The 65814-nt window shown below is 51.1% G+C and overlaps 1 protein-coding gene across 1 annotated transcript; it reads right to left on the bottom strand.

Moving 5' to 3' along the window:
* Positions 1-27466: 27466 nt before the first annotated feature.
* LOC103092797 (zinc finger protein 135-like) lies at positions 27467-60716 on the bottom strand. The gene is made up of 8 exons (XM_056826246.1): positions 60528-60716; positions 47201-47356; positions 46615-46722; positions 45932-46215; positions 44295-44385; positions 35613-35739; positions 34801-34896; positions 27467-31998 (listed from the first exon to the last, which is right to left on the bottom strand). The coding sequence occupies exons 1-8, from the start codon at positions 60714-60716 to the stop codon at positions 30185-30187; spliced, it is 2865 nt and encodes a 954-aa protein (XP_056682224.1). The 3' UTR covers positions 27467-30184.
* Positions 60717-65814: the final 5098 nt, after the last annotated feature.

Raw genomic sequence — 65814 nt, 5'->3', positions numbered from 1 at the left:
TTTCTGACTTGAGATATAATAAATATTGGTGACCACATAATTTCATAAAATTATTGTCCAACCATTAAATTTAACCCTTACATCCCAGAGTTGCTTTCATCAGGGTCTAGAGAAACAAATAGTTATGAGAGTCATTGTGGAAACAGTCAAAATGGCACATGGATATGGGGGGAGGGGGTAAGAATCAGAGATGTCTTCAAGTTTCTCAAACTGGCCCAACTGGAAGGGTGGGTGCTAGTGTCCTCAAAATCATAGGGAAGTGTTGAGGAGGGCTGAATTTAAAGAGAATTAATTCTCTGAACATGTTGAGTTTGAGATTTAATCGGACAATTAGTTGATACCAGTAGCCTGGTGGGGCTAGAGGACTAGACAACCAACATGACCAACAGAGAGTTGACACTGCAGATAAGTAAGAAGACATACAATAAAAGGGCATCTAGCTGTCTAGTAAATCCAATGGTCCATATGATGAATACAGTTAAGCCACAGTCAGTACTTCCCCATATAACCTCAATGGAGATAGCTCAGGACCCTGAACCCAAGAGGCTTGGGAATTGAAGCACTTCCCAGACTACCACCATGGCCCCTGCAGCCATTTATCTCTACCAAGGCCCTACCCAAAGGGTAGCCAAGCCAACCAACTGCAGCAATAGGGCTTCAAGACAGCTCAAGTCCGACCCTCTGCAGTAGGTCTTTCCCAATTTTATCTTCTCCCCCAATGGCTTACCTCTGAGATTAATTATGGCTACTCTTATCTACTATGACATGATTTTATTTACATGTCTCCCCAATTGAATGTGAGCTCCTCAAGGGCAGGGATAATGTTTTTGTCTTTCTATTCCTAGCCCTTAGAACAATGTTCATCATGTTGCAGGCACTTAATAAATGCTGATTACTTGATTGAAGGACAAAATGAAGGCTGTGAGTGTCCACTGACTCAGACCATCTTGGCCATCGGCCTTCAAATGCAGATGAGAAGTCCCAAGAGCATCAGGAAGTGCTCCTTATAGCTCAGCCTCAATAGCTATTTTTTCAGGAAGCTAGTCCTCTTGGAGGTGCCAGAGCCATGAGGCCCCTTCTGCAGGCTACTGAAGAAAGACCCATAAAACAAGTACCCATTGCCCAAAGTTTTAGTTCTGTCAAATGGTTCAGCAGCACAGCTGGACACAGTTTTATCAGTAGAAATAACCTTAAAATTGGTGTCCCTGAACTCTAAGGAGACATGAGGGGGTTTTCCATCAGCCATGTCACTGAATCCTTTGTGAGTTCCAAGAGAGTGATGTAAGGATAATTTTAGGGTTGTGACCTAATCTAAGTTAATTTTGGTTGCCAGGGAATATCCCAAATAAAATACCCAAGTCAGTTTGAAAATTTATAGTGGTTTAATTAATATAGAGGGAAGGAATTAAGGAGAAGGGAAAGGGAAAAGTTATAGGATTTCTCCTGCCTGGTCTGTGCCAGGGGGAGTTCAAAGTCCTCTGCCATGAGGTCTCTGAATAAGATTAGTGGCTTTCTAAGAAGATAGTGTTTGGAAGGTAAAGGAGAAAGAATCAGCCTAAATTTCAAGAGGGCTCAGTAAAGATGCTTCACCGGAACTAGGCTACTCAGCTTCCTCCAGTATGGTATCAAGGGAAACTCAACACTAAACTTGGACAATAGCAGCCACCACACCAAGATGTTGAAACACTCAGCATACTCTGCCAGCCACCTCTCCTCTGCCAAAAAGGCCGGACAGAGGAAGTGACACGAAATATATAGACCATTTTTACATCACTTTCCTGCATCTCACATATACCAATGGTAGCTTAAGCTTGACTTAGGACAGCCCAGGGGTCTGTCAGTTGTTTCTGATTTGTCATTTGCTAGCACATGTCTGTCATAGGCCATCCTTCTCAACACTTAATCCTTAAGTAGGGGTGTAGACATGCCTGTTAGACTAAGTAGGGTGGAGTAATCTAAAGTTCACAGTGGAGACTGTTGTGCTTTTTCTTTTTGTGTCCCCAGCAATGAGCACAGAACTTTTCTAGGCTTTCTAACCCCTTTACATGTTGCCTTCCCTTGATGGAATGTAAGCTTACAGGCAGAGACAATCTTGCTTACATTTGTATCCCCACACTTAGCTTGGTACTTGGCACATAGTAAACACTTAATGAAATGGTCTGCCAACGTGGAATGTAGAGGACCCCCAAGTTCTAGGGTTAGCTTGTCAGTGGAGACCCCAGTGTCAGTCCTGTTCCCATGAGAGTTTGCCCCAAGGGGAGTTTCAGATTTAGCTAGTCTCAGGCTGAACAATAGACCTTAAAGTAAGTGACAGCATTAGCTTAGGTGGAGCTGGTGGGCCTGAGCATATATCAAATAGCCTTTTCTCTTGGAAGTTTTCCCCATTGTATCATTCCCCAAAAGGCCAACACCGGGGCAAGGACCAGCCTTTATTGTCTGTTGTAATTGGGTCCCTCCCTGATACCCAGCTCCTGGCTGTGGCCTCTTTCCCAAGCCTGCTTGTAATATTTGGGGCTAAGATGGTGGCACAGTAGAAGGATCTTCCCGACTCTCCCTCCTACCAGTCACAACAAAGTATCTCAAAGGGACAAACATCAAAATCAGATGAGTGAAGGGCTCTGCCACAGAGCGCAGCCTTGAAGGTGGGCAGGGTTTGGGCCTTTCCACACTCTGAGGGGTAAAATTACACCTCTCAAAGCATGAGCTGGTCAGCCTCCTCCACCCCACCTACTGGCCCAGAGTAAGAGTGAGAGCCTGACAATCTCTAAATTCTCTGGGGCTGCCTGAGAGCACCACAGTCTAAGTCCCGAGAACAGTGCAAAGCCTTGGCAGCAGGACTTGGGACCGTAGGCTGGGGAGTGAGCAATGCGGGAGCACAGAGATGGGCACTGGACTCCCAGAGACTGGAAAATAGCCTCAGGGCAAAAGCCATTCTAGCTCACTACACCTAGAGCTGCCTTCCCTCCCCACTCAGACTTCTGGCAGGATGGAAAGACAAAATTAACAGCAATGGCCACCAACACCTACGAACTACAATCCAAAAAATGTAAGATACAACAGAAAAAGCTCCTGACATTGGATAAGTTCTATGGAGAAAAGGAGCAGAGTTCAGAAGTGCCAGCAGAGACACAAACCAGAAAACACTTCCAAACTCTCCCCTGAAAAAGGAAATTGGTCACAAGCTCTTGAGGAACTCAAAAAGGAGTTTGAGAACCAAGTAAGAAAGATAGAGGGAAAATGGACAGAAAAGTGGGAAATAGAAATGCAAGTAATTAAAAAAAGAAAACAGTTTAAAAGACAGAATCTCCACTTGGAAAAAGAAACACAGAAATCACATGACATAATAAGCCAATTGGGGACCAGAATTGACCTGCTGGAAGCCATGAAAAGCAGGTTAGACCAAACTGAAAAGGAAAATAAAAGATCGGAGCTGAAAACCAGTCTTTAAAGACCAGAATTGGGAAAATAGAAGCAAATGACCTCACAAGACAGCAAGAATTAATAAAACACTCTTATTTGCTTGTAGCCATGGTAATGTCAATCAATCATTTTTCCCTGCCTCTTGGTTCCCCCCAAATGTATATAAGTTCCAAATTCTTTTGTCCATCAGAGCTGCCATCTGGCGCAGTGTCGCTCCCTGGGATAATGTCCCCAGAGTCCTAGGTGTAAACGCTGTAAAAGTTCTGTGGTGCTGGGCTCTGGGTGTGGCTGCACATTGAACATGACCCTCTCCCAATTAAAGACTTGGTTTTCTGATTATTTTGGTAGTTCTGGGGTTTTTCCAAGTTAACAGGTCTTCCCCCCCATTATTCAATCAATAGCTGAGCCACTGTAAATGATATCTCCAAGGTTACCAGGGAAATAGAAAGGATGTTCCAATATTAGATGAACAAATGTTTTGCTTTTCAAAAAAAGAAAAGAGGGAGGCAGCTGGGTAGTTCAATGGACTGAGAGCCAGGCCTAGAGACAGGAGGTCCTGGGTTCAAATCTGGCCTCAGACACTTCCCAGCTGGGTGACCCTGGGCAAGTCCCTTGACCCCCATTGCCTACCCTTACCACTCTTCTGCCTTGGAGCCAATACCTAGTATTGACTCCAAGACGGAAGGGGAGGGTTTTTATGTTTTTTAAGAGGATGGAGGCTGCAGACTGTGGGTCAGTGAGGTTGACTTTGATCTCTGGAAAAATCATTGAAGAGTCAGATCTTTAAAGAAACGCTTGTCTGCCGCCATCGAGAAGACTGGGGAATCCGAAGGGCCGGCGTCGGCAAGAACAAGCCATTTCCCTTTTCAGCAGGATTGCTAGTCTGCTGGATGAGAATATGATTTCCCTCGATTAGCGAAGCTTTTCCTGAAGGAGCTTCTGTTACTCTTGTCAAGAAGACGGAGAGATGGAGATTCCGTTTCAGCGCAATCCGATGGATGCTCGAGTGGCTTATGTAGCTGGAATCGAAGAGAAGTGACTAGTGGCTTAATTTTGTTTGGCAGGAGGTCTTGGTGGAGGGCCCCAGGGATCTCCGCTTGATCCTGGGTTATTTAACCTCTTTTTTCAGCCCTTATCTTGTGTCTTGGAATTGATAGTAAGTATTAGTTCCAAGGCTGAGGAGTGATAAGGACTTGGTAATTGTGTTCAGTGACTTGCCCAGGGTCACACAGCTAGGAAGTGTCTGAGACTAGACTTGAACTCCAGACTTCCTGGCTCTACCTACTGAGTCCCCTGTTTAACATTTTTACCAGTGACTTGGCTAAAGCTTTAAATGGCACTGATCAAAGTTGCAGATAACACAAAGTAGGGAGGACTAGCTAAGTAAGGCACAATCAGGATCCAAAAGTGTCTCGCTAGTATCGACACGAAATCTAAGAGAACCCCAAGTTTGGTCAGCTTGAAAGATGGAGACCCCCAAAGCTTGTCCTTGTTCCCACGAGAATCCTCTCTGACGGGGATCGTAGACTAGCAGACCTTAAACTAGGTAATGGACGTAGCTAGGTGGAGTTAACAGATTCTCTTCAGACGCTGAAATTTCCTTCATCCCCGGACCAAAACCCTTTCCAAGTAGGAGAGTCGTGAACAACAAACGCCCACCTGATCACGCACACAAAAGGGGACGAGAGAAAGAAAAAGGAGAAGAGCAGCTTCCACCGCAACCCACTGGTCTCGTCCTCTGTAGTGGTGGCTGGTCGGGGCTGATTCGAGGCTCGCCAAGCGGATTCCTTGTGTAAAACTGCTGTTCGTTTAGAAGTTGTTCTCCTGCTTTGGCTCCCTTCACTTTGCCTCAGCCCACACGGGGCCTTGTAGGTTTTTCCGTCTCCTTCAGTATTTCACACAGAACAATAGGATGCCCCGACGTGGCGAGTGATGGGTCTCCCCTCCATCTCCAATTCTTGTCAACAAGCACGGATTAAATTCTTACTCTGTTCCAGGCACTGTGCTAAGCGCTGGGAATAGAATACAAGCAGAGACAGTCCTTGTCCTTGAGGGGTTTACATTCTAATGGGGGAAACAGCCTACAAAAAGCTTAAAAAATAAGAGTAGGGTGTGTGTGTGTGTGTGTGTGTGTGTGTGTGTGTGTGTGTGTGTGTGTGTGTGTTGTGTGGTTGAACACATCAGACAAATGATAGTGGACGTCTCGTTTGTCTATGGGTTTGTCTAGATGGCCATTAGAGCCTGGTCCAACCCTTGAAGTCTATGAAATGCCCTTCAGGAAAATCACTTTGTCAGCATTGAGGAATTGGATTGGAGCAGAGCTAGACATCAGGTAGGGAGGCCAAATAGGAATTTATTGTCATATGACACAAGACTAATGTTAAGGGTAAATTTTTAGGGGTTGAGACTGAATATAAATTTAGTTGGTCGCCAGGGATTTAAATTCTAAATCCCAATGAAATACTCAAGTCAGAATAGGATTTCATGGTGGTTTATTTACAATAGAAGGAAGAAATGAAGGAGAAAGAGGGAAAGGGGTAAAGATCTAGTCCAGCCTGAACTGAGCTAGGGGGAGTTCAGAGGCCTCAGCCAAGAGGCCTTTCCAGAAGATCAGATCTAGCTCAGCTTCCAGTCATGAGGCTTCCTCCAAGATGAGGGGCCTCCTTGGAGGCTGGTGCCTTCAGAAAGCCAGGGAAAGAGGATTCAGCCTTAACACTCACCACATGGTTGCCTAAGGAAAGTAGCCTTAGGTCTCCATGCTCCAGTTTTCTAAGTCAAGAACCACTTTCAAAAGCCCCGCCTCCCAAGTCCCCTTCAGAGGAAGTCCCATGAAATATAAAGGCAGTTCTTCACATCACTTCCTGAGTCACACTTGTACCAATGGTGGCTGAAACTTGGCTTAAGATAGCCCAGGGGGTCAGTCAGTTGTTTCTGATTTGTCACTTGCTAGCACATGTGGATCATAGACCTTCCTCCCCCATACTTAATCCTTAAGTAGGGGTGTATACATTCCTGGTTGCTGAAATTCTAAAGACTAAACAGGGTGGAGTAAATCTAAAATTCACAATTGGCAAAAAGTAATAATGAACCGAACTCAGGCAATAGCTCAGTGAGGAGAAAGAGTCACTGAGGATTTAAAAATGGCAAGATTTTGGCAACTGTTTGGCAGAATGAGGAGTCCAAGACATTGTCAAGATAACATCCCAAGGAGTGTGGAAGTGTGGTGGTGTCTGTGAAAAACACGAGCCTCTGGAAGAAGGTTGGGCTTAGGGAAAAGAGAATTACTTCAGTTTGGTACATGTTGAATTTGAAGTGCCTTGTGGATATCTATTTTTTAAATTTAAATTTTCTTTTCTCCCCAATTACATGTAAATACAATTTCCAACATTTTTCAAAGAATATTGAATCTGGAGTTTTCTCTCATCCCCCACCCTCCTTGAGATGATAAGCAATCTTGTATTGATTTTACATATGCAATCATGTAAAACATTCTTCCATATTAATCCTTTTATGGGAGGAAACTCAGAAAAAATTAAGAAAGTGAAAACAAGTTTGGTTTGCTTTGCATTCAGACTCAGTTCTGTTTCTCTAGAAGCAGATGGCATTTTCCATCACAAATCCTTTGGGATAGTTTTGTATCTTGGCATTGCTGAGAATAGCTGTTTTTCACAATCATTCATTGTAAAGTGTTCCAGTCACTGTATGATGTTCTCCTGATTCTGCTTATTTCATTCTGCTTCAGTTCATGGAGGGCTTTCCAGGCTCTTCTGAGCTCTTTCTGCTTTTCATTTCTTACAGCACAAGAGAATTCCATTACGATCATCTACTCTAACTTATTCAGCCATTCCCCAACTGATGTGTAGGTGTAAAGGTGTAGGTGTGTGAAATTATGGTTGAGACTGAAAAAATCTAAATTTACGTGGTCGCCAAGGGAAATCCCAAATAATAAAATACCCAAGTCAGCTGCCAAATTTTTATGGTGATTTAATCACAACAGGAAGAAGAAAATATTAAAGGGAGAGAGAGAGGGAGAGAAGGAAAGGAGTTTAACTCAAAAATCGCTCTGGCTCAGGCTGAGCCAAAGCAGGAGTTTAAGGCCCTGGAGAGCCAAGGCAGAGAAGGGAATCAGTCCTTATCACTCATGTGATGGATCCAAAGAGAAGCTGTTGCGGGGCTCCTCCAAACTCGAGTTCCAGGTTCGAACTCCCTCTAGCCCTCTCCACCGGAAGTCACAAGAACTCCAGAGGCTGTTCTCTACCTCACTTCCTGCATCTCACATGTGCCAATGGTGGCTCAAGCTTGACTTAGGACAGCCCAGAGGTCTGTCCTTTTTTTTGCACATGTCTGTTGAAGGCCATATTCTCAAATAATTAAATCTTGAGTTTGCTGCAGCCCTTCCTAATCTTGTTAAACTAAGAAGGGAGGAGAAATGTAGTTTCCAAGACCTGATTCTGTTATTCCAAGTATCTCTATTGTTATTAATCAGGAAATAGCTAAATTCCATCTTCTAAAGAATGGTCTGATTAGGGTGAAATAGTTTCAAAATTCACATAGGGAATGTCCATTTTGGAAAGACCAATAGGAAACCGGTGACGTGGTACTGAGCCTCAAAGGGAAGAGATCAGAACTCCACTGAGTCATTGGCATAGAGGTAATAATTCATCACATGGGAACCGATGGAAATCTCCTGCTCAATGAGATCTAACTATATTTATTGATTGTCAAACTGAAAATTTTTAAAAAGAATGTGGTACAATTTTATACTTATCTGACATGGATAGGACTCTAGTCCAGACATAATGAAAAACAAGGCAGAAAGCCATCAAAATTCATGGAAATTTTTAGGGAAAAGTTGTGTTGTCTTGGAGTTTTAAGAATATGCATATACACACACATATATGTACCATCTGCATAGATAGTTCACTGGAGGGTTTAATTTTTGTGAGGTGATGGATAACCCTACCCACTTAGGCTCCTGGTTATTCATGGCTGGGAAGGGTCTCAGAGCTTATCTAGTCTAACTCCCTCCTTTGGCAAATGAATGGGCCAGAGGTAAAGTGTCTTACATGAAGTGGTTGTTCTGTTGCTTTTAGTTGTCCCACTCTTTGTGATGCCAAAGATGGCAAAGATAATGGAGGAGTTTGCCATTTCCTTCTGGATCTCATTCTACCGATGAGGAAACCAAGGCAAACAGGGTTGTGTCACATAGCTAGGAAGTGTCTCAGGCAAGATTGGGAACTCAGAGGAAGGAATCTTCCTGACTCCAGGCTCAGGGCCAGCTGAGTGCTGCCTGTGCAGTTACACAGCTTTTTCTTATCAGAGCCGTATGGCCAGGTCTGTCCATCAGAGATGTCCATTGCTGTGGTTTAGTCATTTCAGTCACGTCTAATTCTTTGTGACCCCATTTGGGGTTTTCTGGGCAAGGAGATGCAACACCAGAGTGGCTCGCCATTTCCTTCTCCAGCTCATTTTATAGATGCAGAAACTGCTCGTAAGGACCCGAGGCGAGATTTGAACGTGGGGAGATGAGTCTTCCTGGCCCCAGAATCCACATTCTACCCACTCCACCACTTTGCTGTCCCTTGTTCAGAGGTGAGCCGAGAATAAATAAATACCAGGTTGAGTGTCTCCTTTTAATAAGCCACCCTAACCACTGTGAGGACAGGGAGCAAATATGTGAGAAAGAGCAGAAGTTTGTGATGAGAGATGGGGGGCTCGAGGGATACTGCATCCAAGGGGAGAACCGTGATCAAGCATGTTTTACATTTAAAGGGCAAAACTCATGTAGCGCCATCGACAACCAAAAGGAAGGCCCCAAGCCATGGCAGTAATCACCACAGTGAGCAAGATGTCCCTAGTTCTGTGAGATGAGTCCTGAGCAGAAGATTTCCATCAGGTCCTGTGAGCTGAATTCTCTTCTCTCTGCCAATGCCTCAAGGACCAGAGAGAGTCCCGGGCTCTCCCCGAGGAGCCCTGACGTTCTGCTCTGCGTCACCCATTTCCTTCTGGGTCTCTCTATCAAAATGAAAGTGTGCCGAAAGCTGAGGAAAAGCCGTCGTCCTCTGATCTGAGCAATGCCCACGGGGAGAGAGAGAGGCATGGGATGGAGGACGATGGGACGGCAGCAGAAACACAAGAGGCAGCTGCAGGCACAGAGGAGGAAAGCCAGATGGAGGAGGGTCTCCAAGCCCGGCTTCCTATCTCCTGGCCACGGGCCCCTTAGGAGTACCCATTCCCGCTTCACTCTGCCCTTTCAGACAGATGTTTTTCCCACTCAAAGTGCTTCAATTACTTTATTCGTGCAAGAACGTTTTTGCGTCTTTGGGTGGTCAGAATTGCTTTCGGTGGTCCCTCTCGGCAAAGGGACGATGAGAAGTTTCATTTTCTCAGCTCCGGTTGTGGGGGACAGCCAGGACACATGCGAATGGCTGAGAGCCACGTGAAGAAAACCGAGTAATCCCACACATCTGTGTTGTAGGGTGCAAGGAGGGGAACAACAGCGGGACACTGGGAGAGTGAGCAGGGCTACACTGGGAAGCTTTAAACACCCATCGGTCGAGTCTTGAATTTCTTAGTTGGGGGTGACATGGGCAGACCCCTATTTAGCCAAAGCTCGTTGGCGGTTGAGTCAAGGACAGACTTGGATTTGGGAGGGCCTTGAGGCAGCGAGTCTAGTTAGAAGGCGATTGGAAAACTTCCCAGAGAGAAACGATCAGGTTGGGAGCTGTGAGAGTGGAGAGGAGATGTGGATGGGAGATATTTTGGAGGTAGCAACGACGAGGTTTGACGACAGATTGGCTACGCATGAATGAGGAGCCAAAGATTTAGGGGGGCTGGGGAGAAGGGGGAGCTCTGGGTTCTAGAGGTGCTGATTGAAGATGCTTGTGAGATAATCCAATTGAAGACAGCTACAAGACAGCTAGTAACCCATGACGGAAGCTGAAGAAAGACGTTAGGGCTGACTGTCGACGTCTGGGAGCCATCTGTCTAGAGATGGACACACGAGAATCGCCAAAGGAGAGAGAGGGGAAAAAGAAGAGGGCCCGGCCAGGCCTCAGGGGACCCCCACAATTAGTGAATGTGACCTGGATGAAGAGCCAAAGAAAGGAACCCGAGGAGCTGCCCCATAAGCCCGAGGAGGTCCAGGAGAGCACCGTAGAGGAAGAAAAAGGCCATTTATTGGGTCTCACAGCTAAGCGATCACGGGAGACTAGAGTGAGAGCAGAGGCGGAAGGAAGGTTTGCTCCAGGGAATTAGTAATGAAGCGGCCTCGGGCGGAAGGTCCACCAGCCAGTCCCCTAAAGCATGTCTGGAGGCGATCGGGACTAATACATCGGTTTAAGGACTGCCCCAACCAAGGAGGCCCAAAAGGAAGCCGAGACGTCTCTCCTCAGGAGGCTAGTAGCCACCCATTGGGAAGATGGAGACTCCATCCGTCTCAGAGCTTCTCGTGGCGTGATGTCAGAAAGTGTCCCCCGTCCACGGTATCTCCCACCGCTTTCCGAGAAACGACCTCCCGACCCACCGGCAGGAAGATGTGTCCCGACGTCATGTCATTTAGGGTCTATGAGCGAGGGAAGACTCTTAATTGTGTGGGTGTGAGGAGACCCAAGGGCCCCGCTTTGCTGAGAGACATGGCTTCTCTCAATAAACCTGTGCTTGGCTTGGAGCTTTTCCTCGGTTTTCTTTCTCTCAGATGGGCTGAAAAATACTCTGCACAGAGTGGCTTGTCATTTCCTTCTCCAGGTCATTTTACAGATAAGGAAATGGAGGCAAACAGGGTTAAGTGACTTGCCCAGGGTCACACAACCGGCAAGTGTCCGAGGCCAGATTTGAACTCGGGAGGAAGACGAATCTTCCTGGCTTCGAGGCTCAGCACTTGCAAAGAGACTTGCCAATGGCCAGTGTTTGTTCCGAAGTCTGTACTGTGTCATTGAAGTCAGCTGCTTACTGGTGGCTCGTTTCTACCCCCTTAAGAATTTTCCGCTTGGCTCAGGTGCTATGGGCCGCCCTGGCCTCAGCCACAAGGTCCCCGGCATCGCACGGTGGTTGGGTTTGAGCCAAAGTCCTGGATCTGGCCAGAAGCCAGCGCCCAATGCATAGATGAGGCTGCGTGAGTGTTCCTAATCCCCTGCCAGGGCAGGGTGAGCTCCCAGGCCTTCCCAGGCCCTTTCTCCTCTTTCTGCCCCCAGGACATCACTGAGAAACCCCTTTGTTCTCAGTCTCTCGGACCCAGGCTCCCTTCTTCGCATCCCACCTCCCGTGGCCTCTGACGAGGAAGGACGCTCCATGAACTCTGATGGCTGGGAAGTCTTCCTAGCCTCAAGCCAACTACAAAGTTCTGTCCTTTCGGGGCAGCCTTGCCACAGCTTCTTCGGATGTAAGACGAGGGAATTCTGTTTCGACCGTTTCTGGGGTTCCCTCGAACCCTGAACCAATGATCCCTCTCGAAGACGCTTGGCTCAGTCTTTTCTCCTCCAAGGGCAATATTCCCAGTTCCGCTAATTGACTGACAGTCTCCGGGTGTCCTCAATAGCCGGCTTGGGAGCCTTTGAGATGCCGGCCATCATCCCAGGTGTTGGCTCTTCCTCTAGGCGCCGCGGCATTCGAAGCAGCAAGGGCGGGAAAGGTGCTGGAACCAGCGCGCGGCCCTGAATCCCCGGGGATGTGAGTAGGGATGGGCAGGGGCCTGTCACGCTGTTCGCTGGGCAGGAGACCTCCCAGCGCCTGGCGGCTGAGGGTAGGAGTCGGCCAAATCATCCTCCGAAGGAACTGCTTAGGAAAGGCGGCTACGCGGTCCCATGGATTAAGTGCTAGCCTTGGAGTCCGGGAGGGAAGATCCTACCTCGGCCACCTTCTCCCGGGGTGACCTGAAGCAAACCTTTCACTTCCTTCTGCCTCAGTTTCCTCATCTGTAACGCGGTGGTAGCAGCAGCCCCTCTGCTGACCAGAAGAGGACTGGAGGATTTGGGTTCCTCCTAGCTGGGCTCCCAGGACAACAGTGCTTGGTGCCAGTGACGCAATGAGGAACCAAGGAGTGGGAGGAAAAGGAGGATTCAAATGTCCACCAGGAGCTCGCCAGGCCTGGAGAGTCCCAGCAAGAAGACTCTGAGGAGCCCCCGATGGGGACGAGGCCAACTGGGACCTCCGCCGAGAACTGGATTGGTGGCTCAAACGGGGTTCAGTGCAAGGAAACAAGCTCCACGTGTAGAAGTTCTCTCCCTAGTAATAAAATCTCGTCTTCTGAGTTTGTGACGGCTTCTTAGAAATCTAGGAATCAAGAAGAATCAACGTGAAAAGCACGCGCCCAGGGCTGGTCGGCCCCCTCAGGATCCCCGCGCTTAGCTTACTCGCTACAGCTTTGCAGCGGGATGGGAGAGAGCCAGGGAGGCGTCCCTGCCAGCGAGATCTCGCCAGCTGGGGCCTCAGGTGAGATTATGGGGACTTCTGGGAAACACCAAGGACTTCTGGGGATTCAAGGCTGGGCTCCAAATCTCCATGTTTACACATTGCAAGAGAACATAGTAAGAGTGGCCAGCATAGTAAGGTAATATAGGTAAGAGAGAAAGCTGGGCAGGGGTCCTCAGGAATGCCTTTTATCCTGATTAGTTACAAAGGGGGGCCATTGTTGTCCTGTGTCTCCAGGGAACTGATGTCACTTTACCCATGATCCACTTTGTCTTTACCCATGGTTCAGTTCACTGTTTGCCCACTGTGGAGAGCAAACCACAATATAAATGGGATGCTAAAGACATGTTAAATGCTCCAGGGCAACTCTAGGGCAAGTTTTGCTCTTTCCTGCACAGACTATCTAAGGAAGGCACTGAGTGTGGAAGTTGAGCATTGTTTGAACCTAGTCCTGTGTGACTGGGAAACTGAACCACCTGTTCTTGCTGTCCAGAGACTCAACACAAGAATCTAGGCCGGTGATGGTGACCCTATGGCACATGTGCCAAAAAGGGCATGCAGAGTCCTCTCTGTGGGCACATCTGCGATCACCTGCCACAGTTTGTTTCTAGAAAGCCAAAGCAACAAGGGCGGAGCTGTTCCCCTCCTCCTCTCCAAGGGCCTGAGGACATTCTTCACTTCCCCAGTCCCTTTGCCCAGCAGCCAATGGGAGCACTTCTTCCCTCCCCTGCCTGGGGTAAAGTGCTGGGGGAAGGGGCAGCATGCTGCATGAGGGTGCAGGGCAGATAATAGTCTGTTGAGTCTTTCCTGAAGGCCATTCCTGTGGTGGGGCTGGCGAGGGGCGTAGCTCACAGGCTGGCACACAGCTAGAGCGGGGCAGAGCTGGAGGGGAGCAGAGCCCTCGGGCTGCTCTCTTCCTCCTCTCCACACACACATCTCAGCACCTCTGCCCAGGAGCCCAGTGGAGGTGGGTAAGGGCGGGGCAGGTCATAGCACTTAGTCTGGGGGTAGCAGGGTTTGGCACTCGGTCTCTAAAAGGTTCGCCATCACTGACTTCAGTTAAAGGCTAATGTTTTCTCATAATTGCGAGTCTAAGCAGCCCCTGTCTTACAGGCAGGCTGGGGCCCTTCTGTGTTACTGCCTGCAGTCAGGGTCTGGGGTCATTCGTGACTTGCCCCCGTGTCACAGGTGTGAGCTCCCCTTGCACACTCGGGGAAAGTGTGCATCCCACAAGCCTTTGAGGGCGAGTTTTCCAGGAACTGTTCTTGCCCCTTCCTGGAGGGCACTTGCTAAAGGCCACTTGAACTTGGCTCACTACTTGACAGCAACTGGTGACCACGGAGAGAAGGACGCCGGCGGGGCTCCCGAGCTCAAGGCCCAACAAGGCCCGGGGCCACCCTGCAGCCCCTCTGGGGCTCGGACTTGGGAGGGGAGGAGGGGAGGCTGCCGGACGGGCCCAAGGGGACTGGAGGCAGCCAGCTTCTGAGATGCAAACGGCCCCAGGCCCGATGCCCCTCGGGGAGCAGCTCCTCTGAGTGTTGGGCCGCCCTCCATTCCCGACGGCCCGCCCCTGAGCGCCCCCCGACCAGGACACGGCAAGAGGAGGCGGCTCCTTCCCCTCACGACCTCCTCCGCCATCTCCAGGGGGGAGGGGAGGCTTATTTTACAGAGGAGGAAACTGAGGCCCCAAAGTCGCACAGGCAGGAGCACCAGGGGGGGATTCGAACCCTGCCCGGGGGAGGCCACAGCTCCAGGCCCCCGGGGCGGTTCCCGCGACCCTCAAAAGCAATTCGGGCCCGCACTCTCGGATCACAGCCTCCCCCCAGCACGGCTAGGACTCCTTCCTGCGCGCCCCACCGCGGCTGCGACACAGCGCAGAGGCCCAGACCCCGCCCCCAGGCCGGGCCTACGGACAAGCTGATGTTGGTGGGGCGCACATGTGTGTGCGGGGGCGGCCCGAGCCCGGGGCATCCCGGGAATTGGAGTGCAAAGGAGCTCCCCGCGGGCTAGAGGAGGGGCGGGGCGGAAGGAGGGGACGCCTTCTGGGAGTTGGAGTGCGAGATGTGGCATAGACTACACAGGTGCAGAACCCCGCGGGGGAGCGGGGGGCCGCGAGAAGTAAGTGTAGGGTTTCAGATCCTCCCAATGGTCCTCAGCCTGGTGCCTTCTGGGAGCTGTAGTGCAAGACGTAGCCTCTAGTGCGCAGGCGCAGATCGCCGCGAGGCTAGGGCGTTGTCACTCAGGCCTGCATTGTTGTCCGCAGCCCGGTGCCTTCTGGGAGCTGTAGTCCTCGCGGGAGCTGTGCCCATAGCGACGGTGGAGGGTCACAGTCAGAATGACCCAAGAACTTGGCAGGGGTGCTCGGGGCGCCCTCTCGTGGTCATTTCCGTGTGGCGCAGACACGCAACCAGCCCGGCCCATTCCCCCGGGCGTGCCTGCCTGCGCAGCGTGAGCCGCGCTTACAAAGGCTGAGCCGGGGCGAGCCCCTTCCCCGCAGCCCCGAAGCAGCTTTGGCCAGGACCGGCCGCCGGTGGCCGCTCTTCTTGGGCTCCGAGGGGCCCGCCCTGAGACCCGGCCTTCAGACGCCCCCCCTACCCCATGGTGAGCCTCCCGCCATCCCCGGCACGCGGCGCTTCCATGGGATCCAGAAGGGTGCAGTGACTCAGCCAGGGTCACACAGCAGGGAAGTGTTTGAAGCCGGAACGTCCCTTCTCCGGGTCTGGATCAGGGATGGCCCGGGGCTAAGCTCCGAAGGGAGCTGAGCAGGTCCTATGGGGAGAGCAGCGAGCAGCCGAATTTGGTTGGAGCCCCCCCCCCCCCCTTCTCTCCCGATGGGCAGGCTCTGACTTCCCTCCCGGGATCCCTTTCCAGAGCTGCTACAATAAGCCCCCCATCAGCCATGGGCCAGGACAAGGCACTTTTAGCAGGGGTTCCCTCGAACCCTCCCCTGCCTTGCCCTGCCCTGGGCCCCCTGCTCTGGCCAAGGCCTCGCTGCCATTCTTGCCTTTGCCATGCCTGCCGCCTCCCAGCAGGCAGGTGAGGAGAGGAAGAGGAGGGGGCAGAGACTGGCCTGGGACTTGGCATCCGGTGGGGCGGCTTCTGCCCTCCAAGCAGCTCTGCCAGGTCCTGCCGTCACTCCTCCTGAGGTAGGGCTGCCTTCCCCAGCAGAGCCAGCTCTCCCGGGCTTGGCTTGGGCTAGAGCTTGGCTTTGAGCTCCTTCCAGTGTATTGTCAGGGGTCGGCCCAGAGATCTGCGTCTGTGTCACAAAGGAAGGGTTGTTTGGGGAGGTTCCGACCAAGCCCGGGAAGCCTCCAGCGGCCCAGATTGCTGTCAGTCGGCTCCAGTTCTGCGTGTGCTTTTATAGAATCCCCTTTCTACAATCCTCTTGGGCTTTAGCGTTCATTGTAAGAAAATACTCTTCTTACCAGGGTGAAAGGGGGGAGGGGCACAGATGGGCACCCCAAGGTTTGGGTTACAGAGAACCTCTCCCCAAATCCCTTACTCCCTGAGGGCCCCGTCACCCTTACAAAGATATCTGACTGGGTTTATTTAGCTCAAGATGAGTTTAATAACAACTTCAAGTTGGGAAGGTATCAGGGTAGAGGGGGAATTGGGATTGCTCCTATACTTTTTTCCATATTGGGTTTGAGTCTCTCACCTTTAGAGCTGAGGCCAGGCCTCACAGGCTGCTGGAGGGTTTCTTTTATTCCTGTCTATTTAGCAGTAGACAGCAAGAAGGAAAAAAGATTCTGACCTTCTGAGCTGGTTGGGCCTGACTCTTCAGGCTTATGCCCCTAAAGACTGGCCTTACAAGTCAAACTGCACCCCTTCAATCCTTTTGTTTGATGACACAATCACAGGAATCTAGGTAGAGCACACAGTTGGGAAAAATTCAGGAATAGAGGTACTTCTATCCTGAGACAAGGAGAGAGCACTCCTTCCAGTCTAAGGGCCAGGAAAGAGTCACACTTGAGAGCAACTGTCACTCTCCAACTCTTCCCTCCCCCCTCCAACTGTTTTCAATCTTCACTGTAACATTCCAACTGCTGTCTGCTCCACCTCAATGGCAGAAATGCCAAAGCTTGATTCAGTTTTCCTTTCCACATCATAAAATCCATTGCAATGCAGCTTTTGTCTGGGATTCCTGCTTCAGAGCTTTGTGGGCTTTCATTGGCAAATCCAGTTGTGGAAAACTAATATTAAATTATGGAATCCTTTTTCCTCTTCCAACAGTCTGACTTTAACATCAGACCACCAATAGTAGGCTATGAAATGGGTTGGCTCCTCCCTTTCTTTGTTTAGCTCTTAAAAGGATAACAGGATTAAGAGAAGAGTGCAGCAGCTACTTGGTGGGGAGGAAATTAAGTTAGCAAGCTCCAGCCACCACGTTGGACTACAGTGGTCTGGCCATGTGGCAGAATGTGTTGACCTCTTCCTGGTCTCAACAAGGACCTTCCTGTGATGAAGTAAATGAAGGAGGAGTCAAGGCCTCCAAGTCCACCTCCTCTGTGACTATTTACCAGTAAGACATAGCTTGGGATGTCCAGGGGAGGGACTGAGGATAGCCTCATAAGACCTGCACCAGAGCAGTGCGCTCTCTCTTTTGGCCCGGCTCTCCTGACTAGCTGTGCCCTCTTTTGCTGCTCTTTGACCCCATTCTTTTTTCTTTCCACTCTCAGATTTGGATTGTGGAGGGAGTCTACTGGCTAGTTTAGTTTGCCTCAAGGGGGTGATGCTCTGCCTCTCCTGAACATCCCTGTTACACAACATTAGATTATAGGGGAGGGGAGAGAAGGGAAAATCTGTCCTGCTGCTGCTGCCTACAAGAGTGTAGCAGTCTCTCCGTTAACATGGCCCAATAACCTGCTGTGGAGAAGGGGACACAAGAGTAACCTTCCTGCTCCACTCTGCTCCAGAAGCGGGACTGGGCCTCTCCACCGCCTTGTGGTAACTTCTTTTTCTTTTCTCTATGTCCAGTGACATGTTGTGACACATTTCCCACAAGTTTTCCCAATCAAACTGCTCTCCCTTCCCTCCCCCTCCACATTCGACCCGGATTCTGCCCAGCTCTTTCTTCCAGAGCCATCAGCAAAGGCCGGGGCAAGACAAAAGGCAAGATGACATGACTGCTCGCGGCGCAGGCCTTGGCCTTGGCGTCTTCCATGTGTGAGCAGGCTCAGAGCCTCCACAGGGCCTGCTTCAGCTGTTTTGGTGGCCCCTGGAACAGTGTTCTTTTCTTATCTGGGGGAGCCCTCCCATGCTCGGGGGAGACGCCCCTGAGGCCTGTAGGTTTAGCCCATCCAGCTGCATCTCGGAGCCCCAGATGAGAACTGGGTGGCAGGTGGACATCGAAGGACAACGAACAGGTCTCGGCCTGAAAAGGGTTCAGCCAGCTTTCGCACCCAAGACCAGCTCTAGTGAAGAGTGAGGCCAGATCAGGCAATGAGGCAGTCAGGTTCCTTTGGGGGACTCAGTGGGCTCCTTTGGAATATCTTAAGTTGAAGATGTCGGCTTCCTTGGTGTAGCACACCAGGCGTGTTGGCATCTGGGAGCATGATTGTATCACCAGACACACGGTCAGGCCTCTCAATGGTCATCGTATGAAAGGAACGTGCCCAGGCACTAGCAAAGGACGGGCCTTGATGGGCTGGGCCTTGGCGGGGCCATGCTGCCTCGCTGGACTACACTCATTAGCAGAGCGGTTCAGTTAGGGCGTTGATAGGCTTGTGGGTCGGATTAATCTCCACCTCTTTGATGTTAAAACCTACGTCATGTTACGTAGTCGTTGATCCACAGTCCTGGAACCTTCAATAAACACTGGGGGACTCCCTTGAAACTCCCCCTTTCAAGCTCTCTCGCTTTCACTCTTCCTCTCCCTCTGTCCGCGCCTCTCCTCTTGCTCTCTTGCTTCCCTGTATCTCTTCCATAGTGACGTTGTTGCCCCCGAAGCAGCCTCTCTTGTCTGGGAGTATCGAGCGTTGGTGCTCCCCGCCTGGCCTCTTGTTCCTGCTGCTTCCTCGGAGTTCTCGTTCCTCCCCCGTGTTTCTCCTGCCTTTGAGTCATTGTTACTGTCCCACTCCACAGCCTCCTCCCCCACCTCAGGCTCACAGATGGTGCTGTAGGACTCCGCGGGGTCGCCATAATCTGTGAATGGGGTGGAATTGTAGCATGTCAATGAATTTCCAACAACTGCACGTAGTACATTTTGTACGATTTAAAAGAATAGAAGTTAAAGCCTGAGTAGAGCCACGTGAGAAAACGTTCCCCTGCCTGGGGACCCCCCCTTCCCCCCTCAGGCAGGGTCCCCAGAATGTCTACCCTCCCTGCCCAGCATGGACCCATCTAGGGCTCAAAGTGTAGTTACCTACCCCCACCCTGGGGACCTTGTGAGCCCCAGCAGAGCCGATCGTGGTGAGACAGCCGGCGCTGAGTGCTGGTAAATATTGAGACGGGTTCAGCCAATATCGGATCCCTCGGTGCAGATGGGCCGGATGTTGTTTGTTGCTCTGTGGTGGTGGCCGTCCTGCCCGGCTCCGCATGAGCCCATGTCGGTTTTCCTTGGCAGAGACGCTGGGACAGGGCGCCATTCCCTCGTCCCCCTCTTACAGGTGAGGAAACGGGTGCCAACTAGGTTAAGTGACGTGCTCGGGTCAGAGAGCTAAGATGTGTCTGAGGCCACACTTGAACTCAGAGCTCGCTGCCCCCAGGCTAGCACCCTCTCCTGCCCCGCCTCGCTGCCCAATATGATAGACGATATTATTACATAGGAGGTAAATGTTGATTCGCAATTGATAGCCTCAGGGAATCCCAATAGAATGTATTCCGTCATGTGATGAGCTGCCGGGATCCTTTGGAAGTGAGTTCGAGAGAGAGAGCAACGCATCGCGTGCACAGAGATGAGAACTCGGAACTCGGGCGGCCCCAGTGGAGAAATGGCTGTTGAGCACGTGGCCCGTGAGAAGGTGCACCCAGAGGTCTTCGGCTCCTGTTTGAGGAGAAGCAAACGTGTCTCTGCCCATCACCAAGGTCCTCCCTCGACGCCCTCTCCAGCCCCAGGAAGGTGCCCTCCCACCCTCACCCTTCCCTGCACTTCCCTTCCCCCAAGCATTAGGCTCAGGCCTCCTGAGCACTCCCAACGAAGCTGGAGGAAGCGTCCAGTATGTGAAGGGGAGGCCAGGCAAAGGGTGACGTGAGGACTTTGCGTGGAGTCGGGGCTTACCAGCCTCTCGTAAACCCTCACTCTGTCTGGGAATCAACACTGTTGGCTGCTTCTAAGGTAGAAGAGTGATAAGGGAAGTGTCTGAGCCGGATTTGAACCCAGGACCACCCAGGACCTCTTGTCTCTCGTCCTGCTGCTCCCTCCACTGTTACATTAAAAACTGTTATAGGAGAGGTTTCAGGGAAGGGTAACAGAAGATAACACTAATTATATACATATACGGGGGTATATTTAATTAAATAAGGATAAAGGGAATTGGCAGGGGATTTAGGGAGGTTCTACTACTATGAACCTGCCCGGGTGTTAAGCCTAATTCAACCTTAACTTAGCTAAAACTAAACTACAAGGGGTTAGTAATGGGCACAGGGCCAGATTCTCAAAAAAGGGAGCAGGTTCTCACCCTTCCCATCGGCCACCCGTGTGAAGGAGAGCCCTCGCTCTGCCCTACTTGGTCATCCAAAGTCCTTGGCAGCTCCCCAGCTGGTTCTTCAGGGAGACCGCTAGGCACAGCGGCCAGTGTGACTAGCTCGAGAGAAAAAGAGGCTTCCCAGCTGCCTTAGGATCCCGACCCAGCCAAGCTCTGTGGAAGCTTGATCTTGCCCCCTCCCAGGCTGCCAGCCTGCATTGCTGTGCCCTGCTAGAAATCCTTCCCTACACCACTGAACTAGCTGCTCCAACGTGCTTTATATTTGTTCATGCATCCATGGATTCGTGGTCTTCGTTTGCTGCCTTCAGCAAAGAACATTCCAACAGCCAGACTGGGTGGTTTGCCTCCCATCACTCCTCCACTCAGGCTTCTGGGCCAGGCTTATGACTTTGCCCAAACTCCTCCTCTCTTTGCTCTTTCTCTGCAAGGGGGGTCCTGACAAATATAGAAAAGAATTTGATGACAATATCTACTTAGTTTGTCCTGCCAACCCTTCATTCAGACGGTCTCCATTATGCTCCATCATGCCATCATTTATTATTTTCCTTTATTGCCATATTGGCCAATCTGCTAGGAATTAGGTGGTACCTTAGAGTTGTTTTAACTTGCATTTCCCTAATCAGGAGGGATTTAGAGCATTTTTCATATGATTATTGATAATTTTTATTTCTTCATCTGAAAACTGCCTATTCATATCCCTTGATCATTTGTCAACTGGGGAATGACTTCATTTCTTATAAATTTGACTTCGTTCTTCATTTGTTTGAGAGATAAGACCTTTATCAGAGAAATTTATTATAAAAATTTCCCCCCAGTTTGTTGTGTATAATTGAAAATCTTTTACCCTAAAAAAGAACTACATTTCCCAGGAGCCCACTGACTTCCTGTCCTTAAGGACTTCCTGTAGACAGGGGATATAAGGTGAGGATGTGGAGGATCCCATCCTGTAGCATACCAGGCATGTTGGCATCTGGAAGTATGATTGATGTATTGATATTGTATTACCAGACACATGGTCAGACCTCTTGATGGTCATCGTATAGAAAGGGAGAGGTCGAAGCACTAGCAAAGGATGGGCAAATTCATGGTCTGGGTCTTGACGGGGCCATGCTGCCTCAGCTCGGAGCACTGTCATTAACCTAGTGCAGTTTTATTAGAGCCCTCAGCGTGGAGTACACTCATTTGCAAAGCGTGGGATGGATTAAACTCCACCTCTTTGACCTCGTCATTGTCAATTCAACCAATGTTAAAACCCATGTCATGTATGTATGTCATGCGCATAAAACCCTCAATAAATACTGGGAACAAGCGTGGAACTCCTCTCTTTCTAATTCCTCTCTTGTACTCTCTTGCCAGCTCTCTCTGACTAGCTCTCTCGCCCTTCACTTCCTCTCTCCCTCTGTTCCCTCCTCTCCGCTTACTCTCTTGCTTCATTATATCCCTTTCAGAGCGATGAGGTCACCCCAGTGTCTACTATTGCCACCAGGAGTTCAGTCTCCCCCTTTCCTAGTGAAGTTGTCGCCCCCAAAGCAGACTCTCTTGTCTAGGAGTATCGAGGGGTTGGTGCTCCCCACCCGTCCTCTTGTTCCTCTTGCTTCCTCGGAGTTCGCGTTACTCTTCATGTGTTTCTACTTCTGCCTTTGAGTCATTGTTATTCTCCCATCTCCTCAGCCCCCTCTCCCCACCTCAGGTCGTTACCCACAGATAAATGTTCTAGGGCTCCCGCGGGGGGTTGCTATACACCCTGTTTTTGGTTTGCAGCCAGCATGGTGGCAGTAGTAAGCTAAACGCAGGGATTATAAATGGGCTGATCAGCCATGGGCACGTGGTCTTTATTTTGTATCCTCCTTGTTCCTTGATTTCTAATGATCATTAATAAAGCTCCTAAAATATGATATTTTTATTATTGAGACTAATTTCAATTTTTATAGTTGCTTCCTCTTTAGTGTGGGTTGTGTTGGTTTTGTTTATAAAAAAATCTTTTAAATTTAACACCATCAAAATTATTCATTTAACATCTTATAATGTTTTCTCTCTTGTTTGGTCATCAGTTCTTCCCTTCTCCATATATCTGACAGGTGGACTAGTCTACGTTCACCTAATTTGCTTGTAATATCACTCTTTATATTTAACTAATATTCCCGCTTTTGACCTTATCTTGGCACACGGGCTGTGAGATGCTGATCTAACCCTAATGTTCGCCATACTGTTTTCCAATTTTCGCAGCAGGTGTTATCAGATAGCGAGTTCTTCTCCCCAAAGCCGGGATCTTTGGATTTATCAGACAGTAGTTTGCTAAGGACATTTGCCCCTAGTCTATTCCCTTGATCCCCCTTTCTATCTCTTAGGTAGTAGCATATAGTTTTTTAAAATTTATTATTATTATTATTATTTATAAACCCTCACCTTCCATCTTGAAATTAATACTGTATTTTGGTTCCAAAGCAAAAGAGTGCCTAGGGCTAGACAATGGGGGTGAAGTGACTTGCCCAGGGTCACCCAGCTGGGAAGTGTCTGAGGCCAGATTTGAACCCAGGACCTCCTGGCTCTCCATCCACTGAGCTACCCAGGTGTCCCCCTGCCCCATACTGCCTTTTATCAAGATGTAATTACCTTCCTTGTCTCTTTTAATTGGATCTGTTTTTGCTTTAGCTTTGTCCGAGACCATGATTGATACTCCTTGCTTCTTGTCTCAGTTGAAGCCCAACAGACTGTGCTTCAGGCCCTTATCTTTGCCTCGTGTGTTTCTGGTAAACCACATATGGTAGGATTCTGGTTTTTAATCCATTCTGCTGTCTGCCTCCGTTCTGGGGGCGAGTGCAGCTCATTGATGTCATGGTTACCATCTCTATTTGGGCCTCCTCTTAATCCTGGTCTTTCTCCTCTTGCTCTTCCCCTCCCCCCCTTGAATCACACCCTTTCCTACCACCTCCCTTCCTACTCCCCTTCTACTCTCTGGAACATAAGATAGGATGGATTCTCTATCCCAGCGAATCTGGGAAGGATCACCCACAGCCACCTTCCTCCTCCCCCCACTGTGTTAGTGTTTTGGGCCTCCTCCGTGCCTCTTTATGTGACATAATGTACCCATTTGATCTCTCTTACCGTTTCCCTCAGGCGTCGTGTCCTAAACAGCTTTCCCACCACAGCCTCTGCACATCCTGCCTGTGACTACTATGATGATGACAGTTTTACAGTTATAGACATTGTCCTTCCACGTAAGAATCCTCAACATTTGACCTAACTGAGGCCCTTGCATTGTTTCTCTTTCTAGTTTACCTTTTTACGCTTCTCTTGAGTTGTGTTTTCGGATCCTGAATTCTCTTTAAGTCTGGCCTTTTCTTCCCGAATGCTTCCAAATGCATTTTCTTCAGCGACCCTACTTTCCCCTGAAAGAATGCTGTTTGGACTGACAGGTGATTCTTGGCTATAAGCCCAGCTCCCTCGCCTTGCAGAAGATCATATTCCAAGCCGTCTGGTGTGGAGACCCTCAGAGCCTGGGTAATCCTGCCTGGGGCTCCGCCATATTGGAATTGTTTCTCTCTGGGTGCTTGTAGTATTTTCTCCTTGACCCGGAAGCTCTTGAACTTGGCTATAACATTCCTTGGGGTTGTCATTTGGGGTTTATTGCGGAGGGTGATTTGTGGAACTTTTCAACCTCTATTTTACCCTCTTGTTCAAGAAGAGCAGAGCAGTTTTCTTAGAGAATTCCTCCTGACGATGTCTAGCTTTTTTCTTTTTTGTCTTGTCTGAACTGAAAAGTTATGACTTTTAGGATGGCGACACACCACTGGGACTCCCCAGAGGGGAGGTTCGGGAAGGGGGGGCCCTACAGGAGCCCCCTTAGCTTATCCCCATCCCAGGGAAGCCCGAAGGAGGGTGCAGCCTGCCATGGGCAGGGAGAGGCCGAGGAATGGCCCCCAGGGGTGAGCCGGGGTGAGCCGAGACGACCCCCATCCGCCCCCTCCCGCTCTGTCAGGCCAGCTCTGGGGATTCTGTGCCCACTCATTGTGGGGGCTGAGGAAGGCGGATGGGCAGCTGCTGCTCTACCAGGCCTGGCGGAGGAGAGGCTCCTGGAAGGGGGCTGCTGAGGCCAGGTGGCCCTCTCAGTGTGGCTCCGGAGCTCTCCGCGGTGCTGATCCTTTGGCACTTCCTAGCGGCGGGCGGGATAGGGTGCGTGTTGGGTTCGAATGGGACCTCAGACTCTGGGCAGGTCACGGCACGCTGCCTCAGTTTCCTCCTCTGGAAAACAAGCTGGCGAAGGAAATGGGGAAGCACCATGGGAGGAAATCTCGGACGGGCGTCCCGGCCTTGGGGGGGGGGTAAAGGGGGGGCCTAGTCCAGCCATCTGTCCGTCACACCTCCAGCAACGCGGAAGTCCCCAGCGCGGCGGCCCCTCCCTTCCTCATCAGGGCTCGGCAGGGGGGTTACGTGGCCCACCCAGGCCCGCCCGCTCCCCCTCTGAGCCCCCGGAGGTTGACACGCGTTGCTCACGACCCACTTCCCCAACCCCCTCCGCCTTGGGTGGAGCTCCCCGGGGCTGCGCGGCTTTCTGGACAGAAAGGCTGCCCGCCACCGCCCGGCGGCTCCTCGTTCTTTTCCTGGCCGAGCCCTTCTCTGCCCCCTCGGTCTGCGTGCCTCGGTCTCTGTGGCTCTCTTTAACCCCTCCCCTTCCTGGGTATTGGCTCCAGGGCAGAAGAGCGGTCAGGGCTGGGCCACGGGGGTCAAGGGACTTGCCCAGGGTCACCCAGCTGCGAAGAGGCCGAGGCTGAATCTGAACCCAGGACCTCCCGTCTCTCCATCCACTGAGCTCCCGGCCGCCCCTCCATTTAAGCAGCCCAGCCTCGCTCTAGGCGCTCCCGGATCCGCCCCCTGTTTGCGAAGCAAGACTAAGAATTGGCTCCAAGGCAGAAGCGGGGGGGGGGGGGGGGGGGGGCGCGGGGAGAGGGGGGGGGCAGTGACTCGTCCAGGGTCTCCCGCCCAGACCTCCCCGAGGTCTGCAGAAAGCGATGCCTCCCCTCCCCCGCCCCCTCCCGCTTCCTCCTAGCTTAAAGCGCTCGCAGCGGCTGCCAAAGCAGTAGCGAGACGCCGCCTCGCCGGGCCGCCCAGACCGCAGCCCTTCGGCGCCCGAAGAGGGGGCAGAGCTGGGGGGCGGCCACCGCGGAAGTCACGCGGCCGGCCCCGCCCCCTTCTCTCTCTCCAGGGCGGGTGCCGCGGGGGCTGAGCCGAGGCCGCCCCGCCGTCTTCCAGGCCTCCCTCGGCCCCCGCTCGGGCCGCGGAGATGCCGGGCTCCCCATGTCTCAGCCGGGCGTCCCTCAGGCGCTTGTGGACGGCCTCTAGGGCGGGGTGAGCCGGGGCCCCTCAGGCCCCTCCCCCGCTAGAGGAGCCCGAAGACCCGAACCCACACTGGCGGGGCGTCCCTCCCGCCGCTCAGGCCCCGCACGCCCTTCCGGCTGGGGTCACTGACTGGATCAGGGAAGGAAGGGGACAGGCAGGCAAATGACTTGCCCAGGGTCTCCCGGCAGTTCTGTTTCAGAGGCAGATCTTGACCTCTTCAAGCACACACGGGCCTGACTGACCCTGTTATCTCCCACTCAAAAAGCCCTTGGATAAAAGGCCAACCCAGCGCTGCAGACGCCTGGGGCTCCCATCCAGTCGGACCCCGAGGAGCGCCTGCTGGGGGAAGTTCTCCCTCGCCAGGCTGGCCCCTTCCCACTGGGTGCCCGTCTGCAGAGGGGGGCTTGAGTGTGCCTCAGTTTCCCCAGCCCGGCAGGAGGGCCGCTTTCGGGTCTGCGGATGCTGCCCCGGCTCTCCCCACGAGGAGGTGGCGTCCGGGTGAGCAAACAGAAGCGGAGCCGCAGCGGCTCGCTGGGGTTCCCCGTGCCAGGCGGGGGCTAGAGATAAGTCAGGAAATTTCCTGGATGGGCTCCACTTCCTGGGCCGAAGGGGGCAGCCCTTGGCAGGGGCACAGCTCAGGCCCGGCTCCGGGCCACCTGGCACTCCGGAAGCTGGAAGGCTTCAAATGCACTCGGGGAATGTCTCAAAGGCGCTCACTCGGGAACGTGTGGTCAAGGAGTGGGGCAAGCCTGGGTTCGGGTCTAGCCTCGGGCACTCCCCGGCAGGGTGGCCGGCCCCGACTGTGCTTCCGCCTTAGAATGGTCACGGGTTACAAAAGGGCCCGGAGCTGCTGCTTTCCTGGCCAGGGAACACTGCAGGAGGAGCCTGAGGAGGCCTCAGCCCTGGCTGGAGACAGGAGGGGGAGCCCATTCCCAGGCCGGGTTGGGACTCGGGATGGCCGGAGGGAAGCTGCTGGCGCAGGCAGCACTCTGCCTGGGCCCAGCACTTCCTGTTGGTTGGGTCCTGCGGGGCACTCCCCATGTCCTCATGCCTCCACCTCCACCCGCTTCCCGAGCTGCCTTCTAGGCCGGGCTCATCCCGTCGGCCGGTCGCTGCACCTTCGGCTCAGATGAACACGAAAACGGCATCGGCAGAACCGCGAAGGGCTGCCTCCCTTCCCCGTGACCCCGTCCCTGCCCAGCCCCCCCTTTCCAGCAGAAATGGAGGTTGTCCGGTGCGCCTCATGGCTAGACCTCACCAGCGTGTCGGCGTGGAATCGTGGGGAGCAGAAAGCCCAGGTCTGACCGCGTCACAGGAGTCTCCCCGAGGGAAGGCCCGGCGTCACCAGACGGAGGGTGGGATAGACTGGGAGGGGCTTCTGGGGACAAAGAGTGGACGTCTGTGACAAAACCTGGGCTTTCGGCTCCCCCCTCAATAAATGGGGATTCTAGATTCCACGTTGACAAGCCTCACACCAGCCAGCAACGATCCTGTCAGGTTTTTCGGGGGCAGCCAGAGCCTGGGTTCGAGCGTGGCCTCGGCTCTGGGAAGGCGCTAAAAATGTAGAGCACCCCCCCCCCCCCCCAAGGCTCACAGGCTGTCCCCGGATAGGCAGCGCCACCCAGAGGGCTTTAAGCAAAGCTCCACACCGCCACTTGTCACACCATAAATGAGCTTTAATTTATTAAGGACCCCTCGTGCTCCGACAGCTGTGCCAAATCCAAGGGGACATCTAAAACGGGATGAAAACGGGTCCATGCGAGGGCGTTATCTGCGAAGATCACGGTCCTGCGACCTCTCCCGGCGGCGCCCCGACCGCACCGGATCCAGGGTGGGCTGCAGCGTCATCAGCTCCCTCTTCCTGCACCAGTGGGGCCCCCAGACTGCAACTAGACCCGCCCAATAACTCCGGGTAGCCCTTCCTGGAAATGGGCGGCAGCCACACTTGTCGCTCGCCCGAGCCCAGGCCACGGTCTGGCCAGAAAGGCTTTCATCGATTCACTTTTCCCCGATGGTCCGGGATGGCCTGTCGGGTGACCGCAGCTCGCCACAGGAGGCTCTGCAAGCCGGACGCCTCCCTCACCTCCTCTTCCGTCGTCTGCTTAGACTTGCACAGAGCCCGTCGTCTCTGTTCCCTTTTCACCCAACTGCATCTACAAAGGTGGTCCCTTGCCCAACTGGTTCCCGGATACAGGACACGCGCCTCGAAAAGGCCCGAACTACTTTGGAGGCTCCGGGTACGTAAGACCCCATAGCACGTGGAGAAGGCTGGGAGGCACCGACGCCCGGTTTGGGCTCCACAGGCCAGCTAGGCATTCCCAAAGGAGATCCAAGCACACGAAGAAGAGGGAAAAGGTTAAAGCGGAACGGAGACGGAATGCACCCGCGGTCTGGCCTGGTGGAGTCAGGCCTGCTAAGCTCTGAGCAGCAGGGCCTGTCTGCGGGCCGGGAGGAAGAGGCCCACCAGGAAAGGGCCAACGGCCTGGGGCAGGAGGCGATGCCCATGGAGCAAAGTCCAAAGTGCTCCCCTCTTACTCCGCCAGTTGTTTTCCCAGCTAAACGCGGGTTCTGCAAGAACTGCAGACGTGGGCATTGGGCTGCTCCTGTCAATGGTCTCTGAAGGCGAGCGGTGGGTAGAAGAGCGCTGCAGAGGGCCAAAGCGGCTGTTTGCAAGACGAAGAAGGCTGGACCTCGATTCCCAGCCAACGTCCAGACCGTACAAAGAAGGCTGCCAGGCAGCTACAAGATTTCTGCTCAGCCACAGGCCATTCTAAGCAGTTGGACCATTGCAAGAACAAAGAAATAGAAGTTCATTGACCCAGACTGACAAATCATGTTATTCTCACGCTCGAAGGAAGGGGAAAAGCTACATGACAGGGGCAGCTGAGGGGCTCAGTCGACCGAGAGCTAGGGCCAGAAACAAGAGGTCTTGGGTTCAAATTTGACCTCAGATACTTCTGGGCTGCGTGACCCTGGACAAATCACTTAACTCTACCCCACTGCCTATCCTTACGGCTCTTCTGCCTTGGAATCAATCCACAGTATTGATCCCAAGTCAGAAAGTAAGAATTAAAAAAAAAAGGCAAATGACAAAACTGGTCATTTCTGACCTGGATGAACACATCTGGACCCAACGTGTAATCGGCTATGGTTCAAAGTCGACTTGGAAAGGGCTCTCCGAGGAGTGAGCCAATGGCCTGGCTTGGCCCCGTGTAGTTTGACAAGTCAGACCACTGGGCCAAATCGAGTACCAGACTTGGGGTCATAGGGTCAGATTTAGAGCTAAGGGTCCTCAGAGGGCAGTGTGGTCCAATGCGCTCATTTTCTCTACGAGGAACTTCAGGCGTTAGAAGACTTTCCAACCTCAAAGACAGTAAAACAAGAACTAGAATTTGAATTCAAGTCCTCGATCTCTGAAACAAGCTGGAATGCATTGAAGAGGTGTATGAAATGGAGATGTTAGCTGCATAGACATATGGCTCAAGATGGGCAAGAAGGTTCAATCGCAAAGCATGTTGAGAGACACGAGGGCCAGGAAGAGAATGTTGGGGTGCCTAACCCTCCCCACCTTAAGGGGTCTGAAAGGGAACGAACTATGAAGAGGAGAGAAAACCTGGGCAGAGCGGCTTTCCTGGAGTCAGGGAGGACAGAATCGCCAGCAACGTCCAATGCTCCGAAGAGGCTGAGGAAGAGGAGAAGTGACTAGACATTGATACAAGTGGGGACGAGTCATTGGGACCTTTCGATTAGGTTCAGTAGGACGGCGGGAGCGTCTCTTGAAGGAGTATGGAGAACATCTGCAGTAAGTGTGCAGAAGTCAGGGAAACATGGCTGCCATGAGAGAGAAAGATACGTTTGCAGCACCAGAGACACAAGGATGCTTGCAGACGGCTAGGAAGGTTTATGGGATAAGGAAATGATCAGAGACAGAAGAGAGCATTCGTGAGAAGTTTTTGGGAGAGGCAGACAAGGATGTGCTCCAGGGCACAAGCACAAAGCACGGACAAGCTTCTCTCTCCTCGACCGGAAGAAGATAAGTCAAGGACTGAGGGCTGGGCTGGGTGGGTGAGGCTGAGAGACTGTACAACGGGAGACACACGGCTGTTACCAGCTCTAAGTGGGAGGTGCTGGGCTTAGAAGAGCCTTGAGGAAAGGGGAAAAGTCTCGGGATGGCCACGATGGAGGCTAGTCCTACTTCGGTGATTCCACACTCCTTACATTCACGGGGCCGTTTTTATAAGGCTTCTCTGCAAGAGGAATTTCTGGATGGCGCGAGGCGAGGACTGGTTGAAAGCCTGGCCTCATTTGGACTTTTCTACCATTTGTATTCTCTGATGCCAATGAAGGGGAAAGGGCGACCCCCCCTCACTGACTTATCGTTTCTCCCCAACGTGAGTTCTGTAATGGGAAGTCAGGGAGGAGCTGTGTTTGAAGGCTTTCCCACACACATTGCATTCGTAAGGTTTCTCTCCAGTGTGAGTTCTCTGGTGGACAGTGAGATGTGTGATCTGGGTGAAGGCCTTCCCGCACACATTACACTTATGAGGTTTCTCTCCAGTATGGATTCTTCGGTGTGACGTAAAGGACGATCTGTATTTGAAGGCCTTTCCACATTCGTTACATTTGTGGGGCTTCTCTCCGGTATGAATTCTCTGATGGACAGTGAGATGAGTGAACTGGATGAAGGCCTTCCCACAGTCATTGCATTTATGGGGCTTCTCTCCCGTGTGGATTCTTAGATGTTCCGTGAGGTGCGTGCTCCGACTGAAGGCTTTCCCACACTCAGTACATTCATAAGGTCTCCACCCAGTATGTGTTTTCTGATGGTGAGTCAGGGAGGAATTGCAGTTGAAGGCCTTGCCACATTCATTACACTTGTAGGGCTTCTCTCCAGTGTGAATTCGCTGGTGGTACATGAGGAGTGCTTTGCCATTAAAGGCTTTCCCACATTCGTTGCAGATGAGTTTGCCTCCTGTGTGGATTTTCTGATGCTGGGTGAGGGAAGACTTGTAGCTGAAGGCTTTCCCACACTCATTACACTTGTGAGGCTTCTCTCCAGTGTGAATCCTCTGGTGGTAAGTGAGAAAGGATCTCCGGTTGAAGGCTTTCCCACATTCGTTACATTCGAAAGGATTCCCTCTGATGTGGATTTTCTGGTGGTGTGCCAGTGAAGAGTAGTGATTGAAGGCTTTGTCACATTCACTGCACTTGAAAGGCTTCTCTCCAGTGTGAATTCTTTGATGGGAATGAAGGGCTGATATGTGGTTAAAGGCTTTGCCACATTCACTACATATATGGGGGTTCTCCCCAATGTGAGTGCCTTGATGAATAGCCAGCTGGGCCCTCTGGATAAAGGCCTTCCCACACTCGTTACATTTGTAAGGTCTCTCTCCAGTATGAATTCTCTGGTGGACAGTCAGGTGTGTCCTAGAGATAAAGGCCTTGCCGCATTCATTACATTTGTGAGGCTTCTCACCAGTGTGAATTCTCTGGTGGACAGCCAGCTGGGCTCTCTGGATGAAGGCCTTCCCACACTCCCCACATTTGTGGGGTTTTTCCCCAGTATGAATCCTCTGGTGGACTGTAAGCTGTGCACTCTGGATGAAGGCCTTCCCACACTCAGCACATTTGTGAGGTTTCTCTCCAGTATGAATCCTCTGATGGACGGTGAGGTTTGTTCTCCGGCTGAAGGCTTTCCCACATTCACGACATTCATAAGGCTTCTCTCCGTTCTGCATACCATATTGTAGAAGGTCTATGTCGTGACCGAAGGACTTACTACTACATTCTTCGTACTTTGAAAGTCTCTTCCCTGAGGAGATTTTTGTGCCTTTTGTCAGGTCTGAATACGGTTTGAAGCTCTTTCCACGGCCATCATTTTTACAGAGCAATTTTCCTCGAGGAAGTTTCTGTTGAGGAAAAATGTTTGCCTCTAGGCTAAATCTTCCAAACTTTTTGTATTCGTGGCCTTTTCCTTTGTTGGGGGTTTTCCTGGGGGTCACTCTGCTGTGGCTGGACTCGACCTCCTGGTTTCCCATCCACTGCTCTGACTGGCTGCCATATTCCCCAGCTTGTCCCAGCTTGCACCCTTGAGGACCATCCTTCACGGTTCTGTCCAGAGAGGATTCCTCCAGAGACACAAACAGCTTTAAAGCAGACTCCTTGGTTTCAGGCTTCGTCTCCCTACCTGAAAGGAAAAGAAAACGGCAGTCCGTTTAGTCCTGTCTTCCTCATCAACAACAGTCTGTCTTTAAGCAGCAGATGAAATAAAAATGGCTCTTCCCATTTATACCAAGTCCTACCCACCCATGTAGCTTCTCATTGGAACCCTGAACTCTGGGTCACACACAGGCTATTTCTCAGAAGAGTGAATGGGTTGGGAAAGTGAAAGGGCTGACTCATACCAGGCCATGTTCCCATGGAGGAGAGGGTCAGCAGGAAAGCAGGACCTTCTGACCCCCTGGGATACAGTTAAGTTCAGTGTCAAAACAGAAAAGTTCCACTCAGTTCTCTTCTCTGGGGGGTTAGCAAAGGGGTGAGCAGCCGCTTACATTTCTTCTTTTATTTTAGTTTTTAAACATTTTATTTGGTCATTTTCATACATTGTTCATTGGAAACAAAGATCATTTTCTTCCCCCCTCCCCTAGCTGATGCATGATTCGTCTGGGTATCACATGTGTTCTTGCTCTGAACTCATTTCCTTGTTGTTGGTATTTGCATTAAGGTGTTCATTTAGAGTCTCTCCTCAGTCATATCCCCTCCACCCCTGTAGTCAGGCAGTTGCTTTTCCTCAGTGTTTTTACCCCCAGTTTGTCCTCTGCTTGAGGATAGTATTTTTTCTTATAGATCCCTGCAGATTGTTCAGGGACATTGTAAAGCCATTAATGTACGTTCGATCGTACCACAGTGTCTCAGTCTCTCTGTACAATAATTTCCTGGTTCTGCTCCTCTCACTCTGCATCACTTCCTGGAGGTTGTTCCAGTCTCCATGGAATTCCTCTACTTTATTATTCCTTTTAGCACAATAGTATTCCATCACCAACATATACCACAATTTGTTCAGCCATTCTCCAATTGAAGGGCATCCCCTCATTTTCCAAATTTTTGCCACTACAAAGAGCACAGCTATGGATATTCTTGTACAAGTCTTTTTCCTTATTATCTCTTTGAGGTACAAACCCAGCAGTGCTATGGCTGGATCAAAGGGTAGACATTCTTTTATCGCCCTTTGGGCATAGTTCCAAATTGCCCTCCAGAATGGTTGGATCAATTCACAACTCCACCAGCAGTGCATTAATGGCCAACTTTGCCACATCCCCTCCAGCATTCATTACTTTCCTTTGCTGTCATGTTAGCCAGTCTGCTGGGTGTGAGGTGATACCTCAGAGTTGTTTTGATTTGCATCTCTGATTATAAGAGATTTAGAACACTTCTTCATGTGCTTAATTGATAGTTTTGATTTCTTTAACTGAAAATTGCCTATCCATGTCCCTTGCCCATTTATCAATTGGAGAATGGCTTGATTTTTTGTAGAATTGATTTAGCTCTTTGCAAATTTGAGTAATTAAACCTTTGTCAGAGGTTTTTATGAAGATTGTTTCCCAATTTGTTGCTTCCCTTCTGATTTTAGTTACATTGGTTCTGTTTGTACAAAAACTTTTTAATTTGATGTAATCACAATTGTTTATTTTACATTTTGTGACCCTTTCTAAGTCTTGCTTGGTTTTAAAATCTTTCCCTTCCCAAAGGTCTAACAGGTATACTATTCTGTGTTCACCTAATTTACTTATAGTTTCCTTCTTTATATTCAAGTCATTCACCCATTCTGAATTTATGTTGGTGTAGGGTGTGAGGTGTTGATCTATTCCTAATCTCTTCCACACTGTCTTCCAATTTTCCCAGCAGTTTTTATCAAATAGTGGATTTTTGACCCAAAAGCTGGGATCTTTGGGCTTGTCATAGACTGTCTTGCTGAAGTCACTTACCCCAAATCTATTCCACTGATCCTCCTTTCTGTCTCTTAGCCAGTACCAAATTGTTTTGATGACTGCTGCTTTGTAATATAGTTTGAGATCTGGGACTGCAAGGCCCCCATCATATGTGTTTTTTTTCATTAATTCCCTGGATATCCTTGATCTTTTGTTCTTCCAAATGAACTTTGTTATGGTTTTTTCTAAATCAGTGAAGAAGTATTTTGGTAGTTCAATGGGTATGGCACTAAATAGATAAATAAGTTTGGGTAGGATGGTCATTTTTATTATATTGGCTCGTCCTATCCATGAGCAGTTAATGTTTTTCCAATTGTTCAAGTCTAGTTTTAGTTGTGTGGCGAGTGTTTTGTAGTTGTGTTCATATAGTTCCTGTGTTTGTCTTGGGAGATAGATTCCTAGGTATTTTATTTTGTCTAAGGTGATTTTGAATGGGATTTCTCTTTCTAGTTCTTGCTGCTGAGCTGTGTTGGAGATATATAGAAAAGCTGATGATTTATGTGGGTTTATTTTGTATCCTGCAACTTTGCTAAAGTTGTTGATTATTTCAATTAGCTTTTTGGTTGAATCTCTAGGATTCTTTAAGTAGACCATCATGTCATCCGCAGAGAGAGACAGCTTGGTCTCCTCCTTGCCTATTTTGATGCCTTCAATGTCTTTTTCTGACATGGAGTTGTCTACGTAATTCATTTCTTCCTCTGTCAGTCTAGGCAGTTTGCACTCTGGTAAGTATTCCTCCAGATCGCCATGTTTGCTGCCATATAATTGGGCCAAGTAGTTTTTAATGGGCGCCGCTTACGTTTCTTAACGAGGTTGACGAAACATTTGGCCAACGACAAAGGGGGAGGCAGAGAATTGGGAACGGAAAACAGAACGCCGCTAGAAAAGTGTTTTTGGAAGCGGAGGCAGCTTCCTGAGGCCGGACAGTCTCCCCTCGCAGACGCGAGGGTCACTAAAGGCTCTCCCGCCCTGCCGGCCTCCCCCGCTCTGACCTCACTCACCGGAAGCCGCGTGTCCGGTGGCCCCTTTCTTCAGCACCCACGGCACCGCTCCGCGCTCCAAGCGGGAGATCACGTCTGGCTTGGAAATCGGGCGCCCTGCTCGCGGGAAGAACAGTAACAGGGGTTGGGCAAGGCCTCGGACGCTCTGCGCCCACCGTCCCCCGACCTGCCCAGGCTCACAGAGCCAGGCTGTGCAGGGAGGCGGCCATCCTCCGAGTGGAGCCAAGGCCCCGAGGCTCTTCCGGGGCCAGCGACGCGTTCGGCGGGCCTCCTCAAGGCACGCACTGGGCCAGAGTGCTGGGGCGGCCCTGGAGGGGAGGACGCGGGCAGAGCCGGGACAGTGCCGGACGCGCTAACCCCTGGAAGGCCAGACGGAGGCTCCAGGAGCGCCACAAGGGCCTTGGGGTGAGGGAGATGCGTCTGCGGCCGGGAAGGCCCTGGAGGCGGGTCAGAGGCCGCTTCCACCGTCTCCCTCAGGAGTTTCTGCAGGACGTGGGATGTGGCAGCTGCGGGAAGGGGAGGAGACTCGGAACCAGGACCGGCCGGACTCGTTCGGGCACGTCGCCAGAAAAAGGAAAGGAAGCTTAGAAACGAGGAACCAAGCGGACCTGCGCCCGATGCCGCGAGGCAGGCGGTGGTCAAGTGACTGGCTCAGGGCCACACGGCTACGCGCCCCAGGAACCACGGAGCTGCCCCTCGCGGGGGGAGGGGGGCCTCCTGAGGGCCAAAGAGGGGACAAGCCCCGGAGCGCACGATCCCGGGGAGGCGGGGCTGCGGGGAGCACCGAGATGCGGCAGCACGAGGGCCCTTACCCAGGGACACCAGCACCAGGTTGCGGTAGTTCTCGAGCATCACGTCTCGGTACAGATCCCTCTGCGGGCGGTCCAGGCGCATCCACTCGTCGCGGGTGAAGTCCACAGACACATCCTGGAAGGTGACCTGCAAGGCCAGACAGACCGTGACGCCGACAGCGACCCATCCCCCGCGCTCACCGGCAGAGCCAGCCCCTCCCCCTCTCCCCCCCCCCCCCCGCTCACTGGCAGAGCCAGGCTTCTCCCCCCCCCCCCCCCCGCGCTCACCGGCAGAGCCAGCCCCCCCCCCCCAACTGTGCTCACCACGTGCCGGGCTCACAGGCAGAGCCAGGCTTCTCCACCCCCCCCCCCCCCCGCGCTCACCAGCAGAGCCAGCCCCCTCCCCCTGCGCTCACCCGCAGAGCCAGGCCCCTCCCCCCCCTCACTGGCAGAGCCAGGCTCCTCCCCCCGCGCTCACCAGCAGAGCCAGCCCCTCCCCCCCCTGCTCACCGGCAGAGCCAGCCCCCCCCCCCCCCCCCCGCTCACCGGCAGAGCCAGGCTTCTCCCCCCCCCCCCCCCCGCGCTCACCGGCAGAGCCAGGCTTCTCCCCGCCCCCCCCCGCGCTCACCGGCAGAGCCAGCCCCCCCTTCTTTAGCTGGCTCAGTGCCCAGAAGGCAGAGGCACGGACGGGCTCCAGAGGGCCCCAATCCAGGGGAGGGGGCTGCCGTGGGGGACGAGCGCAGCTTCCCACTGCCCGGAGGCGTCCAAGAAAGGGCCTCTGCGCGGCGCCTCCACAGGAGGAGTGACACCCCCGCTGGCCTGGGAGATGTGCAAGAGGGCCAGGATCTCTGACAAGCAGCAAAACCCAGCACAGGGGGGGCAGTGTCAAGATGGCGGCCAGACTCTCCTTCCACACTGGAGCCCGACAGCAGGATGGAGTCTTGGGGACACAAGTGAAAGGGAGGCAGAGTTGACTTGGGGGGGGGCAGGAAACAAAACTGCCCACAGAGGAATGTTGGCTGAACCCCCCCTTCTGCCATCACACGTAGGCGGACTTTGAGATCCCAGGACTGGGGCTGCCCCTGCGGAGAAGCACTTCAGACCCATCCCTTGAGGTCTCAGGTCACAACAACAGCTGGCAGGGAGGACCCCGTGTCCACCTGGCTGGGCACTTTGGCCTAGGAGGCTGGCTACACTGAAGACTTCCCTCCGGGACAGATTAGCTCAACTGGTCTAATCCAGTAAACAAGAAGAAGAAAAACTTGACAAAGGTAGTCCAGACAGAAAAAAACAAAAGGCTGAGAAAATGAGCGAACAACAGAAAAAGAAGGCGACTATTGAAAGCTTCCATAGGGAAAACGAGCAAAGAGCAGAACCAACAGAGGATGATGGGATACTGGGAACTATAAGCAAATCCTAAAAAACAAAACAAAACAAAATAACTGGGCATTGAGGTCACACTCTGGAAGAACTCAAAAGGAATTAGAAAATTAAATAAGACAGATTGAAGAAAAATGTAAAAAAGAAAATACCTTAAAAAGCAAAATTGGTCAACTGAAAAAAGAGGCACCAAATCCAATGAAGAAAAAAGTTTGAATTGACTTAAGCCTAGACATCAAATTACAAAACTGCCCTGATATTCTAGAACAAGGGGGTAAAATAGACACTGAAAGAATCCAGAGAGCACCTCCTTCAATAAATCCCCAAATGACCACTGCCAGGAACATTATAGCCACATTCAAGAGCTCCCAGATCAAGGAGAAAATACTGTAAGCAGCCAGAAAGCAACAATCCAGATATGATGGAGTCTCAGTCAGGATCACATAGGATTTGGCAGTTTCCATATTGACAGACCAGAAGACTTGGAATATGATATTTCAGAAGGCAAGGGAACTGGGTCAAAAACCAAGATAAAATCCTACAATATTCTTTCCGGGGAAAGTATGGTCATTTAATAGGAGATTTCTGAGCATTCCTGAAGAAAAGGCCAGACTTAAACAGAAATTTGATGTCCAAATACAAAATTCAAGAGAAGCAAAATAAAGGTAACTAAGAGAAAAAAAATTAAGGGCTTCAATAAGGACAAATTGTTTATATTACTATATATATACAATGATGATATCTGTATAGAGTGTGGTAATAAGCTATTTAGGATGATATGTCAAAAAAATAAATAAAACTAGGGGTGAAAAAGAGAGGTAAAATGGGGGGAATTATATCAAATAAAGAAGCTTGGGCGAGGTAGGAGGGAAACTATTACAAAGGAAGGAAGAGAGTGGCAATGGATAATACTTAAAATTTTACTCTCATTGGAATTGGTGCAGTGAGGGAAGAACAGCCAGATTCATTGTAGTATAGATTGTATCTTACCCTATTAGAGAAATAGAAGGGGATTAAGAAACAAGGTAGTAGGGAGAGGAGTAATATAAAGGAGAGGGAGGCTGAGAGCAGGGTGATCAAAAACCCTCAGAGAAACAGAAGGGGAATAAGAAGGGAAGGGGAAAGAGGGGACTGATTAAAAGCAACAACCTGGAGGGGAGGGACAGAATGAAAGGAAACAGGGCAGGATTAAAAGAGGAAGTCAAAATGGAGAGGAAGACACAGATGATAATGGAATAAAAATGGAAGTGTATAGCAGAGTGGATTAAAAACCAAAATCCTACCATATGTTGTCTACAAGAAACACACGAGGCAGGTAGACACACACAGGGTAAAGTAAGAGACTGGAGCGGAATCTATTAGGCTGCAACTGAGACAAAGAAGGCAGGAGTATCAATCATGATCTCAGACAAAGCTAAAGCAAAAATAGATTTGATTAAGAGATAAGGGTAATGACATCTTGAAAAAAGGCAGTATAGATAAATAAGAAATATCAGTACTCAACACATATGCACCAAATGATACAGCATCCAGATTTTTAAAGGAGAAACTAAAGGAGCTTGAGGAGGAAATAGATAGTAAAACCATACTAGTGGGGGACCTCAACCTTCCCCATTCAGGACTAGATAAATTGAACCAAAAAATAAGTAAGAAAGAAATAAGAGGAGTGAATGAAATATTGAAACAATTAGAGGTAATAAATATCTGGAGAAAACTGAGTACAGATAAAGAGGAATATACCTTCTTTTCAGCAGCACATGATACATATACAAAGATTGACCATGAACTAGGGCATAAAAACATCTCAAGACAAATGCAAAAAAAAAAAAAGCAGAAATAATACAACCACATCAGAACATAATGTGACAAAATTCTGATTAATAAGGGTTCAAGAAGAGGCAAATTAAAAGTTAATGATCTAATTCTTCAAAACAGGTGGGTTAAAGTACAAATCATTGAAATAATCACTGATTTCATTGAAGAGTGACAGTGAGGAAACCACATATCAAAATTTAAGGAATACAGCCAAAGCAGCACTCAGGGAAAATTTATATCCTTGAGTGTTTATATCTACAAAACAAGAGAAAAAGGAGATCAATGAATTGGGCATACAACTAAAAAAACTAGAAAAAGAACAAATTAAAAATCCCTACATGAAGACTAAATTGGAAATCCTAAAAATCAAAGGGAAATTTAATAAGATTGAAAGTAAAAAACTATTGAACTAATAAGTAAGACTAGAAGCTGGTTCTATAAAAAACAAACAAGCAAACAAAAAAAAAACATATAAAGTATTGATTAATGTGATTTTTCAAAAAACTCTTACCTTCAGTCTTAGAATCAATACTGTATATTGGTTCCAAGGCAGAAGAGTGGTAAGGGTTAGACAATGGGGGTTAAGTGACTTGCCCAGGGTCACACTGCCAGGAAGTGTCTGAGGCTAGATTTGAACCTAGGACCTCCTGTCTCTAGGCCTGGCTCTCAATCCACTGAGTCACCCAGATGCCCTCTTAATGTGATTTAAAAAAGAAAGAAGATAATCAAATCACCAGTATCCAACAAGAAAAGGGGGATTTCACCTCTAACGAAGAGGAAATTAAGGTAATTAAGGAGCTATTTTGCCCAATTATGACAATAAATCTGATAATCTAGGTGAAATGGATGAATATTTACAAAAATATAAACTGCCCAGATTAACAAAAGAGGAAATAGAATACTTAAATAATCCCATCTCAGAAAAAAGAAAATGAATAAGCCATCAAGGAACTTCCTAAGAAAAAATCCTGTAAGGGGTAAATTTAGGGTTGAGACTGAATATAAATTTAGTTGGTTGCCAGGGATTTAATTTCTAAATCCCAATAAAAATACTCAAGTCAGTTTGGGAATTTTATGGTGGTTTAATTAATATAGAGGGAAGGAATTAAGAAGAAGAGAGAGGAAAAAGGGTATAAGATTTCTCTGGCCTAGCCTAAGCCAAGGGAAGTTCAGAGACCTCAACCATGAGTCCTCCTCCAAGATTTAATCTAGCTTGGCTTGCAACCACAAAGTCTCCTAGGAGGATAGCGTTTTAGGAAAGGTAAAGAAAAAAAAGGAATCAGCCTAAATTCTGAGAGAGCCCAGGGAAGACACCTCACCTGACCCACACCAAGATGCCAAAAGCCACACCCAACGTCTCCAAGAGAGAGACCCCGAGCTCAATGCCTCCACTGCCAAAAGAGAATCAGAGCCACTTCTCCTCAAAAAGAGCTCGGAGAGAGGAAGTGACCCGAAATATATAGACCGTTTTTTATATCACTTCCTGTGTCTCATATGTACCAATGGTAGCTTAAGCTTGACTTAGGACAGCCCAGGGGGTCTGTCAGTTGTTTCTGATTTGTCATTCACAGGCCATCCTCCTCAACACTTAATCCTTAAGTAGGGGTGTAGACATTCCTGATTGCTAGACTAAGCAGGGTGGAGTAAATCTAAAATTCACAATCCTCAGGGCCAGATGGATTCACAAGTGATTTCTATTAACAAATATTTGAAGAACAATGATTCCCAATACTATAGAACCTAGTTGACAAAAGAAGCAATAGTGTCACCAAATTCCTTTTATGACACAAATACGGTACTGATTCCAAAGCCAGGCAGACCAAAAACAGAGAAAGAAAACTACAGAGCAATCTCCCTAATGAACACAGATACAAAAATCTTAAATGGAATGCTAGCAAAGAGACTATAGCAATATGTCATGAGGATTATTCCCTATGATCAGGTGAGATTTATATCAGGGATGCAAAGATGGTTTAATATCGGAAGAACCATCCACATAATTGACCATATCAACAACCAAACCAACAGAAATTACATGATTATCTCAATAGACACAGAAAAAGCCTTTGACAAAATACAGCACCCATTCCTATTAAAAACACTATAAAGCATAGGAATAGAAGGGTCATTCCCAAAAATAATAAACAGTATCTATCTAAAACCATCAGCAAGCATCATCTGCAATGGGGATAATCTAGAAGCTTTCCCAATGAGATGAAGAGTGAAAGAAGGATGCCCATTATCACCTCTACTATTTGACATTGTACTAGAAACACTAGCAGTAGCAATTAGAGAATAAAAAGAAATTAAAGGTGTTAAAACAGGCAATGAGGTGACCAAACTATCACTCTTTGCGGATGACATGATGGTCTACTTAAAGAATCCTAGAGATCCAACCAAAAAGCTAGTGGCAATAACTAATAACTTTTAGCTAAGTTGCTGGATATAAAATAAACCTGCACAAATCATCAACATTTCTATATATTTCCAACAAAACTCAGCAGCAAGTTAGAAAGAGAAACGCCATTTAGAATCACTGTAGATAATACGAAACATTTGGGAATCTATCTGCAAGACAAACTTGGGAACTGTATGAACACAACTACAAAACACTTTTCACACAAATAAAGCTGGATCGAAATAACTGGAAAACCATGAAATGTTTATGGATAGGATGAGCTAATATAATAAAAATGACAATCCTACCTAAATTAATTTACTTGTTTAGTGCCATACCTATCAAAATAAAAATGATTTTTAAAAATAGAAAAATAATAATAAGAGATCAAGAATATTCAGGGAACTAAAGAAAAAAATGTGAAGGATGGAGGCAGAGTAGTACCAGATCTTAAACTGTACTACAAAGAGGTGATCATCAAAACAACATGGTACTGGTGCAGAGACAGAGGGTAGATCAACGGAATAGACTCGGGGTACGTGACCTCAGCAAGCTGGTGTTTGAAAAACCCAAAGACCCCAGCTATGGGGACAAGAACTCACTATTTGATAAAAACTGCTGGGAAAATTGAAGACAGTGTGGGAGAGACTAGGTCTGGATCAATACCTCACACCCCACACCAAGATAAACTCAGAATGGGTGAATGACTTGAACATAAAGAAGGAAACCGTAAGTAAATTAGGTGAACACAGAATAGTATACATGTCAGACCTGTGGGAAGGGAAAGACTTTAAAACCAAGCAAGACTTAGAGTCACAAAATGTAAAATAATTGTGATTACATTAAATTAAAAAGGTTTTGTGCAAATAAAGTTAGAAGGAAAGCAACAAATTAAGAAATCTATAACAAAAAAACTGACAAAGATCTAATTTCTTAAATATAAGAGGAAATAAGTCAAAATCATAAGAAACCAAGTGATTCTGCAATTGACAAATAGCCAAAGGATAGGAATAGGCAGTTTTCAGACAAAGGAATCAAAACTATTCATAATCACATGAAAGTGTTCTAAATCCCTCCTGATTAGAGAAATGCAAATTAAAACAAAACTGAAGTACCAGCAGACAGGCTGATATGGCAGTAAAGGAAAGTAATGAATGCTGGAGGGGATGTGGCAAAGTTGGCCATTAATGCATTGCTGGTAGAGTTGTGAATGGATCCAACCATTCTGGAGGGCAATATGGAACTATGCCCAAAGGGCGCTAAAAGACTGTCTGCCCTTTGATCCAGCCATTGCACTGCTGGGTTTGTACCCCAAAGAGATGATGAGGAAAAAGACTTGCACAAAAATATTCATAGCTGTGCTCTTTGGGGTGGCAAAAATTTGGAAAATGAGGGGTGCCCTTTAATTGAACAAATTGTGGTATCTGATGGTGATGCGATAGTGCTGAAAGGAATGATGAACTGGAGGGACTCCACGTGAACTGGGACGACCTCCAGGAACTGATGCAGAGCGAAAGGAGCAGAACCAGGAGAACATTGTACACAGATGGATACATTGTAGCACAATCGAATGTAACTGACTTTGCTACTAGCACCAATGTGATGACCCAGGACAATCTGGACGGACTCAGAGAAAGATCCACACCCAGAGGAAGAACTGCGGGAGCAGAAACAGAGAAGGAAAGCAGAGGATTGATCAGGTGGTTTGATGGGGGTTTTGGCATCACAAGATCCGTCTATTCAAACATGAATAATCTGGAAATAGGTCCTGAGCAACAACCTGTGTAGAATCCAGTGCAAGTGCTCACCAGCTCCAGGAGGAGGGAGGGAGAGAACAGAAATCATGGAAAATACTGAAAATCCAAAAGAAAAGAAAAAGGTAAAACAAAATCCCAGCAAACAAAAGGCCTCCTGGATTGGGTCTCAAAGGGGGAGGGGGGGGCAAGCCTGGGGCCGGGGCTCCACTGGCCACTCCTCTCCCTACACCTGGGCCTACCCGGCTCTAGTGATCCATCCCTTGGGGGAATGAAGGATGCTGGCTGCCCCCGCTCTCCCTGGTGTGTGTGCACATGCCTGATCCTGGCACATGTGTATGGACACGGACATGCATGTACACACACACGGAAGGGCTGGTGTAAGGAGCTGTTCTCTTTGGCTCTTCCAGGGGCAGGGGCAGCCCCATGCCCGATGGGTGGAGGCCACAGAGGGACAAAGTGCCACCCAGAGCTCATCGGCCACGACTGAGAAGGCGCTCTGGCCGGTGTCCGTGGCCTCTGCTGCCACCTGTCAACCACGTGCTGGTGTCGTGGGCCTGGTGGGGCCAACCTAAACCCCGGGACAGTCCTCTGGACCCTCTGTGGTCGCCACAGCGCAGAGGTGCGGAGCCGGCGGGTCTGCCCCGGAGCCCCAGCCAAGGCTCGGCCAGCCTCCGTCCTCAGAGCCGCCTGGCAAGTGTTCCTCGAGCCGGCCGAGGCTGTCCCGTCCTCCCTTCCCGGGGGGCGGTCGAGGCTGTGGGATAAACCCAGGCTAGGCCTTGGCTGGGCAGAAAAGGGAAGAGCCGCCTCGGGCCGGTCCTGGCACCGCAGGGGGTTCAGGGAAAGGAACCGGGCAGCCCCCGAGCGCCCATCTGGAGGGGAATGGCCAGGCCGTGGGGGCCGTGGCTGTGCTGCAGGAGGGGCTGGTACTGGGCAGGGAGAGGCCTGGGCGCAGCACGCAGGACCAGAGGCTGCAGACGCGGCACAAGGGGAAGGAGGAGTGTAGAAATGGAGATCGGAACCCGGGACTTCAATCCCCAGAAGGCCTTGCTCTAGTTCCCGAGATGGCCTCTAAGCTCACTGCGATCCCCACCTGGGCAAGGTCAGAATTTCTATTTAACTGGCTGCCGAGGCTCCTCCTACTCCGGCTCCCCAGCAGACTCCATGGCCCCCCCCCCCCCCCCCCCCCCCCGCTTCCTCAAGTTCTGCACCTTTAATGAACCTCGTAAAATAACACTTCTGGGGAAACTAAACTTTAGCCACGGGAGAAAGGAGCGCCTCCTCTGGGGTGGGGGGCGGGCGGACAACCACAGAACAACCTGTTTGAAAGGGGGCACAGGCGCACCCACATCTTACCTGGGCCGGCGCCGCCAGGCCCCTGGGCACCATGGCTCCCGCGGCCTCCAAGAGGCTCCTCTGCGTGGCAGCGGCCACCTCCGAGGCACAGCTGAGAGGGAGAAAGGCGGTGTGAGCGCCCCGGGGCCCCAGAACGGGAGCCCCCAGCTCGTCTCTGCCGTCCTGCGGGCCCCCATCTCTGCCCCTGGACCTCCCCCCTCCTGCGGGCCCCCATCACTGCCCCTGGACCTCCTCCCTCCTGTGGGCCCCCATCACTGCCCCTGGAGCCCCCCTGTCCTGCGGGCCCCCATCACTGCCCCTGGACCTCCTCCCTCCTGCGGGCCCCCATCTCTGCCCCTGGACCTCCCCCCTCCTGCGGGCCCCCATCACTGCCCCTGGACCTCCTCCCTCCTGCGGGCCCCCATCTCTGCCCCTGGACCTCCCCCCTCCTGCGGGCCCCCATCACTGCCCCTGGACCTCCCCCCTCCTGTGGGCCCCCATCACTGCCCCTGGAGCCCCCCTGTCCTGCGGGCCCCCATCTCTGCCCCTGGACCTCCTCCCTCCTGCGGGCCCCCATCTGTGCCCCTGGAGCCCCCTGTCCTGAGGGCCCCCCTCCTTTGGAGACTCCCTGAGGGCAGAGAGCGCAGGCCTACAGCAGGCCCCTGACATCGTCACCCCCTTCTTTCTTGCCCCTTCAGCCCCCCTCTTGCACCTCAGAGTTGGGGGCAGCCACGACCCCGTTCTGGCCCCGGCTGCGGGGGGGGGGGGGGGGGGGGGGGGGGAGGAGGGGGGGGAAGGGGGGCAGGGGAGGCTCCTGATGGTCAAGGGGAGGGAAGGAGAGCCGGCCCAGGGGGAGGAGGGGGTTGCTAAAGGGTTAGAGACCGCAGAGCGGGGGTGACCTCTGGGATGCCCCGGCAGGCCTGCCCTGCACCCGGCACCCCCTTCAACAGCAGAGGGCTGGGCGGCCCCCCGGGAGGCCAGACAGAACGTCGGGCAGGTAGTTTTGGGGCTCCACGGCCCAAAGCGGGGAGGGAGCAGGAAGGCTCAGGAGACCCCCCCCATCCACCAAAGGCAGGCCTGGGGGAGAACCCCAAGACGGGCCCCAGGAAAGGGGACTCCCAGCTCCTTCAGGCCGCAGGCAGGGGCACCCTGGGGGCACGAGGGGGCCCCAAGATGTAGAGGCCGGGCAAGAAAAATCCGGGGAAGACCCAGTGGCCGATAAAGTGGGCCATAAAAAGGGGGGAGCCGGCGGGCCCTTCCCTGCCCCCGCCCTCCCCTCCCCCTCGCGTCCCCACCTTTCCCGCCCTCAGGCTCCCCATGGGGGGGGGGTCGCCCCAGAAGTCTGGGTTTCGGTGGTGCCTCTCCTCCGGGGCGGGAGGGCGTCTACACCTGCTAGCTCTACTTCCAAGGCCCCACTGCGGCCTGGAGTCCATCCCTCAGGGAAGGGCTTCGAGGGCAAAAGGGCCAAGACCCCGGACCCGGAGTCCGGGAGGGCGGCCCGGAGGAGGAGGCGCCCGCACTGGGTGTGCACCCCGCGTCAGGCCAGAGGGGGCCCCCTTCTTTGTCCCTCGAGGCCCAGAGGCTGAAAGTGCAGGGCGGGGTAGGGGCGCGAGGGTCAGCTCCGGGCCCCTCCCCCCGCGCCGACCCCTGACCCTCACCTAGGCTCCCTCCTTCCTCGGCCGGCCTCACCACGTCTGCTCCCCGTGACCCTCGCTGACCTCTGACCCCGTGCGCCCCGTCCACTCTTCGCCCCCCACGCCAGATCCCCGCTACTGCGGACCCCAGCAGGCCGGAGACCTCGCCCCTCCTCTGCGCTACGCCCCTCACTCACCGCCTCCACTGACCAGGTTGGAGATGCCGCCGTCGCCTCCACACGGAGAAGAAAAAGCCCAACGGGCCGCACGGAACACTGCGCCTGCGCCTGCGCCGCCCGGCCCCCGAACTACGACTCCCAGAAGGCCTTGGGGCCAGGCTGGGCGGAGACACCGCGGGCGGCAGGAGCAGAAGCCTCCTAGGAAATGGAGTCGGCCTAGCAGGGACCTCAAGGCGTCTGCGCAGCTGGGTTCAGCTCCCGAAGGGAGAGAAAAAGGGCGCAGGCTAGGCTAGGCTGCCGCCGCGGGGAGGGCTCTGCAGGGCCCGGTCCCTTCCTCCTGCGTCACAGGCTCCCAGAGGCCAGTACAGGCCACGCACTGGAGCTAATGCTGGAACTCCGATTGGGGCCCCGGACTGGGTTCCATCCATCCCCCTTCCCAAGTCCGGGCCAAAGTGAGCAAGAGGAGCCGGTTCGCCTCCCCCCTCCCTCCCCGCCGCTTCCGTCGGGCGGCCTGGCTCCGGGCCCCGCGAGAGCTCGCAGGCCTCGTCTCTGCGGAGGAGGCCCATTGGAGGCTGGGCCGAAGGGTCCCCCTGCCGCCGCCGCCGTCTTCCGCCCTCTTTTCTCCCTGCGGGTCTTCTGTCACCACACAAGCAATAGGGAAACTGGGGGTTGGCCGGAAGCCCTGGTGTGGCGCACCTCACACTGGCTCCAGACCACCGACTGGACTTAGTGGTCCTGCACTGGTCACTTCCTCCAGCCAGTGAGGGAAGGCCAGGTGTCCTGGGGGGGGGGGCAGATTTCCCCCTTTTCTAAGGTGCCCCCCCAGGCATAGAAACTAGGGCTGCCCAGGGTGTGGCCAGATCAAGAAGTAGCCCCTCCCCAGACCATCTTTGGGGCCCTCCCTCTTCCCAATAGGCCGCCTTTCCCTGCCAGCCCCTGGCGAAGCTCCGGCCGCTCATCACAGTGACTTGTGGGGTGTGAGCTTCGCCCTCCCAATTCCTCTGCACACACGACCACGGCTTCTCCGGAACGCTGCGTGGCCCGTTAGGGAGGACTCTGTTAGTGTCGAGTGCCTGATGGCTAACTTAAAATAGACCAAAGGATAAGAACCCGCCTTCGCCTTCGCCTTCGGGAGGCTGCGCACCATCAGGCTGAACAAAAGGCAGCCGGTGATAAGCGTGGAAGCGACCTGGCAGCGCTCCTCCAGCTCCTGCGGCTCCAGATCCAGCGGACCATCTAAAAGGCTGCTGGGAAACACGAGTGCAAAGCACTGCCAGGCCTGGAAAGCTCCGTGTCCCCCTGCCAGCCCTCATCCTCCTGCACAGGGTTCTCCGGTGCTGCGTGCTTCACTCCGCATCAGTTCATGGAGGTCTTCCCAGCCCTTTCTGGAATCCTCCTGGTCACCATTGGCCACCGCATGATGGCATTCCATCCCCACCTGTGCCACAGTTTGTCCAGCCCCCCCCCCCCCCCCCACACACACACCAAAGCTCCAAATCTTTGCCGAGGGCACGTAGACCTGGTGAGTGGTTGAGTCACACAAATATTGATACAGGATGAGGTGCTCCAACCCTGTTTTTCTTTTTTTTTCTTTAACATTTTTTATTTGGTCAATTTCAAACATTATTCCTTGGTTAAAAAAATAATTTTCTATTCCTCTCTCCCGTCCCCCCACCCTTCTCATACCACTGAGTATCATAGGTGTCTTTGATCAGAACTCGTTTCCATGTTGTTGGTGTTTGCACTGGGATGTTCCTTCAGAGTCTACATCCCCAGTCGTGACCCCTCAATGCATGTATTCAGTTGTTTTTCTTCTGTGTTTCCACTCCCACAGTTCTTCCTCTGGATGTGGATAATGTTCTTTCTCATAGATCCCTCAGGTTGTTCAGGATCACTGCATTGTCACTAATGGAGAAGTCAGTTACATTCCATTGTGCTACAATGTATCAGTCTCTGTGTACAATGTTCTCCTGGTTCTGCTCCTTTCACTCTGCATCAGTTCCTGGAGGTTGTTCCAGTCTCCATGGAATCCCGCCAGTTCATTATTCCTTTGAGCACAATAGTATTCCATCACCAACGTGTACCACAATTTGTTCAGCCATTCCCCAATGGAAGGGCATCCCCTCATTTTCCAATTTCTGGCCACCACAAAGAGCGCAGCTATGAATGTTCTTGTACAAGTCTTTTTCCTTATTATCTCTTTGGGGTACAAACCCAGCAGTGCTATGGCTGGATCAAAGGGCAGACAGACTTTTATCACCCTTTGGGCATAGTTCCAAATTGCCCTCCAGAAAGGTTGGATCAATTCACAACTCTACCAGCAATGAATTAATGTCCCTACTTTGCCACATCCCCTCCAGCATTCATTACTTTCCTTTGCTATCATGTTAGCCAATCTGCTAGGTATGAGGTGATACCTCAGAGTTGTTTTGATTTGTATTTCTCTGATTATAAGAGATTTAGAGCACTTCTTCATGTGCTTATTAATAGTTTTGATTTCTTTGGCTGAGAACTGCCTGTTCATGTCCCTTGCCCATTTATCAATTGGAGAATGGCTTGATTTTTTGTACAATTGATTTAGCTCTTTGTAAATTTGAGGCCCTTAAAGAAAAAAAAATAAGACCCCTTTCTTATTTACCTTTTCATGTTTCTCTTGATCTTTGTGTTTGGATATCAAACTTTCCACGTAGTTCTGGTCTTTTCTTTACAAATACTTGGAAATCTTCTATTTTGTTGAATGCCCATACTTTCCCCTGGAAGTATATAGTCAGTTTTGATGGATGGGTGATTTTTGGTTGAAGACCCAGCTCTCTTGCCTTCCTAAATATCATGTTCCAGGCCTTGCAGTCCTTTAGCATGGAAGCTGCCAGGTCTTGTGTGATCCTGATTGGTGCTCCTTTGTATCTGAATTGTCTCTTTTTGGCTTCTTGTGGAATTTTCTCCTGAGCTTGAAAGCTCTGGAATTTGGCAGTTACATTCCTGGGAGTTGTCTTTTGGGGATTTCTTATAGAGGGTGTTCTATGAACTCATTCAATATCTATTTTGCCCCCTTGTTCAAGAACATCAGGGCAGTTTTCTTGGATAATTTCTTGTAGTATTATGTCAAGATTTCTGTTTATTTCTGAGTTTTCAGGTAGACCAATGATTCTCAAATTGTCTCTCCTTCCTGTTTTCCTGATCTGTCACCTTGTCAGTGAGATATTTTATGTTTTTATATTTTGTCAGTCTTTTGACTTTACTTAATTAATTCTTGCTGTTTTGCTAGATCATTGGTTTCTGGTTGCTCAATTCTGGTCCTTAAGGCCTGGTTTTCTGCTTTAAACTTTTGATTTTCTGCTATAATTTTTTAATTTTCTCTTTGGACCATTTTCCACTTCTCTTGCCAGAAGGCTTCCATCTTTTTTAATAAACTCCAATTTAAATTCTTCCAGAGCTTGTGGACAATTTCCATTTTTTAAAAGAAGATTTTTATCTTTGTTTGAGTTTCTTCCTGTATTTCCTCTATAGCCTGGGTTTTTCCTCCATAAAAATTTTCGAGGGTCAACGCCTTTTTTTTTTTGTAGAGGGAGGTTGTAGCTCCTGGGCACAATTTGCCATCACTGTGGAGGCTTTTCTTCCCTTTTTAGTTCTCTGTGTATGGAGTTAAGGAGCATGGATTTTGCCTGAGGCAAGCTCTTGAATCTTCACAGCCTCTGCTATTTGAGGCCTTTCTCTGTGCTACCTTCTTGGGAGGGCTCAGAGTCTGTGCTCCCCCGCTCTCCGGGGTTTCAGGTGCAGCTGCTCTCAGGGATAGGTCTTTGGTGGGCTTAGTCAGCGCCCAAGGACCTAGAGGTGCCCCTTGCTCGCTTGCTAATTCTGGTGTGTGCTGGCTCTGACTCTGACTCTGTAGGTGGGGTGAGTGAGGGTAGATCAACTCATGTTTGGGTGGGAGCTTTTTTACCCCCTTATAGTGTGGAAATGCCTAAATCCCATGTACCTTCAATGCTGTGCCCTACTGTAGAATCCCTTCATTCCCTTCATTCTTATGAATTTGTTTTTTTTTTTTTGGTCTTTTGAGGTAGTCTATATCGGTGGGTGCCAAGGAGAGGAAGTGTCCCGTGTCTAGACTGTGGCCATGCTTACCTGGAAGAGCCCAACCCTGTTTTTCAAATGTATATTTCCATGTAACCCAACACACTTTCCTACCCCAAACTCTTCTTAGAAGAAGCTTTAGTTAGAATAGTGTAAGAATGGGTTAGAGAAGTTAGATTTATTATTTTGGGGGTAGGAACATTGGTTAGCTAGGATTAGATTTTAGTAAGTATAGTTAATCCCAGTGCAACTTTGGGAAAGATTGCACCAAACAAAAAGTGGGATTTGTAAGGATGGGCACATGGGGGATTTTTGGAACTTTGGTGTCAGGGTTGAGGGAAGGAGAACATTAGTTGGAGAGCAAGGGATTCTTGGAAAGGAAAGTGACCTGGAAAAGATCTAGAGAGAATTCTGGGCTTTGGATCTGGGTCCTTGGCCTGAGAGGACCTGTTCTGAGCTGGGCTTTCACTGAAAGCCTCCTGAGAGTATCCTGTGTGTAGAGTATTCAAGGTTCAGTCAGACATCTCCAAACGCCTTATTAACTGAGGAGCTATGTGGGCTCCCAGAGGACAGGGCCCAGCTCTCTGAGCTTCCCAATCTCCCTGCAGTTCTCTTTAGGCTAGTCAGACAGCTACATAAAACCAGCATGGGCAGATTTAGCTGGGAATACGGATCAGAGAAACCTGGGTTTGTGAGACCGCGCTGTCCAGGCCATGGGCTGAATGGGGCCACACTAGGGTAACCTCTCCTCGCTTTCCGTGACCCGGTTTACCTGAAGCTCCTCCATTAAAACCTTATAAAAGCAGTCCGATTGGAGGAGCTTCTTGATAGTTTTAGGAGGGTATATGATTCAAGGACGAGGGAGAGTGGACTGAGCCAGCCCCCATGAGGCCAAGCCCCTTGCTAGGGTTTGCTTCCAGATCCTCTCCGTGGGAGAAGTCCTGAGGAAATCCCTGGGTTCGGTTGGTAGGAGAAGCCATCTTGGACTCCCCTCCAGCCATTTCCTCAGGGAACCCTGTGCCGCAGCTGACAGCCGGAAGGCAGAAGCTCACTGCGGTCTGGCTTTGGCCCCCCCCTCCGGTGCTGCCCCTGCTCCAGGAGCTCTCCCTGGTCTCCACTGCTCCTGAACCATCGCAGTCACTGGAGGGAATCTCGATGTTGATGAAGGAGCGCAGTGAATACTCGCTCATTCTGGTTCTTCCACAGGGCTGGTGAGGATCTCAAGTAAATGTTAGTAAAGGTAGACTGAGGCACAGGCTCCACACAAAATCAGTTTGCTAATTCCACGGCACACACTGCTGACAAAGTGTGTCTGCTGGGAAACCCGTCAAGAGGAGTAAAGCGTCTGTGCTGACATGTTGTGTAGCCAGATTCTTGGCTCCCAGCGCTGTTCTCGGGGGAGCCTCTCCTCCCTGACAGGATTCTTCGCTTAGGATCACGGCTTGGTTGCTTTGTGCTCCTTCCTACTGCACATATGGCAGCCCTGCTCCATGTCACTAGGGAAACTGAGTCAATGGTTGGAGGGCTCTCCTCATCCTCACCTCAGACTGCTCCATGCCTTCCCTGCTGCTCATCTTGTAAGGAGGTTGCCCTGGGGACGCCCTTCTAAAAGCCGAGGAACGAGGCCAAACGAGGCACATGACTTCTCTCTGGAGCTGGAAGGTGTCCGAGGCAGGATTTGAACTTTGGTCTTCCTGACTGCATACCTGCTCCTCCCCCCATTACCCAAAGGCCTCATTTGGCTCTTTGCCCAAGGCTGCAGCGAGGACCCTGAGAAAGCGCCTGAGCATGTGCCGGGGAGGCTCCAGGGAGCCACATGGCCTCCCCTCCATGTGGCTGGCAGCCCATTCTTGGGCAGCTTCTGCCTCCTCTGCCAGGGAGGAGGACACAGAGCTCCGGGAGGTGGCTCAGCCGCGGTTTCCCTCCTCGGATCACTGGCTGCCGTGGTCCTCTTTCTTCTTGGAGGCCCTCATTCAGCAGCCTGTAGTCAGGGTGGCTGTTTCCACCTGCTCTCCGGACACTCGAGGCAGACTTGCCTGAGCAGACTTGAGGTGGAGAAGCCAAAGGGAAGGGAACTGGAGTGGGGGGCCTGGAACAGCTCAGCAGGGCCTGGTGGAGGGCTGGGAGGAGGGGGAGGAGCACTGAGGGGGGAGGGGGAGGAGGAGGGCCAGAAAGAGGAGGAGGGGGAGGAGAGAGGAGGAGGAGGATCGCTGGGAGGAGGAGGGGGAGGGGAAGGGGAAGGAGGAGGGCCTTGAGGAGAGATGAGGACAGATGAGGAGGAGAGCCGGTAGGAGGGCCAGAAGGAGGAGGAGGGGAGCGAGGGGGAAGGGAGGAAGGGGTAGGGGTAGGAGGAGGAGAGAGGAGGAGAGCCAGGAGAAGGGCCAGGAGGAGGGGGAGGGGGAGGGGGAAAGGAGGAGGGCTGGGAGGAGGGCCCAGCTTTAGATGGCTTTGGGGAGGAGTTAGGCAGACTTCAGAAGAGGAAATGGTCATGGATGGAGCTGGTGGGAATCAAGGATGGGAGAAGGATGCCTAGTGGGGCCCTCAGACGTTCCTTGGGGCTGTCCCTGCTCAGGCTGCTGCCCCACACTAAGGGAGCTCCGGGGCACGAGCCCAGGCAGGGGCTCTCAGGCTCGCAGGGGCAGCCCAAGGCCAAGAATGAGGAGGCTGTTGGTGGGATGTGGCCTTGTTGCCGGCTTCCTTGCTGTGAAAGCCCCCTTGAAGGGAGGTTGTTAGGGAGGAGCCTTGCTTGAGCCTCCTATCAAAGAGCCACAGTCGGGGGCAACTGGGGGGCTCAGTGGATGGAGAGCCAGGAGGTCCCGGGTTCTAATCTGGCTTCAGGCACTTCCCAGCTGTGTGACCCTGGGCAAGTTACTTGAGCCCCATGGCCTAGCCCTGACCACTCTTCTGCCTTGGAGCCAATACACAGCCTGGACTCCAAGCTGGAAGGTGAGGGTTAAAACCATGTCAGAGGGGAGGTCCCTGAACGCAGAATCCCATCACTGCCCCCCTCCTGGACTTCCTGTGAACGTTGGCCCCCGGCGTGCCCCAGCTCCCTCTGAGCTCTGCTCAGAAAGCTCCTGCAGAAGTCTGAGGAGAAGCGCCCAGAACCGTAGCCTGCCGAGCCAGGCGGGGGGAAGGGGGGTGCTCTGAGAGGAGAGCTGGGCAAAAGCGGCCCACAGGCTGGAGGAGGCCTCCAGGGAGCAGTCCTGGGCCGGAGAGGCCCCTCCGTTCTGTGGGAGCCTCCCGGTGGGGTGCTCCTTCGGCTGTACAAAGGAGGGCAGGGCAGGCCGGGAGCAGCCGCCTGACCAGGCTGTCCTGCTTTCCTTTAGAGGATTCCCAGGATGGCTGGGCCGGGGCTGGGGAGAGCCCAGAACAGCCTTGGATGCGCTAGAGAGAAAGGAGAAGAGGCCAACCCTCGGCTTCGGGTGCTCCATGAAGCCTGGGGGGGGGGGGTGGCAGAAGCCCACGGAAGGGGCCCAGGGCTGGAAGGTGAGTATCGACCCTTCCAGGAGGGGGAGCCCAAGGACATGCCAGCTTGGCCACCTCAGCCCCAACCAGCTGGAGGATGAGGAAAGTGAGCAGAGACGGAGGCCCCAGCAAGCAAGCGAGTGTGGAAGCTCTGCCCCACAAAGCCCAGAGAGAGCCCCAGAGCCACGGGAGGCTCAGCTCTCACTGCTCATCCCCGACAGCGCAGAGCCCAGCTCTGGCTCTCCCCCGCATGGGCCCCGCTCTGGTTTCCGGGGCACAAAGGACAGTCATCCCACTAGTCCTCTCCTGGACGTGTGGAGCCACCATTTACCCATCGGGAAGCCATCTGGCACCCACGAGGAGCCACTGAGACGCCTGGGTGGAAAGTCGGGCAGGGGATGGAGGAAGCGTGTCTGATCAGGAGGCATTTACTGCAGGAAAGCATTAGAGTTACGACAGCAGTGCCATTCCCTTCCCCGTGTGTCATCTAGCCATCAGGGAATCCCCCCACGGCTACTCCCCACCTCCTTCCCCCCCTCTTCCTCCTCCACTCCACACTGCCTAACCCCTGCTTCTTCTGGGGAGAGATCCCTGGGATGGGCCCTCCTCCTTCTGGCTTAGAGATGTATCGGGATTTGGGACCAATCCGGTATCCTCTCCAAAGTAGGGGGTCTGCTCTCTTGATTCTATTAGAGGAGGGATAGCTAATCCCATGCACAGCCTGCTTTGATTGCTCTTTGGGGTTGTTCCGTGCATTTACCAGGAAGTAAGAGTTTAAGATTTTAATTTTCCAATCAAATGTAAGAAATTGGTTTCTCGACTTTGAGTTCCGAATCCTCATCCCTTCCCTGAGAAAGATGGTAATTAGGTACAGATCGCACCCGGGCAACCATGCAAAGCCATATTGAGCAGGAAAAGCTAAGCCCAACAAACCAGGAAGAGGAAGATGAGCCATGCCGGGCTGCTTTCCTGGGCCATCCGCCCTGCCTCGGAGCGGAGAGCACTTTCATCCCAAGGCCTTTGGCCTGCCTTGGGCCGATACATGGCTGATTGTCGCTAGCAAGTCACAGCTGATCAGGGCCCAGAGTTCTGGTTCTGCCCCCTCCACTGTACAAGAATTCATGCAAGTGTTCTTTTGCCCCTGAAGCCATTTGTTGCGCCACAGTGGCATGCTGTCACAATAGCAGACCACAACTGGTCCAGCTTCCAATTCCCTGCCAGGCCTGCTGGACACACATTCCTTTGGGGATTCTCTTTGGGAAACAGATGGAATGGGGCACTTCTGAGTGCAGTTGGGTGCCCAGATTGATAGGGCGCCCTTTGGTGTGGTTCTAAGTTGTTATCCAGAATCCTCCAGGACTCCGCCATTATCCATTGTCCCCACCCCCTGTAAACCTTAAAATTTCCCAGACCCTATTTTATAAGATTGGATTAAGACCATTCCCCATTTGGGCAGTGAACTCTACTTAAAGCAGGAATGTGAGAATTCTACTTTACCTACTTGGGTCTGCCCTAGGGGAAGATAAAGTTGTAAACTCTTTTCTGAACAATGAAAAGTACTTAAACCCATACTTTTCTTAAGCTAAGTACCTATAAAGGTCAAGCAACTTGTGAATTTACAAGGAACAAAGAACTGGAAAACTTACTCAGAGCTTTCCTGGTGTGAATTACTCAAAAATCCACACCTTCTTAGGTGTGGACTAAGAATGGGCGGTCCTTTAGAAACATCTACAGTGATTGGTAGATGTAAGGTCTTAGGGGAGGTGACAGAGGATATTTTTGCCCTTAAAAATAAGAGCTCAGAGAAGAGTAAAAGATCTGGTTTCTGATTCTCATTCTGAAGGAGAGCTCCTTGAGGAGCTCCTCTGAGGGGCTCTGTCCCTCTGGGGTAGGAGCTCTGGAGGCTCTTGAGAGAGGCCCTTTGAAACAATCTCTGGCTGGAAGACTCTTTGAGGAAGGACGCTGGCCTGGTGTCACTAAAATCCTTGTTTAGTCAGACCTTGTGGTGAGTGTTAAAAAACTGACTGATTTCTCTTTTAAGGCTCAGGTCTAGGCCATATTGGCTTGAGGCCCTTCATACTTATTCCTTTCTTACTCTCTCTTTCTTTGATTACTCATTGTATTGTTAATTAAAATCTCTATAAAACCCAATTGACTTGGGTATTTGAATAATTGGGAATATTTCCCTGGCGACCACCTTATATTTGATTTAAAAACCAAGACACTGTAGTGAGACATATTCTGTGGTCAAATTTACTCACCCTCTCTTATATCTATCACAATTTATATCTTCCACCAATTTAACTCACTACAGTTTAAGACCTCAACCATTTTAAATCTCACACCCCGCAACAGTTGTTTTCTTTCTCTTTTCTAGTAGCAAAGCTGATAAAGTGGACACAGAATTGTTTTAGTTTGCATTTCTCTGATTAATACAGACAGCCTTGATTTTTTCTTTTGAAATTTGCCTGTTCATTTCCTTTGATCACTTGTCAATTGGGGTATAACTCTCTCTTTATTTGAGAAATAAGGCCTTTATCAAGGAAGCTTGCTATAACACATTTCTTCCCAGTTTTCTGCCTTTCTCCTCGTCTTGGCTGCATTGGCTTTGTTTGTGCCAAGCCTATTTAATGTTTTATTTATTTTTATTTTTTTTATATTGAGAACTATCTTTATTTCCTTTCATTTTCAAAAATGATTTCTGAAAGTTAAAAAATCTTTAGAATCTAATCGTTATGGAAAAAGCTAAACCTTCCCAGCCTGTTTCATATTCTCTTTCAGTTATTTCAGGGAAGAACGACTTTCCAAATTATCAACCTGTTCCTTGATGACATTCACTGTCACTTAACAAAAAGCTTTAGGGCCAATATCTGAGCAGCTACAAATAGCCCTTCCATCGCTTTTCAGTGTGCAAAGCTTCCTAATGTGATGCAATAAAACCTTTCCATTTTGCTTCCCATACACAATGGAATGGAATGGACTTCTCTACTAGCAGCCATGCAATCCAAGGGACTTGTGAGAAAGAAACTCTCCACATTCAGAGGAAGAACTGTGGGAGCAGAAATCCAGAAGAAAAACACCTGCTCGACCACATGGTTCAATGGAAATATGATTGGGGATGTCGACTAAGTGGTTAGCCTGGTGCAAATATCAGTAATATGGAAACAGATCTTGATCAATGACCCATGTAAAACCCAGTGGTATTGTGCGTTGGCTTCTTCAGTCATTCACCAATTGATGGACACATCCTCAGTTGCCAATTCTTTGCCTCTTCAAAAAGAGTTGCTAAATTATTTATGCATTTTTTACATAAATATACTTTCCTCTCCCCGTATCCTACACTCTTTGGGATTCAGACCCAATAGTGGGATTACTGGTTTTATGGTCCTGTGCGTGTTTTTCATGTTTCTCTCCAGAAAGGTTGTACTAGATCAAAATTCTGCCTCTAGTGTATTAGTGTCCCAATTTTCCCACATGCCCTCCATAATTTATCATTTTCCTTTTGCATCAAAGGTGTGAGGTAGTATCTCAGAGCTATTTAGTTTGTATTTCTCTAACCAGTTGTGATTTGGAGCATTTTCCATATGACTATAGATAGTTTTAATTTCTCCATCTCAGAACTGCCTTTTTCATTTGGGAATATTTTGTAGTTTTAGAAATCTGACTCATTTCTCTATATATTTGAGAAATGTGACCTTTGTTGGAGACACTTTTAATTTTATTAGCTTCTCTTTTGATTTTCCTGGATTTCCAATTTAAAATTTAATTGGGGATTCAAATTTTGTTCTTTTTCTAGTTATTTTTTACGTACATGCCCAATTCTTTGACCTATTCTTTCTCTATTTTATTGATGCAAATATTTATTTATTTATTTTAAATTGGGAAGTTTTAATTTAATTAAGAATATTTTTCCATGGTTACAAGATTCATGTTCTTTCCCTTCTCTCTTTTCCCCCCTCCCATAGCCAATGCTCAATTCCCCTGGGTTTTATATGTGTCATTGATCAAGACCTATTTTGATATTATTGATATTTGCACTAGGGTTAGTGATCGTTTAGAGTCTACATCCTCAATCCTATCCCCATTGACCCATATGATCAAGCAGTTGTTTTTCTTCTGTTTCCGCTCCCACAGTTCTTTCTCTGGATGTGGATATCATCTTTCTAATAAGTCCCTCAGAATTGTCCTGGGTCATTGCATTGCTGCTGGTAGAGAAGTCCATTACATTCAATTGTGCTACAATGTATCAGTCTCTGTGTACAATGTTTTGGGTCTGCTCCTCTCACTCTGCATCATTTCTTGGAGGTCGTCCCAGTTCACGTGGAATCCCCCCAGTTCATTATTCTTTTGGGCCCAATAGTATTCCATCACCAACAGACACCACAATGTGTTCAGCCATTCCCCAGTTGGAGGGATGCAATATTTAGAGGCATAAATGATCCCCAAAATACTTCTTTGGCCACATCTCATAATTTCTGATATGTTGTCTCAATGTTGTCGTTATCTTTAAATAAATTATTGACTGTTTCTATGATTCCTTTTTGGCCCCACTCATTCTTTAGGATTTCCAATTATTTTTAAATTTGCCTTTATATAGCCCTATATTGAATTTTGTTGTGTTGTGATCTGAAAAGGATGCATTTAATATTTATGCTTTTTTTTCACTTGGTTGTGAGGTTTTTAATACCCTAATAGTCAGTTTTGCCTAGGTGCCAAATACCTCAGTGAAAAAGGTTTATTCCTTTCTATTCCCAATCAGTTTTCTCCAAAAATCTTATTTTGAGCTTTTCTAAAATTCTATTCACTTCCTTAACTTGTTTCTTGTTTTGTTTTGTATTGTTTTTTAAATAGATTTCTCTAGTTCTGAAAGGGGAAGGCTGCAAGTATTACAGTTTTATTATCTATGTCTTCCTTTAACATTTTTAGCCTTTTCTTCAGGAATTTGGGTTCTATGCCATTTTGTTGCATCTATATTTAATATCAACATTACTTTATGGTCCATGGAACCTTTTAGTAAAATATTGCTTTTCTGCATATCTCTTACAATTAACTTATTTTTGCTTTTGCTTTGAAACCATGTTTCAAAAGCTCTGACTTTTTCTTCAGGTGAAGCAGAATATATTCTGGCCCCTTCTCTTTGCTCTGCATATGTGTTTCTTGTAAACAACAGTAATAGATTCTATTTTTTATTCCACTCTCCTATCTACTTCCAATTTATGAGTGAGTTCATTCCATTGACATTAAGTCATGATTATTAACTGTTGTTTTATCCATCCTTTTTCTACCTTTTCATCCTTTTTCAGTCTCCTTTAACTCCATCCCTCCTCAAAAGTCTGTTTCACTTCTGACCCTAAGCCACTCTCCCTTATCATCTCACACCTCATTAAATGAACTACAATACAAGAGACATTTTATAATGGACTGGAGACATATTCAAGCATGCAACCCGGTGCGCAATAGCTAAATGACAAATAACAAAGTTGTGATCGACCCCTTACCACAAAGACCATTGGAAACTGGAGGAATCTTTAGACTCACGGTGCTAACAAACATGTGGAAGAGGGTAAATATTTCTAATTGTCCTGAGGAAATACTACGAGATGCCAACTTTTCACAGTGGGTCATAGAATTGTACAGTTTTCCACCTCAGCTCAACATCAGACCTTCCTTTTACCTCTGCCACTTATTAGAGAAAACCCTTCATGTTATCCAAGAGTCTTTTGCTAAAGATAAACGTGCCTCCGTTCTGATTTCCGCCTTTGAAAATCCCCTTCCTCACAGTCAAAAGGGTACCTACAGCTGCCTTTTAGAGAAACAGCGACATCTGGTGGACAGATGAATGGGGCGTCCCCTTTGGTGTTCGTCATGCATCACACATTCCACCTTGAGATTCTCTGCCACTTGGATGCATTCTTGTGAATGAATTTATTAAAAATTCTCTAACATCCATCCATCTTCAGTCAAAACTGGGCCAATAAAATGCACTAGTCACTGGGCTAGTGAGGCGTCGCCATTCTTCCTCCGTGTCTACTGCTCCCCTCTCCTAAGAGCACTGGCTCCCCTCTACAAAGGACGGGATGGCGACACGTGGATCTACCCAAATGAAAACAAACGCCACTAAAGGAGAACAAGATAATCCAAGATTGCTTCTGCCTTTCGCGATCTGGAGCGATTTTGCTGAACACCAACCAGTAAGAAAGACGTAACCAGGGACAACAGATCGTTTTCAGACATCACGAAAGAATAACACGTCTTAGGGACGATTGTTTCAGTCTAAAAGATCTGCTCCGATAAATCAGCACACATGGATGTTCACTGCACACGTCTCAAATGAAGGTAAAAAATCTCGTGTCATTCCGAGCTGAAACGGCATAAATTCTACGTGTGTTCATCAAACAGCACCGACGCTAATATTGACTGTGTAACATAGACTGTGACGAACTGTGACTTCTGATGGCATTTCCGTCATTTCTTGTAAAACGACAGAGAAATTCCACAGGTTAAAAACTGCAAAAAAGAGTCACACTCGTTGCCAAGCAAAGGAAGCGTTCAAAAACCGCGAATGTAAAAGCACATGTTAATATTTAAAAAGTCTCCAACAACTTTATGCCAAAAAGCGCGCCTGAAAAAGGTTTGTGAAGAGAGCTGGACGGGATTGCCCTCGCTGCCTTTTACTTCTCCCAATAAGTAGCATCTTATGGGAGCTTTTTCTATACAGTCCTGGGCAGTGCAGCCTCGGCAGGTCCCAAGTAAAACTGTCCTAGCGAAGCGCCAAAGGAACCCAAAGTCCAGTGAGGGCCACGCGCGTAACTTTAAGTCTGTCGCCGGCGCTTTGCAGACCTCGTTCTCCACACCGCGACGCCACCTCTTCTAAGACCCTGGCTGTGCGCCGCACTGCTCACTTGGCTTCCCTCGTTCATGGCGCTCTCCTCCAGCACGCACGCCATTAGCACACAGCAGCTGCTCCCCTCGCTCCAGCCCCCGGGTCTGTCAGCCGCCAGGAAGAACCCGCTCCTTTGTACTTTTTCTAATAACTCAATTGCTCTGCAGACATCCCCCTCCAGCCTCACAGGTTCCCTCAGGGCCGCCATCTTCTCCCTCGCCGCACGTGGTTATTTTAAATGAAGTCTTTACTATTGTTGTTTTTTGTAAAACCCTCACCTTCTGTCTTGGAGTCAATCCTGGGTATTGGCTCCAAGGCAGAAGAGTGGTCAGGGCTAGGCCACGGGGGTCAAGTGACTTGCCCAGGGTCACCCGGCTGGGAAGTGTCTGAGGCCAGATTGGAACCCAGGACCTCCCGCCTTTGGGCTTGGCTCTCCATCCACTCAGCCACTCAGCCGTCCCCTATTTTGTTCTGAATAGGCGCGAGTCTTGTGTTTTGTGAAAGGCTTTCCCTGCATCTCTGAATGTAATCATTTGGTTCTTATTACTTCGTTATTGATGTTATTGGTCCTGCTGATTTCCTTCTTTGCGACCGTCCCTGGATGGCTGGAATCAGGACGGAGAAAGGACGTTTGAAGGACCGATAAAGCGTACGCGAGATGCTGGGCTCTGTCTGCGGAAACACACCCGGGAGCGCCTGACCCCAGTTACAAAATGCTCTGCACACAAAGTCGGGTTGAAACAGCTGGACGTGCGAATGGCTTTCTGGGAGGCCGAGGCAAAAGCACAACAAAAGGGCAGCCTTCGGTCTAGCTTTGCCTCTTCAATGCCACACAAGTAAACGCGACAAAGTCCTCTTCAGGAGCTCGAACCGCGGAACGCCAGAGGCTCCGTGGAAGAACCAGAACTCAGAGCGTGAGGGGCATCGATGAAAAAGACGAAGGAGGTGGCCCACGGAGCCGTCCCTAGGGGCCAGGAAGTCGAGTGGCGGCTCCAGCACACAGGGAGTCCTTGTAATGGGCTTGAGGAACCCCAAAGCCAGGCCTCGGGGACACAAATTCACCAGCGAACCAGAGTCGCTGGGAAAACCGGCAAAGGGCTCGGCCAGTGTGGCCGGGCACGGCAGGAGCAGGTCAGCAGGGCTGCGTGATTTCGACACGAAGGGTGACGCCGCGAGCACTTTGGGGGACAGCCCGACTGTGCGGCCCACGCAGGGCGAGAGAGCACGAGGACAGTCGATGTGAGCAACCCGAGAAGGGCCTCGTCTCCCAGACGTCTAGAGAATGGAGCCAACCACGCAGGTCCTCCTCGAGCTGTCCCACGGTGGAAGCACCGGCCAGGCGTTCTCCAGAAGAGGCCCGTGAAAGGCAGAGGAAGTCAGCTCTGGCCAGCCCGGCAGGACAGCAAAGGGAAAAATGCGGCGGGAAATGGGGGCGCGGACTAGCCCAAGCCCCCTGGGGGTCACTGGGAACCCCGCCCAGGCCCGTGCCCCTGTTTGTAGGGCCCTTTGGCCCCAGTGTTTTAAAAGAACGGTCTCCGTGCCTTGACAAAGAGCTGGAAATCGAGCAGTGGCTGTCCCGCAATTGTGGTCTGTGCTGGTAGCGGAATACGATGGGGCCATCCAAGAAGGAGGGGTGCTTTCAGAAAAGAGCCAGGACTTCAGAGAGCAGAGCCAGAAGAGCACCCAGGATCGGCTCAGTGCATGGAGAGCTGGCCTGGAGAGGGAAGGTCTTGGGTTCCAATCTGGCCTCAGACATTTCCCAGCTGGGTGACCCTGCCCAAGTCACTTGAGCCCCCTTGCCTAGCCCCTACCGCCCCTCTGCCTTGGAGCCAATCCGCAGTAGTGATTCCAAGACGGAAGGGAAGGGGTTAAAAAGAAATAAATGCTGAGAATCCTTTCCCATGTATTTGAAAAAATAAGCTATTTAAGCAGTTTTGTTGTTGGTGTGTTTAAACTCTTACCTTGTCTCAGAATTCATACTGTGTCCAGTCCAAGGCAGAAGAGTGACAAGGCTAAGGCAACGTGGGTCAAGGGACTTGTCCAAGGTCACCCCGCTCAGAGCCCAGGACCTCCCCCCTCCCACCCAGCCACCCCATTTTTCCTTTAAAAGAAGATGGGCTCGCCATCACCCGCCCCCTTCCTCCACACTCCTTTCATCAGACATTTTGGGTGTCTCAGCTCTCTGCCCGCCTCTGATTCCCAGCCAGGGTGGCCCCCCAGAGTTCCGCCTTCTCACGGATCTCTCCACCCCCAGCCCTTCTCGGGGCTGCCCAGAGGGGCCTCAGCTCCTCCCCAGCTGGTCTGGCTTCTCTTCAGGGCTGGCTAAAACATCGCCTTCTCTGAGTGGCCCCTTTAAAGCTGGCCGCGCCCCCTCCCCCCATCGGAGCCGGGCTTGGGCTGGAGTCATGGAGACTGCAAGGCCTTGGAGCATGTGCACAGGGCCAGAAGCCTCTCTCCGTCCCTCGAAGCCCTTCCCCCCCCTCATCCCAGACTTGGACCTTAGGCTATAATAAAGGGGGGGGGGGATGCCCCTTTGACAGCTGGGGCCACTGGATGGGGGAAGCAGCCATTCACCAAGCGGGGGGTGAGGACAGGAAAGGAGTTCTGGAGCCCCCTCTGGAGTTTGGGACGCCGGCAATGCCTGGGTCCCTGGGGCTGCCCTGTCCCACGCTGAGGGGGAGGGGCGCCTCCCCACGTCCTCGTGCGGGGTGGACGGTTACTCGGGCGTTCCAGAACCCGGGCAGCCTTTCCTCCCGACGTGGTCCGCTCTCTTCCAGCTTCGTCCCCCGAGCGGGGAGCCCGGCGATCTGCCCTCCTGCTCCGTTGCCGGGGAAGCCCCGATGCCAAGCGGCTCCCTCTCACTGTCCCTCTGGAGGGCCTCCGGGCTGGCCGTCCTTCCCGCCCAGAAGATGCCAGGGAAGGGGCCTGAGCGCACCCCCGGGAGGGAGGCCGGCCGGCCTGGGGCCCCTTTTCCCTTTGGCCCCTGCGCTTCACCTGCACACCGTGGCCCCCTCCACAGCCCCAGGAAGCTGCTTCCGAAGGACTTCCGCGCAGTCAGATGCTCGGTGGAACCCCGAGTACGGATGGGTAAACTGAGGCCGCCACACAGGAAGGCCCAAGACCTCCGATGCGGGTGAGATCGGGCTTAGGCGCAGATGGACCAGACCAGAAGGGCCTCTCCGGCCTGCCTGAGGCCGCTCCCTCGGGGAAGGCTCTGCCAGGGCGTGGGAGGGAAGACTTGGGGGATGGGGCAGGGCGAGATGATTGATTGACATCACCATGGCTACAAGGAAATGGGCGTGTCCGGCCTAGCGCCTGCGCAGTGTGCCACTGCTAGTCTGAGATGCCCTTCAGGGCCGATTCTCCCCTTGGGCTCTCCCACTTACAAGCTAACCCTAAAACTCGGAGTTCGGGGTTCACCGGATCTTACTAGGCTCCAAGTTGGGGGGGTTCTAGATTCCACGGGGCCAGCCTCAGTGGGACTCTTTCACGGGCTGAGAATGAGGAGGTTGTCCAGAAGTCGGAGGCGCCTGAAGTGGAAGGGCCTTCCGGCCCGCTGCAAGCCCTCGGGTGTGGGGCGGCCCTTTGCCCGGAAAAGCCAGCTGAGGCCTGTGTAGGCCGCCCGGCCGCCGAGACTTTCCCTTCTGGCTTCCCTGCGAGAAACGGGGCCCAATTCGCAGCCTTGGGGAGAGCCTGAGCCCGCGCTGGGCGCCCCTGGGAGCCCCCAGGGGGATTAGCTAAGCAGCTCAGCCGGATTTCCGAATCAGGCGTGGGACGTGCGGGGCTCCAGATGGGGGGCGGAGGGGCCCCCAAAGGGGCTGCCTCAGAGCTTTCTGGCCCCAAGAGGTGGTGGGAGAGCTTTGAGGTGCTGCCAGGTGCCCTTGGGTGGCCTCTGCAAGAAGGCCGCTCCAGGCCTTAGCTTGTAATAAAGGCATCCGTTCATTGGGGGGGACACCCGTTGGGGGTTACCCTCTGACAGCTGGGGCTACCGGATATGGGGGGGCGAGGGATGAGCCGCCATTCCGGGATGCCCAGCAGGGTGGAGATCCTGGGCCAGTCCAGGGAGAAGGTCCTCAGCCGGGAACTCCTGGCCCTTGACCTGGACCCCTCCAGGAGTCCCACGGAAGTAGGGAATCCCAGGAGTTGGCTCAGAGCTCCAGAAGAGAGATTGGCCCGTGGCCGGTCAGCGTCAGGCCCCAGGCAGAGCCAGAGCAGTTCTCCGCAGGAAGGAAATTCTGCATTCCGGCCTCTGCCGCAGGAGTGGCTCCGATGGAGAGAAGGGACGAGACGCTCCCCTGAGCTTTGAGCTGGAAGCCACCGGCTTCTGCCTCCTCCCCTTCAACACAGCCCAGTAGCCACTCGGTCAGCAGAAAACTTGGGGCTCCAGAACTGGGATCTAGAACCAGGAGAATGAAAGTTCAGAACGTGTTCCAGGACAACATGAGAACTTCCGGGATGTACACACGGATCCTTTCTATTGAGTCTAGTTCCTCACGTGGAGACATCCGGAACTAGAGACTAGAACTTTCCGGTAGCAGATCGTCTTCGATCTTCCCCCAGAAGTGGGGCAGTCGCATTCCACGGCCGGCGAAGGGCTCCTGCCCTTAAGGGACCAGGGGAGGTGTCTGGAGAGCCCCAGTTCAATAAAGCTACAGCCCAACAAGAGAATGCTGGCTCGCTGGGCTCCTTCTCGCCCCAAAGCCCGTCCATTCTTTGGAGCTTTTCATCGAGCCGGAGCAGCTCTCTGCCTTGTAGCCTCCCCAAAAGGGGCTGCCCCACCCGTGTCCTTGGGGTTCCCTTGAGGAGGACATTCGGGCTCCCTGCGCCATGGAACGCATGCTCTCCGAGGTCTAGACTGCCGCCAGCGTAGGGACGAGGGGCCCCCTTTTGCCTGGATCCCCCAGATGTCTGCACTCCTGCCTTTGGGAATGGGGTCAGGCTCGGGCACAGGGCTCTGTCCTTTTGGGCGTGGTCAGTGCAGAATGGGGAAGGGACCCCCTGGGGCACGCTGACCCGTTAAGGGCCCCCTTGGCTTCAGCGTGGGCCGGACTAGAAGATCAAGTCGGGTCCTTTTGCATCGGGCCCCCTAGCCCAGCCGCACTCCTCCCCTTGAGTCCCTTGTCAAGCTCATCGGTCACCCTTTCCTGGCCTGCCTTCCCCCAAGGGTCCGAGGCCGAGTTCTCGCCTTCCTCCCAGACGCCCCGGAGCCCTGGCCGGCCCTGAGCTTTGTCTCTCGGCTCTCTCGTCCCGATTGGAGACTTTCCAACGACTGAAGTGATCTGATCTGGGTTTGTCCACGTTGGCGC

Source organism: Monodelphis domestica, chromosome 4, assembly GCF_027887165.1.
Source record: "Monodelphis domestica isolate mMonDom1 chromosome 4, mMonDom1.pri, whole genome shotgun sequence".
Taxonomy (NCBI): Eukaryota; Metazoa; Chordata; class Mammalia; order Didelphimorphia; family Didelphidae; genus Monodelphis; species Monodelphis domestica.
Note: the sequence above shows the minus strand (reverse complement) of the source record. Positions and strands in the feature narration are given on the sequence as shown.

Coding starts and splice junctions, on each gene's coding strand:
- LOC103092797 (XM_056826246.1), bottom strand. CDS start 60,716: ATGGCGGCCCTGAGGGAACCTGTGAGGCTGGAGGGGGATGTCTGCAGA. Junction 47,357..60,527: donor CCATGAACGAGGGAAGCCAA/GTGAGCAGTGCG, acceptor CAGGCCTGGCAG/TGCTTTGCACTCGTGTTTCC. Junction 44,386..45,931: donor CGAGGAAGGAGGGAGCCTAG/GTGAGGGTCAGG, acceptor TCTCCCTCTCAG/CTGTGCCTCGGAGGTGGCCG.